The sequence below is a fragment of the Rhinoderma darwinii genome, chromosome 6, assembly GCF_050947455.1.
Source record: "Rhinoderma darwinii isolate aRhiDar2 chromosome 6, aRhiDar2.hap1, whole genome shotgun sequence".
Classification (NCBI taxonomy): domain Eukaryota; kingdom Metazoa; phylum Chordata; class Amphibia; order Anura; family Rhinodermatidae; genus Rhinoderma; species Rhinoderma darwinii.
Genome location: NC_134692.1, coordinates 88544669 through 88616757, shown reverse-complemented (window position 1 = coordinate 88616757; position 72089 = coordinate 88544669). Strand labels below are relative to the sequence as shown.

Below are 72089 nucleotides of genomic sequence, written 5' to 3'. Positions count from 1 at the left end.
ATACCTGGTATGGCTGTAGAACCTGATCAGCAAGGTCTACTCCCCCCATGTATTTGTTGTAATCAATTATTGACACAGGTTTTTGCTTTTGGGTAGTAGAACCTCGTTCTACAACATCCATTGTTGCATCAGTGTGGATCAAGCGGATGATAAAAATTTCCTTTTTGTCTTTGTATTTTAGGGCAAGCAGCTCTCCGCTGCGAACACCGCCTGACTGCCCCTTTTTGTACTTTTCATTCACCAATGATTGTGGAAACCCCTGGCGGTTTTTACGAATGGTCCCACAAGCCCCTGTGTTGTGTTCAATCAAACTTTTAAAAAGGGGTATGCTTGTGTAGTAGTTGTCCACATACAGGTTATGGCCCTTTTCTAGAAATGGGGTAATAAGCTCCCAAACTATTTTTCCACTTGTCCCTAGATAGGGGGGGGGGGGGCATCCTGGTGGGTTTAGTTGACTATCTTTTCCCTCATAAATGCGAAAAGCTGATGTGTACCCTGTTGCACTCTCACACATTTTATAGCGCTTTATTCCAAACCTTGCTCTTTTAAATGGAATGAATTGTTTGAAGTGCAGTCTCCCTTTGAATTTTACTAGGGACTCATCAATAGAAATGTTTTGCATGGGGGTGTAAAGTAATAAAAATGTGTCTGACAACGCTTTGATGATGGGCCTGATTTTGTAGAGTCGGTCATAAGCTGGGGCACTTCTAGGGAGGCACTGACTGTTATCATTGAGCATGAGCATTTAATAACGGGCTCTAGGAAGAATGGCAGAAAAGGCAGGGGTGGTTAGAACGGGACGGGTGGACCAGTATGATCGAATGCTCGGTTTTTTAACAAGCCCCATGGCAAATGTGAGGCCTATATGAATTTTGCCTAGCATAATAGGAACTGGGATTCTGAAATATGAATTGGGAAACATATAAATTAGTTTGAAAAACAATATGTTCCAGCAAATCATTTGTTAGAAATAAGTAAAAAAAATGAATTGGACCAAAACCTTCCACCTCCACATTTGTACCTGGGGTGGCATTAAAGTCAGGGATGAATGGCGTGCCAGAATTTGAAGCCTCCCATCTCATAAAAGCTACATCTAGTGGCAAACTCTGTTGTAGGTTGGCATGCGCCAAAATGAGGCATGTCACTTGTACTGGGCATCGTGCCCTGATTTGGAGATGTTTATCCAACAGCCCTCTCTACCTGTCCTGCACTGGTCCTTGTATTTTTAGAGGATGAACCAGAATGACCGCTAGACTCATGGTAACACAAACCCCAACATATAAACATACAAATAAATGACAACCACAACTTTATAATTGGAAATATAGGCTGCGATGTTTATTAAGGGTTACCCAAGAATAAATAATTCAATCCAACATAACCATAAAATTATTGAAAATTCATTAATCAATCATCATCAAATTATTGAACCAAGTCCCCCCAGCATTAGCTGAGAGACTAAACCCCACTAGAAAACATCGCGACAGGGAAGGCCTTTTAAAAAAGGGGAGGGCTGGGCGGGGCTTGTCTTTAATCTTCTTCAAACGGCCCGGAACACTGCCGGACACCAGAATTTAAACAGGAAATCTTCCCGCCGTTGCTGCTCGTTATCCAATCAGTAAAAAGCGCGGGCTTCACGAGCGCAAGGTGGAAAATTCCAGAACCTGCTCGTACATTCTTGTACAGCTGACCTGAACCTGACCCATGCAGGTAAATACCAACTGTAATAATAAAAGAGGGGTGGGGAGGAAGAAACCAAACCAGAAACCACCAACCTTTAAATCATAAAAATTATGTGGGGCTGTGATACCATGTGTCCCCCAAGCGATTGCTATGGGGGGCCCTGGCATGGTAACACAAACCCCAACATATAAACATACAAATAAATGACAACCACAACTTTATAATTGGAAATATAGGCCGCGATGTTTATTAAGGGTTACCCAAGAATAAATAATTCAATCCAACATAACCATAAAATTATTGAAAATTCATTAATCAATCATCATGAAATTATTGAACCAAGTCCCCCCAGCATTAGCTGGGAGACTAAAGCCCACAAGCCATGAATCATCGATACATGGCCCCCCCCAAACATCGCAGCCATTTTTCAATAACATTTTGCAGACCTAAATTAAAAATATCAATCCCCACTTCAGAAAGATGAATATCATCTGACCTATAAAGGCCTGATGTAAAACCCTCCAGATCAATATGTCTGTATGAAAAACCCCCTAAAGAGGATAAATACTTCTCCATTGCTCGAATGACTCTCTTTCTTATTTTCTCTAAATATGAACATACCTTACCTGTCCATAATAATCGAGGAACAATTACAGAAAAAATTAAAACAGAACTGGGAAACATACATTGTATTACAGCTAAAACCAAAAAAATATTAAAAACATTCGGATCAAAAGATAAATTCTCTTAACTGCTTGCTTGCTCTCTTCTGAGCCCAATAGATAAAAGAGTGGCCAACTATCCAGACCACTCATTTTTTACCTAAAGGAAATAATAATTAATTCATAATCAACAAGTCAGGTCTAATATATAGTCTAAATCTGTTTGATTCCCATCTACCTATACGCTTAATTATTGATTCATCCAAACCTAATCTGGCTGCTTCCATAGCAGCCCCAATTCTAAAAGAATGGGATGAAAATTTAAAATCACCCAAGTCTAACAAAACTAAACATTTCTTAAAAATTGAAGTAAATTGGAACCTAGTTAATGGAGACATATCCTGGTGTAACAAAAAGGGGGCCTGTAACTGCAGGTCTAATTTTAAACCATTCCTGAATATTTAGTACCGGACAAATTTCAGAGCCTTCAAACTTATTTAGACGAATCCAGAAACCACGACCAGACTGATCCGTTTTTGATTTTCTCAAGAAAATAGATGCAAAACGAACTTCTCAACTGAACGTCTTTACATCCTAACCCAGAACTAACTTTTTTATTAATCGATACTAATTCACCTATTCTTAATGCTGCAAAGAAGGCGACTACAAGCGCTGTGCGAAATAAACAAACTTCAAAACAAATCTGCTCCAAAGCAGACCACAATTTACTCAAAAGATCAACAGAAATAGGTCTACCATCTGAGCAAGAAAAATTCCTCCGATAACCCTTCAGTAATTGCCTAACTGGAAAATAATTGATTGTTTGTGAACCCAATAATTTCCTAAAAAATGAGATTCCTGCCAGGATTTTTGAAATGTAAGACGCAGAAAATTCATTCTGAATTAAATCACAGATAAATAAAAATAGACCAACATCATCATGTAAATAATCGACCTCTAAATTTGCACAAAAAGAAAGCCAATCATTCCATGCAGCTGAATACTCAGCCCATGTTCTAGGTGCTAATGAATTTCTAATATTAGAAGAAATCAATCCCAAATCAAGTCCCACAAATGAATTGGGCATGGGATCCCTTCTTCCTCTGCCTCCGGAGCCAGCTCTCGAAACTTCTGCCACTGACAACGAGACAGAGAATCTGCTAAATTATTACATCTTCCTTCAATATAACTCGCTTTCAACCATATATTAAAAGATAGACAACACAGTACCAAATGTCTTAACAGCTTAGTGGTAAGATCACATTTTGATGACAACGTATTTATAGCAAATACAACTCCTTTGTGGTCTGTAAACAAACGAATTCTTCTATCTTTAAATTCAAAACCCCAAATTACAATAGCAACTAGCACAGGAACAAGTTTGAGTAACACTATATTCTTGTTAACTTTATTCAATATCCAAGAATCCAGCCAAGTCTCTGCCGACCATCTACCACACCAGTATGCTCCATAGCCACTACTACCTGCTGCATCCGTGAATAAGCAAAGCGTAATCTGAATCTTCAAAATCTTGCTGCCAGCAACTGTGACCTTTGAATTTGCTCAAATATTCAAGCCAAATTACCAGATAGTCTTTCAAGTATCTCGATAATCTGATATGAGCCCTAGGCGACTTCAAACCCCGCGTAGCAAAATAAAGTCTCTTAGAAAAAACGCGTCCCATTGGAATAACTCTGGTAGCAAAATTTAATAAACCAAGTAAAGATTGTAGTTCCTGTAGCGTAGTTTTCTTTTTTGCTAACAGCTCAACCAACAAAACTCTGATTTTTAACAACTTATCTACTGGTAATCTAAATTCCATATTAACCGAATCTATAACAATACCTAAAAACTCTAAACAATAACAGGGCAAAACCGTTTTTTCATTAGCAAATAGAACTCCAAAATAACTAGTAACTTCAATAAATTTATCTAATAACTCTAAACATGAAAACGAATCAGCGTAACCAACAAACAAGAAATCATCCAAATAATGTAATATACCTCCATTAGGCATCTGTTCCTGAACTACCCAATGCAAAAAAGTAGAAAAAGCTTAAAAATAATGACAGGATACTGAGAATCCCATCGGGAGGCATTTGTCAAAATAAAATGCATCATCAAACTGGAAACCTAAAGAGTTAAAGCCACTAGGCTTAACTGGTAATAATCTAAAAGCTGATTTTATGTCAGCCATGGCTAATAGAGCTTTGTGGCCAAACTGTCTTAATAAAGCCACTGCCTGATGAAATGAAGCGTACGTAACTGACGCTCTTCCTTTATCTATCTCGTCATTTAAAGACGTCTTCTCCGGGTAAGAAAGGTGATGAATTCGTCTAAAAGACCCAGCCTCCTTTTTAGGAACTATACCTAAAGGTGATAACCTGAAATTACTAAATGGAGGAGTACTAAATGGGCCAGCGATCCTGCCTGACTCTAATTCTTTACACAACTTTTCCCTAACAATATCTTTATGCATATCTACTGATTTCAAATTTTCAACCCAGCAACAGCCATGACCAATAAACATTGGAATTTCAAAACCTTCATTGAAACCCTTAAAAATGAGCTCAGCTTTCTCCCTGTCTGGGTAACGCTCGATCCATGGGTGCATTCTTATTAGCATCACTGGCATCCATGCTTTTTGATAACTACTTGGTACTTGGCGGTTGCTGCGCTGACTGACTCGCTTTCTTGAAACATCTACACATGGGGTGAGCGCCCCCACAAAAGGAACACTCATGTTTATACCTACAACTACTAAACCTCTACAACTACTAAATTTCGTCATAGTTATACCATGCTATACCGCCAAAATTGCGATAAGCCTCAAGAATAATGTCAATATGTTGAAATAAACCACAACACTTATCAGGATATTTCTCACCTAAAACTGCAGAATAAAGAGGCTATGTCACCAGATTTTGCAACCCCTATCTGCTATTGCAGCAGATAGGCGCTGCAATGTAGATTACAGTAACGTTTTTATTTTTAAAAAACGAGCATTTTTGGCCAAGTTATGACCATTTTTGTATTTATGCAAATGAGGCTTGCAAAAGTACAACTGGGCGTGTTGAAAAGTAAAAGTACAACTGGGCGTGTATTATGTGCGTACATCGGGGCGTGTTTACTACTTTTACTAGCTGGGCTTTCTGACGAGAAATATCATCCACTTCTCTTCAGAACGCCCAGCTTCTGGCAGATCACGCTGTGACGTCACTTCCCCAGGTCCTGCATCGTGTCAGACGAGCCGGCACCAGAGGCTACAGATGATTCTGCAGCAGCATCGGCGTTTGCAGGTAAATCGATGTAGCTACTTACCTGCAAACGCTGATGCTGCTGCAGAATCAACTGTAGCCTCTGGTGCCGATGTGGCCGACATGATGCAGGACCTGTGAGTGACGTCACAGATCTGCACTGCCAGAAGCTGGGCGTTCTGAAGAGAAGTGGATGATACTTCTCATCAGAGCGCCCAGCTAGTAAAAGTAGTAAACACGCCCCGATGTACGCACATAATACACGCCCAGTTGTACTTTTACTTTTCAACACGCCCAGTTGTACTTTTGCAAGCCTCATTTGCATAAATACAAAAATGGCCATAACTTGGCCAAAAATGCTCGTTTTTTAAAAATAAAAACGTTACTGTAATCTACATTGCAGCGCCTATCTGCTGCAATAGCAGATAGGGGTTGCAAAATCTGGTGACAGAGCCTCTTAAATACAAAACGCCTGTAACCAATTATTAAAAGATCTTGGCATACTACGCTTCCTATCATCCTTGTACTTTTCATCTTTCTTATCACTACGAACAATATGTTCCTTAGCTGAGGGCAATAGTGTTAAGACTTCAATAAATTCATTACGCCAAATGCGCTCCTTAATATTCTTCAACAAATGAAAACCTAAAGGTGACACTTCACACGAAATTGCCTCCTTAACACAAGTCTCTACAACTCCTGCACCTCTATCTAATAAAGGAACACTAACAGACTCAGCAACCTGTGGCAAAATGACAGAAGTATTACCATTACTCTGTCACTTTATCATTTGAGCTGTTCTGTTCACTCCATACTGCAGCTGCTGTACTGGGAGCTGCAGCTTTAGTAATAAAATCTGATAAAACCTTCATAAAATTAAAAAGATAGACATTTTGGTTAGCATTCATCTCACCACTCGCTGGGTCCATTGCAGGCAGATTTTCTCCCGACCTTGAACCGGCAGGTGGAGCTAAGCACTTCTGGTCCTGACGAAATCCCTCTAGGCTGTGCAGCTCGTCCTGAGGAAGCTGTACTGCGCTGCTGCTGTGAGGCGCTTTCCCGCCCTTCTGACTCTGCAGGACCCTGGAAACTCTGCCTCGTCACTGTCCCACGTCGTTCTGACGACACCGACCGCTGACGCTGTCTCCCCTCTGCTGACAGGCAAAAATCCGCCCTTTGGCCGACTGAACGACCACTGCTTCTGCTCCTGCTGCCATGAGGCGGCGGTGAGTAAATTACCCGGCTCCTCCTTGTCCTCTTGGTCGGCCTCCTGTCAGTCTCTGTAAGGCCCGGCTCCTCCTCTGTAAGTACCGCCTCACTCCGCTCCGTCACATCCTGTGGTAGTTTTCCTCCTTGTTCCGGTGGCAGCTCTGCTACATTAAGGCATTTTCTTAGCCATTCCTCACCTCCCGCTGACTCCACTCTCTGTAGTAGCTGTTGCATAAGGTCCTCCATGGCTTGTCTTGAATCTTCTTCAAACGGCCCGGAACACTGCCGGACACCAGAATTTAAACAGGAAATCTTCCCGCCGTTGCTGCTCGTTATCCAATCAGTAAAAAGCGCGGGCTTCACGAGCGCAAGGTGGAAAATTCCAGAACCTGCTCGTACATTCCTGTACAGCTGACCTGAACCTGACCCATGCAGGTAAATACCAACTGTAATAATAAAAGAGGGGTGGGGAGGAAGAAACCAAACCAGAAACCACCAACCTTTAAATCATAAAAATTATGTGGGGCTGTGATACCATGTGTCCCCCAAGCGATTGCTATGGGGGGCCCTGGCAGAGCTGTCACTTTCGCTAACAGCAAAACCCTCAAAATAGCCATCGCCATCTGACAAGACACTATCTTCACTGTCAGAGCATAAAAGGGCATACGCTTCCTCTGCAGAATAAAATTGACGGGCCATTTTATTACGTTTATATTTTTATATGTAAAGGTATATAAACGTAAATGGTATGAAGTTCGTTAATTTAATTAGAACAAATTAATTGGCACAACAAATTAATTGACTGGCACAGAACTTCCTATCAAATTGATTACTAATATAACCCTAAGGCTGGGTTAAAACAAGCGCACTGGCGTAGCTATAGGGGTCGCAGCGGTCGCAATTGCGACCGGGCCCCGAAGCCAGGGTGGCCCACGGCCCCCAGCACCACATCAATAAAAGTTACTATAGTAACTCGGGCCGCGGGCCCCTGTTACTATAGTAACATACTTTACTTACCTTCCTAGTTCCGGATGGCAGCGGAGGTCCTGACGTCAGGCGCTGTGCGCAGCGCATGACTTCACAGCGCTATGCGCCGCGCACAGCATCGAGACGACAGAACTCCCGCCGCGGCCGAAGAGGAAGGTAAGGTTAGCCCTGACTGGCGGGGTCCGACTCCCGGGACCCGCCAATCAGCTGTTTTGAAGGGGCCGCAGCACTCGTACGAGAGCTGCTCCCCTTCATTCCTGTCACTTCATTCCGGTCACACTGTGAATCCGTGTCGGCGAGTAGTGAAATGAAGGTGAAGCAGCTCTCGTACGAGGGCTGCGGCCCCATCAAAACAGCTGATTTGCGAGTCCCGGGAGACACATCAGCTATTGATGGCCTATCCTGAGGATAGGTCATCAATGTTTAGGGCCTGTACAACCCCTAAGCCTATGATGTAGCAGGCTTAGGGGGCCCATGAGACAGGATCACAGATTGTGTGATCCTGTCTGCTGGGCCCTGTATCTAAGCCAATCACATGGTAGGCTTAGATACATGGCCCATGTGTGATCCTGTCTGCTGGGCCCTGTATCTAAGCCAATCACATGGTAGGCTTAGATACATGGCCCATGCGTGATCCTGTCTGCTGGGCCCTGTATCTAAGCCAATCACATGGTAGGCTTAGTTACATGGCCCATGTGTGATCCTATCTGATGGGCCCTGTATCTAAGCCTGCCACACTGTTGATTTAGATACAGGGCCCCAGCACACAGTAATCTTATACTGTATAAGATTACTGTCTGCTGGACCCTGTATCTAAGCCTACGTTGTGGTAGGCTTAGATACAGGGTCCCACAGACAGTATCACACATGGGCCCTGTATCTAAGCCTAACACACGTGTTACTAATCGTTTTTTTTGTGTGTTTTCTTACAGGTTCGGTCGTTGGACTAAGTCGGATTCCAGGACTACTTCGATGACGGCTTTTTTTTTATTATCAATAAAATGGTTAATGAAGGCTGTGTGGGTTTTTTTTTTATTTCAATAAAATATTTTTTCTATGTCTTTGTGGTTTTTTTTTAAACTATATTACTACCGCCTTAGTAATGGCCGCCGGCTGATTAACAGCATCCATTGCTAAGGCGGGGCTTAGTGTTAGCCGATGCAGAGGCGAACACTAACCCCCTTTATTACCCCGGTACCCACCGCCACCAGGGGTGCTGGGAAGAGCCGGGTACGATCCAGTACCTGACCATCTGTAGTGATGGTCGGCCACTGGGGTGGCCGCAGGCTGGTATTCTCAGGAGGGTAAAGACCAAAAAACAGTGTCCCTTCCTACCCTGGTGATGCTAGGCTGCTGCTGCTTTATTGTATCTGGCTGGTTATGAAAAATGGGGGGGACCCCACGTCATTTAAAAAAAAAAAAATAATAATAATTGGAAAGAACGATGTGGGGTCCCCCCCAATTTTCATAACCAGCCAGATGTAACACAGCAGCAGCAGGCAGCATTACAAGGGTGGGAAGGGCCACTGTTTTTGGCCTTCCCCAGCCTAATACCAGCCTACAGCCACCCCGGTGCCTGCCCGTCACTACAGATGGTCGGGTACTGGTTCGTACACTGCTCTTCCCAGTACCCCTGGTGGCGGTGGGTACCGGGGTAATAATGGGGGTTAGTGTTGGCCTCTGCACCTGCTAACATTAAGCCCCGCCTTAGTAATGGAGGTTGTCAATAAGGCAGCGGCCATTACTAAGGCGGTGATAATAAAAAGTTTAAAAAGATACAAGCACATAGAAAAAATATTTTATTGAAATAAAAAAAACACATCACTCAACCATTTTATTGAGAATAAAAAAAACGCCGTCATTGAAGTCCTCGAATCCGAAGTCCAACAACCGAACCTGTAAAAAAAAAAACACAAACACACAAAAATAATCAGTAACACATAAAGAAGCAAAATTATTATTCTTACCTATCTTGGGTCCAGCGCTGGAGACGCAACGTCAGCGAGCTGGGCCCTGTATCTAATCCTATCATGTGTTATACTGCCTGCTGGGCCATTGTATCTAATCCTATCATGTGTGATACTGTCTGGCTCAGCAGACAGTATCACACATGATAGGATTAGATACAGTGGCTGAGCAATGTATCTAATCCTATCCATAGTTTATAGGGTCGTAGTGCTATAGATATGCTATGCTGTCTCCTATACACACACTTTTTTTTTGGGCGGACACATATGTATTGGGGCTATTTCCCCTGACATTTTAAGCCCTGAGGGTATGTTCACACGGCAGCGCCCGTTACTGCTGAAATTACGGTGCTGTTTTCAGGAGAAAACAGCACCGTAAATTCAGCCGTAATGGCATGTGCAGGCGTCTTTCGATGCGTTCATTACGGACGTAATTGGAGCAGTTTTTCTATGCAGTCAATGGAAGACGGCTCCAATTATGTCTCAAGAAGTGACAGGCACTTCTTTGACGCGGGCGTCTTTTTTCGCGCCGCCTTTTGACAGCAGCGCATAAAAAAAAAATGACCGTCGGCACAGAACATCGTAAGACCCATTCAAATGAATGGGCAGATGTTTGCCAACGCTTTTGAGCCGCATTTTCGGACGTAATTCAATGCTAAAACGCCCGAATTACGTCCGTAAATAGGGTGTGTGAACCCAGCCTTCGTGATGCCCGGGCTGCTAGTGCTGCATTGTTGGGTCACTTAGGAGACCCAGCGATGCAGTTGAAAGCTGCGGACCATCGGCCATGAGAAGTTTGCGGGGGGGGGGGGCCCAGTAAGAATTCGTGCATCGGGGCCCATGAGCCTTTAGCTACGCCCCTGAACAAGCGTGGAGTTTTCGCGCACGCAAAAACACAGCGTTTTGCGTGCGCAAAAGCCACTTAACAGCTCCGTGTGGCTTCCACATATGATGCGCGGCTGCGTGCTTTTTGCGCAGCCGCCATCATTATGACACTCCATTTGGATGTTTGTAAACAGAAAAGCACGTGGTGCTTTTGTTTTCATTCATCCTTTTGACAGCTGCTGCGCGAATCACGCAGTTCGTACGAAAGTGCTACCGTGCGGCATGCGTTGTTTTTACGCACCCATTGACTTCAATGGGTGCGTGATTCGCGCAAAACGCCCAAAGAACGGACATGTCGTGAGTTTTTTTCAGCGGACTAACGCTGATTAAAAACCACGGACATGTCTGCACGACCCCATAGACTAATATAGGTCCGTGCAACGCGCAAGCAAATCACGCGCTTTGCACGGACTTTTTTCCCGTTCGTCTGAATAAAGCCTAACCGTCACTGTAAATTATTACTAACTATACCCTAATAATTATTATTACTAACTACCCTAATACTAAAACCTAGCACTATACCCTAACCCTACATCCTACCTAACAGGGCAGATTAATGGGATTTTGGGAATTTGTTACATGGTGTTTTTTTTTTTACTGTGTCTTAGGCCTCATGCACACGACCGTATTTTTTCCCACCCGTAAATACTGGCGTAAATACGGGTCCGGTGTCACACGTATTCGACCCGTTTTGCACCAGTATTTACGAACCCGTGCCCGTAAATATGGGTCCGGTGTCACCCGTATTCCACCCGTATTTACGGGCAAGTTTTTGGCGGCAAAATAGCACTGCACTAATCGGCAGCCCCTTCTCTATCAGTGCAGGATAGAGAGAAGGGACAGCCCTTTCTGTAATAAAAGTTAAAGAAATTCATACTTACCCGGCCGTTGTCTTGGTGACGCGTCCCTCTCTTCACATCCAGCCCGACATCCCTGGATGACGCGGCAGTCCATGTGACCGCTGCAGCCTGTGATTGACCTGTGATTGGCTGCAGCGGTCACATGGCCTGAAACGTCATCCAGGACGTCGGGCCGGATGTCGAGAGGGACGCGTCACCAAGGCAACGGGCGGGAGACCGGACTGGAGGAAGCAGGAAGTTCTCGGTAAGTATGAACGTCTTTTATTTTTATTTTTTACAGGTTGCTGTATATTGGGATCGGTAGTCACTGTCCAGGGTGCTGAAAGAGTTACTGCCGATCAGTTAACTCTTTCAGCTCCCTGGACAGTGACTATTTACTGACGTCGCTTAGCAACGCTGCCGTAATGACGGGTGCACACATGTAGCCACCCGTCATTACGAGAGCTCCATAGACTTCTATGGACTGTCCGTGCCGTTATTACGGCCTGAAATAGGACATGTTCTATCTTTTTCAACGGCACGGGCACCTTCCCGTGAGAAAACGGGAAGGCACCCGTCGCCAATAGAAGTCTATGAGCCCGTTATTACGGGTCGTAATTACGACCCGTAATAACGGGAGTTTTTACGGTCGTGTGCATGAGGCCTTATACTGTGATATTCACAGATCTGACACTGTCTGTCCTCTGTTTGCTCTCTGACAGAGCAGCAGGGGAGAGACAGTGTTTATATATACTTGGTCCCAGGGAAAGTTTGTTGCTGCAACAAACTTTCCCTGCGTTGGCCATGATTTGTTACCATGACCAGGACCTGAACCAATCAGGTCCCGATCATGTCTCCAAGACCAGAGGCACTGTCTCTCCTCTGTTTGCTCTCTGATGGAACAGCAGAGGGGAAACAGTGTAGGTTACGGGTAGAGATGAGCGAACCGGGACAACCAAACCCGGTTTCGGTCCTAACGTCCGGAAAAGTTCATTTCGCAGCGAATCCGAACTTCACCGGGTTTGGCCGAACCCGTTTTGACCGAACCCGGCTACATTTTGGCGCCTGCCACATGTTACATCTAAAATGGAGGATTTCACAAGATCACCTGACATCAGGCTACCCCATAATGCCTTGCAAACGGCTCTCCCAGCCAATCGGGAGGCAGCATAGGGGCGGGCTCAAGCCTGCAATAAAAGTCTATGCACGGAGCTCAGCGGCCATTTTACAGACAGGAGCTGTAGGGATAGCATCTCTGTGCAGTAAGGGAAAGCTTTAGGAATCTAAAAGCCAGGAATCCAGCAATCAAAGGTGCTCATCCACTACTCACTACTCAGCCAGTGTGTGAACACGCTTTTATAAGGGGCTCATCCCCGTTGCATCCAACTTGCAATACAGGCAGGCTTTGTAGTACTACAACGCCCAGCATTCCCTGAGTCAGTGCACAGTGGCTGATAGAAATTCTCATTCATTGCCATTTGGCAAGCCAGTGTCAGTGTGAATACGCTTTTAGAAGAGGCTCATCCCCGGCCGTTAACATAACAAACAAATAACAATACAACTTGCAATACAGGCAGCCTTTGTAGTAGTGGTAGTAGTACTACAAGGCCCAGCATTCCCTGAGTGCACTGCGGCGTGGTTGATAGAAATTCTCATTCATTGCCATTTGCCAAGCCAGTGTCAGTGTGTGAATACGCTTTTAGAAGGGGCTCATCCCTGGCCGTTAACATAACAAACAAATAACAATACAACTTGCAATACATGCTGATGCAGAAAAAAAGAGAGTCTCCAGAGGCGCTACTGCACTAAAGAACGCAAATATGCATGGAAAGTGGATGATAAACAGGATGATTTATTGAGTATAAGAGGCTACGCGTTTCAATGCCGCACCGGCATCTTCATCAGGCCATAACAGAAGCATGTCAACTGCACTGTTTAAATACAAGCTGAACAATGAAAAAAAAACAAAAAAAAAACCCGCCAATGTGACTGGGGTCAGAGTGCTCGGATGACGTCACGAATAGAGGATTGGAATGAATTGCAGCTATACACACACAAGGCAGTGAGTAGTTGATGCAATCAGCGGTCAGGACCTTGGACAGCAGTATAATGAAACATACGTAACCAAATCCAAGAAAACACATCATAAAAAAATACAAATAGGTATTAAATGTTAAAATACTCAATTGTGTAGGAGCAATATAAATAAAAAAACACTCAAAGAGAGAGATCCAAATATACAAAAGAATAAAAGAATACGGCCATAAACAATGCATTTAAAATGGAAACATCCAAAAGGATGCTAAAAAATGACAGCATCCAAAAGGATGCAGAAGAAACATCACACTGAAAATTAAAAATAAAATTAAAAACATCCAAACGTATGCTGAAAGTAATAGCATCCAAAACTGACATCAATATGGATGCTAAAATGACAGCGCACGCATGAAAATAAAGACGGGCATCAATTGACCTGTGTACTCAGAAAAAGGTAGCAAAGTTGAATTGCCATTATTAAAATATAATATACATTTGATTTAGTATAATACAGAAAGATATTAAATAAGCTGTATATATAAAAAAAAGGAAATAAAAGAGCAGCCAGTGTGTATAAACATGAACACATTTAAACACGTATAAGGTTAAACCATCAGATCACTAGGTAAGTGGTGAACAACACTGGGCACGTTTGTACCACCCGTCTGATCGGGTCCCAACCCATGGACAGCTGCACCTCTAGCAGCCACTGCTACAGCGGCAGCAACGCCACTATAACAGGGCAGGGAGGTATCTTCCTGCTCTGCTATCTACTAGCACCACTGTAGCTCCCTGAAGGAGCGGAATCCCCTGTAGCTAGGGATTTTGCTCCTGGACGGAGCACTCGATGTCGATCATATATGGACAGTGACAACTCCTGAAGTGCAATCCCTGTGACTAGGGATGCCAATCCAGGATGAGCCCTTGACATCACGGTCCATAAATGGAAAGACAACAGGGGCTTCTCCTGGAGTGGAATTCCCTGGTCACAGTGAGGGTAATGCTGTGGATAAGGATTCCACTTCAGGAGTTGCCCCCTGATGTCACTGTCCATATATGGACAGCGACATCAAGCAGAGTGCTCCAGGAGTGGAATCCCTGGCCACAGGGGGGATTCCGCTCCTTCAGGGGGCTGTGTGCCGCTACCTACCAGGGGGCATCTGAGTGGCAGGCTGATGGTCATTTTACGGTGAGTGGCGGGCTGATAGTCTTCAAGTGGTTTCCACCTCTGACCTCCAATTGAAATTAATAGGAGGCAGTAAATACCTGCGGCACTCGTTTGATGCTTTTTTTTGCCTGCGTGTTTTGCATTAGCTTCAACTGCTTAAAAAAATAAAAATTCAAACAACGCTGTTAATACAAAAACCGCTTCACAATTCCTGAAGGAATTTTGAGGCAGATTTTTTTTTTGTCTGACAAAAAACGCTGTATGAACATACCCTACGAGTGTAGTACTTGTTTTTAGTAGTTTTCGGTCTCTCTCTAAACAATTTTTGGTAGGGGTGCCCTGAGGAAATTTTATTTTTCCAGTGGTGCCTCGAGTCCGAAAAGTTTGGGAAACTGTACTAGGCTACAGGATCATGCCGGCCAATGCAAGGATCTCGTCATGGAGCAACTCTGTTAGTCGTGGGCTAGGGGAGTACAATTTTTTTTTGGGGGGGGCACTGTCTACAAGAAGGCTCTATGGCACAATCTACAGGGGGCACTATCTACAAGGGGGGCTGTGTGTGTCAGCCTGGGGAGGGGGCATTATACAGTGTGGGGGCCACTAAGCGGACATTACTGTGTAAGTATACTACAGGGGGCAATTTACTGTTTGGCACAATTAGAGGGCAAAATACTGTGTGCTTGAAGGGGTTATAATATATTATTATACTGTATGGGGGCACTATACTGTGGGGGCACTATATAGGGTATTATACTGCAGGGGGCATTGTACTTTTTTTATGGGGCATTTTTTTATGATTGGGTGGGGTGCCGAAATGTAATTTCGCATGGGGTGCCATCTATCCTAAGGCCTACCCTGTTAGACATGATTTGAAAGGCTATAATTGTGCTCGTCGGAATGGGGTCCCTCTGGACATTGGCCATGAAACGCTGCTGTCCGGCTCTGTTGAGAGAAATATGGGGTTTTGGAGCATTGTGTAGCTTCGACTGCATACTCATCGGCGGTGGGGTATCCTTGCAGGAAATAATTAAAGTTACCACATGCACAACCTTGACACTGGATTGGCATTTTGGTAAGGATGAGGGTTGTTTAAATATAGTTATGGTCTTTAAATGCCACGCTTATGCAAGGATAGTTATTTTTCTCTGATATGGTGTGATTTATTAAATGCTGTGGCCAACACCAGCATCAGCCCATCTCAGTTGTGTCTTTTCGGCTTAGTTAACTTGTGTTTATAGTAAGGGGGTAAAATGATATACGGTTCGTCTCATTCAATATGAACCCCTTATACAAGAAAAAGTTAAAGTGGTCTGTATGTTGTCTGGAACAGTTTACATATAGATTGTTACAGCCAAGTTTGTACACGTACCAAGAAGAAGCAACTAAGGGTATGTTCACACGGCAGCGTCCGTAACGGCTGAAATGACGGAGATGTTTTCAGGAGGAAACATCCCCGTAATTTCAGCCGTAACGGCATGTGCAGGCGCTTGAATTCCGCATCCATTACGGACGTAATTGGCGCTACTATTCATTGGAGTCAATGAATAACTGCTCCAATTACGCCCCAAGAAGTGACAGGTCACTTCTTTGACGCGGGAGTCTATTTACGCGCCGTATTTTGACAGCGGCGCGTAAATATACGCCTCGTGTGGACAAACGTCAGCCCATTGCTTTCAATGGGCAGATGTTTGTCAACGCTATTGAGGCGCATTTTTCGGACGTAATTCGGGGCAAAAACGCCCGAATTACGTCCGTAATTAGTGTGTGTGAACATACCCTTAGAGGCTTGGATTACAGCCCTGAAAATTAGCCCTTTATACATCCAAGTCTAATGTAGGACCATGGGTGTGCCTTGAAATTGGCAACAGTGTTTGCCAGGGAACAGAATGCCCAGAAGAACATTTTTTTTTTACAATCTGGAAAACAAAAGCTCCTGAAATCACAAGACAAGACAAATGCTAGAAATTATAATTTTATTTTTTATTAGAAATTGAATGCCTTTTTCTGCACATTTGGGGCTTGGAATGTGTAGGTGTCCTTAGTAGCTTCTGGTTCTAATACAGCCATGTCTTCCACCTCCTGATAGGGAGAATCATGAAATTAAGTTTAATTTAGTCATTAAGTGTGGGGAAAATAAAACCTCAAACAAACACACCCTCTTCTGTCCCCTTTAGGCCATATTCACAGTGGATTTTATATGCTGCAGGCTAAAATCTGCATGTGTTCCATTTGTATTTTGCCACGGAAACACCATACATTCTACTGTACTTCTGTTGCAGATTTGTGGTGTGGGTTGTTCACACAACCTTACTGTACGTATACCCTAGGCCAAGCCTCGAGCAGAAGTATATCTTGAAGCCCCTGGGCCCCAACGCAAAATGTGTAACAGGGCCCCCTATAAACCAGGTGTAATTTATAGTACTGATCTATGGGGCATAGTGACCTTTTGGGCTTCTAGGCTTCAGAGCGCAGATGTGACTGCAATCTCTGCACCCCTATAGTTACACCCCTGGCCTGAAACATTGACAGCACACATTGAATAATTTATTAACAAGCATGAATTGAAACTGCAAGTAATGACGTGCAAAGAATTTGGATTTTAGTAGAAGTAGGAATTTTTTTGTGAAATACCCCTTACCTCGTCTGAGAAGTATTTCTCAATAAGTGCCAAAGCAGCGTGATAAACCATGTGGTTGTCATGTTTCTGAAGAGCTTCAATTTTCTCCAATCCTCGTAATTCCTCTACAACTAGACATAGTTTTTCCAACTCACCCAATTTATCAGCAGCCTGCAATATACATAAAATAATTTGTTGGTATAAGCAAGCCACGAAAATGTGTAAACTGCTTTTGGCAGATGGAGCATGCATTAGCTTATACAGGTCTGGTTAATTCACAAAACAAGTTAGTCAGGCTCTAAAACGTTATCAAAAAAGGTATAGAAGGAGGTTGTATGAAAATTAGTGGAGCAAAAAAAAGAAAAAAATTTAAAATAAATAAATTGGATGGGGTAGCCTTGCAACAGCAACAATTCTCTATTCTTGGTCAATAAACTTTCAAAGTTTAGAAACTTACCAGAAATATGTTGGAGATGGCATCTAAAATTACCAAGATAGTTTTGCTGTCCTTAACGGTTAGCAGGTTGAGAAGCGGTTCCAACACTCCGCTATGCACCAACTGTACTACCTGCTCCACAGTTCCCCCACTAGTGTAGTTGGTTACAGCCCACACAGCCTCTTTCTGAGCCTTAAAGTCACCCTAGGGAAGGAGGAGACTTGAACACATAAGCATAAAGCATTTTAAATACTGTAATATGAGGCCCATTAACAAATAAGAATTTACTAGATGAATAGTAAAATGTACACTAGCACCCTTGTTTGCCTGTTTTGATCCATTTCACATAGCAAAGAATGCCAAACACAAGAGACATTCATATCCCGCCAAAAAAGCCACTTTTTTGGTTCTAATAAAAAGAAAATATCTGTATACTAGTTATTCCTAGGGCAGCGTATAGTGTGGGACCAAGTATTGTCTATTTGTTTTTTGCGCTCAAGCCACTATTATATATTTGATGTTACATTATGGGTTGATATATACGAGCTTTCACAATTGGTATCCCTTTATTGCTTATTTAACCCCTTGACAACACGTCATGTACTATTAGGTTGCTGTCGCCAAGGTCTTTAAGCAACACAATGTAATAGTTCGTGAGGTTGCTGGTGCGGGCCCAGAAGCGGAGCCCGCACCATTGCTAGCTGGTGTTGGCTGTATATTACAGTAGACACCCTGCTGCATGGCCAGAATCGGCGCTAGCATCCTATCCGGCCGATTAACCCCTTAAATCTATGGGGTTTACCAGATCGGAACCCAGCAATGTAATCGCAAGGTTCTGATAGCTGCTTCGGCACACCGGATGGCTAAACGGCTTCTGTTCCTAGAAACAAGATGATACAGGCTCAGAAGCTGAACCTGTGACATCAGCTGCCGGTGTCAGCTGTATGTTACAGCTGACAACCCACTGTAACTAGAGGGAACAGAGCTAGCTCAGATCCCTGCCCTTAACCCCTTAGATGCCGCAATTAAAACCAATCACAGCATCTTAGTGGCTTGAAGCCGATCAGCATTGCTGTGATGTGCTCGCGGGGATGCCGATTGTTGCTATGGCAACTGGAGGCCCAATAATGGCCTCCTGGTCTGCCCCATATGGAGGCGGGGCCTAATATGCTTGCTGTCCGTGAATGGACAGCTCTAATGCATTTTACTACGTGGGTAGTGCAATGTATTAGAGTAAAAATCACAAGTGCAGGCCTTCAAGTCCCCTAGTGGGACAAAACAAAAAAGTAAATAAAAATGTGGAATAAAAGTGTAAAAATAAAAAAGTTTCAAAGAAAAAAACAAACATTACCTTTTTTCTTATAACAAGTCTTATTAGAAGAAAAAAGGTAAACGTTAAAAAAAAATAAGTACAGTTCCCACGGCCGTAACGACCCACTCTGTAAAACTAGAATTCATTTTTCCCGCACAGTGAACACCGGTAAAACAAAACAAAAAAAAAAAAACAGAATCGCAGTTTTTCGGTCACCACGACATAGAATAAAGCGATCAAAAATACGCATGTACCCCAAAACAGTACCAATAAAAACTACAACATGTCCTGCAAAAAGCAAGCCCTTGTTAAAAAATAAATAAAAAATAAAAAAAATAAAAAGTGATGGCTCTCTGAATATGGTAACAAGTGTAATTTCTACTCACCGTAAATGCTTTCCTTTAGTCCTAGCAGCAGGAAGCATGGGGATATTCTATCCTCTAAGATAGACAATTAAATGAAGTATTGGATACCATCTGTCCTCTCATAAGAGCAGTGGCGTAACTACCGCCGTAGCAGCAGTAGCGGCTGCTACGGGGCCCCCACCATGGCCGGAGGCTCCGCTAGCAGCCGCTATGGCTGCTACAGCGGGACGCCACTGAACACTATGGCAGAGCAGGGAGGTATCTCCCCGCTCTGCCATTAACTGGTTCCCGACCGCTGGCTGTATTTTTACGGCCAGCGGTCAGGGTCCTTAAAACCCGAGCCATAGACTTTCTACGGCTCGGGTTTTAACTTGCTGCCCGCGCGATCTGGCAGCCGAATGTCGGGTCTCCGGCTGTCAGTGACTGCCGGGGACCCTGAGGAGAGGATAGAAGCAGCTTTCGCTGCTTCTGTCTTCTCTGATCACTTGTACACAGCGCTGAATGCGCGCTGTGTACAGGAATAGAGACAGCAGCAGCGGCGCTGTCTCTATTCCTCCCGGTGATCATGTGACTAGTCACATGATCGCCGGGTGCCGTTAGTGGCAGACTGCTGCTGGGTCTTACTAGACACAGCACAGCCCTATTAGTGACAATCGTCACTATGAGAGGGCTGATTTCCCCTGTAACTGGGGCTGCTGTGCAACTCCAGTTACAGTGGAAAAACATGGTGTAAAAGAAAGAAAAAAATATATATAAAGTTCCCCAAAGGTCTTCTTTGACCTTTGAGGGACAGACAATAATAAAAAAATAGTAAAGTAAAGTGCAAAAAAAAATGTAAATAATAAATACACATAAAATACCCACCCCAAAAAAAACCTTCCCCCCCCCCGCCAATCATTGTTGTAACGCTAGCGCTGACCCTATTACCCTAATATAGACATGTAATATATAAAAATTTACGGTAGACAATGACGATCACAAATAAAAGGTCTATTTTAGGGTAAAACTATGTTATTACCCAAAAAAAATAGCTGAAATGTAAAAAAGCTTATTTTTTTACTATTATTTTCAAACTTTATGAATAAAAATTCTAAAATAGCAAAAAAAGTGTGTATAAAAATGATAAAAAATGAAACCTGCATTGTTTACGGAAAAAACGTCGCAAAAATCACGTCGTTCGCCCAACAAATAAAAAAGTTATAGCCATTTAACTAACACGTGCTAAAAATGGCTAAACGGTGTCTGGTCCTGAAGGCGCAAAATAGAGCAAAAGACACGTATCCCCCCCCCATCTCCACAGGACATGTATCCCCCCCTCTCCACAGGACATGTATCCCCCCCTCTCCACAGGACACGTATCCCCCCCTCTCCACAGGACACGTATCCCCCCCTCTCCACAGGACACGTATCCCCCCCTCTCCACAGGACACGTATCCCCCCCTCTCCACAGGATGTACACAGGACAGTGGATACATGTGTGATCGCTGGCATTGATAGGGAGAACGGGGGACTGAAAGTCCCCTGAAGTTCTCCATCACAAACCTCGGACTTCCGGGGTCTGTGTCGGCAGCTCAGGAGAAATGAATGGAGCGCCGGTCGTGCTTGTGCGCATGCGTGACCAGCGCTCCTTTCATTTTTATTGAGCTGCGCAGACGCCGGAAGTCCGAGGTTTGTCATGGAGAACTTCAGGGGACTTTCAGTCCCCCGTTCTCCCTATCACTGCCAGCGATCACACATGTATCCCCAGTCCTGTGGAGATCCTGTGGAGAGGGGATACATGTATTTTGTAGGACACACTGTAGGTCACATTTTTTTGGGAGGGGGGACGCTGTATGGCGTTCCCTACAGGGGGGGGTGTGTATGGCGTTCCCTACAGGGGGGGAACGCTGTATGGCGTTCCCTACAGGGGGGGGAACGCTGTATGGCGTTCCCTACAGGGGGGGCTGTATGGCATTCTCTACAGGGGGGCTGTATGGCATTCTCTACAGGGGGGTGGCTGTATTGTGTTCCCTACAGGGGGGGTGGCTGTATGGCGTTCCCTACAGGGGGGGCTGTATGGCGTTCCCTACAGGGGGGGCTGTATGGCGTTCCCTACAGGGGGGGCTGTATGGCGTTCCCTACAGGGGGGGCTGTATGGCGTTCCCTACAGGGGGGGCTGTATGGCGTTCCCTACAGGGGGGCTGTATGGCGTTCCCTACAGGGGGGGCTGTATGGCGTTCTCTACAGGGGGTGGCTGTATGGCGTTCTCTACAGGGGGTGGCTGTATGGCGTTCCCTACAGGGGGGGGCTGTATGGCGTTCTCTACAGGGGGGGGCTGTATGGCGTTCTCTACAGGGGGGCTGTATGGCGTTATCTACAGGGGGGGCTGTAAAAAACACACTATCTACAAGGGAGGGGGGGTTGTGTGACACCCAGGGGAGGGGGGCCCCAGTCAAAAGTTTGCTATGGGGCCCAATCTTTCCTAGTTACGCCCCTGTATAAGAGATAGTATCAGTGGTCATATTGTGTAATTATTGCCGTAAAGACAAAAACTCCACACAGACTCAAGGTCTGCTGAAATCAAAACCCATTTATTGGGGGGGGGGGGGGCGGGGAGCAGTGCTGCTGCTAGGACTAAAGGAAAGAGAATTTACGTGAGTAGAAATTACACTTTCCTTGACATCCTCATCAGCCGCACCCTTAGGGATGTAGCAAGTAACCATTTTTTTAGTGTGGGTCTTTTTGAACCAGACAGTGGGCCCTGAGGCTGTCAGGCGTTTGTAAGCCAGCCGGAGTAGCAGATATTAATCACATCCCTTATCCATCTGGACAAGGAGGCCTTAGATACTTTTTGGAAGTTATTCTGACACTTTAGAAGGTCCAATCATCTTTTCCTATCAAACTCTTTGGTTCAATGAATATACGTTTTTAAGGCTCTACTGGCATCTAATGAACGCAGTCTCCATTCTACTTCTGATGAGGGCTCTGGACTGGTAACTCTTGGGGTAAAATAAGGTAACGTCCTCATCAGGACACAGTCCTGCAGAAAAAGTAGATAGGGTTCAGCCGACTCAAGAGCCTGTAGGTCACGGACCCTCTTGACTGTTATTGACATGAGGAGAGAACCATGCTCTTTGGCCAGAAAGGGCAGATGGCAAGTACAGAGACCTGTTCCCGTTTGATCTTTCATAAGATCTTTGAGATCGGGATGGGCAGGAATATGTACGCCAGGTGGCACTTCCATGGTATGGATAGAGCGTTTATGATCCATGGCCTGTGTGCCTGAACAGGGAACAATATAGATCTGCCTTCACTTTCTCTCGTGTGGCCATCAGGTCCATTTTTGGTTGACCCCAGTATTCTACTATCAGATTGTAGATTTGTTGGCTTAGAGACCATAATCATAATAATAATAATAATAATCTTTATTTATATAGCGCCAACATATTACGCAGCACTTTACAATTTAGAGGGGACATGAAACAACAATATCAAACATTACATAGTGACAAAGTTCATTTACAATTCAAAACTGGGGATTGAGGACCCTGCTCGCAAGAGTTTACAATCTATGAGGAAATAAGGGAGACACAAAGTGTTTGTTCTATACAATGGTCCGGCCATATTTATACACATGCGGTGGTAACATAAAGCTGCATGAGCCGGTCACCAGCCAGTATCCGTGTATGACGGAAATGAAGAGGAGTGTGAGGGAATCTTATTCTGATGACTAATCTAAAAGGAGGGCCATGGAAAGGAGTCAGATTAGGGAATGTTAAAGGCCTAAAACCTAAAGAATGGAGTCAATACACAGCTTTGACTAATAAAAAGTAAGCTTTATTTGTACAAAACATGAAATATTATTCACACATTAAAATCAAAGATGACTGCCACAGTGTGGAAAAATTTGGAAGCCAGACAGGTATGAATCACAGTGTATGAATGTAGGAGTATTATACTCCAGAGGATAACAGGAAAGGGACTGAGAGAGTCAATTTCAATTAATATATACAGTCCTAGGTCATAGTAGATAGTTGTTGTCATAAGGGATAGGGCAACAATGCCTAGCCTATCCACAAACTAGTGTGGAGGAAGGCACATAAGTAACATGTAAGGGTCTTACCCATGATATGTTATCCTGCTGTCTGGCGTCACACCCGACGCGCGTTTCGGCGGAGGAGCCTTCGTCCGGACGAAGGCTCCTCCGCCGAAACGCGCGTCGGGTGTGACGCCAGACAGCAGGATAACATATCATGGGTAAGACCCTTACATGTTACTTATGTGCCTTCCTCCACACTAGTTTGTGGATAGGCTAGGCATTGTTGCCCTATCCCTTATGACTACAACTATCTACTATGACCTAGGACTGTATATATTAATTGAAATTGACTCAGTCCCTTTTCTGTTATCCTCTGGAGTATAATACTCCTACATTCATACACTGTGATTCATACCTGTCTGGCTTCCAAATTTTTCCACACTGTGGCAGTCATCTTTGATTTTAATGTGTGAATAATATTTCATGTTTTATGTTTTGTACAAATAAAGCTTACTTTTTATTAGTCAAAGCTGTGTATTGACTCCATTCTTTAGGTTTTTGTTCTAGATATTCCAGGAGTCATAGCTACCTGTTATCTATAGTCATAGGCACTACTGTACGCCCCTCTTTTCCTCGTTTATACGATACCACTTATGGATATAACTTAAGGGGAATTCAGGTTGTCCTCCATATTGGTTGTGTACAATGTTAAAGGCCTGTCTAAATAGAGGTGTTTTCAGGGCACGTTTAAAACTGTGGATATTGGTAATTAATCGTATTGTCTGGGGTAGCGCATTCCAGAGGACGGGTGCAGCACGAGAGAAATCTTGGAGATGGGAGTGGGAGGTTCGGATGATGGAGGATTTTAATCTAAGGTCATGCTCCTGGTAGCGGAAGGTTGTGGCTTAGCCTGTCCACTATAGTGTTGAGGGTCCCTTTTATATGCACAGCTGTCAGGTGTTGAGCACATGCTTCCACCATTTAAAACATTGCCACTTCTATAAGAAGGGCTATGGATCGGGTGCCTCCCTGGTGGTTCAAGTGAACGACTGGTTGCATTGTGTCTGAGTGAACTCTGATCACTTTTCCTTGAACGGCTTTGTGAAAATATGCAAGGGCTCTCATGACTGTTCGTATCTCTGCAATTTGATTATAGGCACCTTTCGGTCGGAGACCAGGTGTCCTTCACCATTTGTCCTGCCACATCAGCTCCCCAACCGGAGCTGGACGTGTCAGTCTATAGGTCGACCCACAACTGGGGTGCAAAAAAATCTGCATTTTTTTTTTTTTTTAAATGAAACCACCATCTTAGGGAGGCTCTGTTGTCTCTTGAAGCTAATCACCATATTGTCCAGAGTTTCTATGTCTCGTTCCAAGCCTGCAGGACTTCCTGCGGCAGGGGTCGCATGTACCATTTCGCCCACTCAATAGCCACGCTGGCCGATGTCAGACTAATAGATAGTGGCCTAATCTGGCTGAGATGCTGTGCGGCCTCATATATACGACAGTCTTCCTTGTGGAAGGTATATCATCTGTTGGGGTTTCTCTTGAATACTCAAGAACTGTTTTTCCTGTGATGGCTGAATGTGGAATTTTTCCAAATTGATGAGCCATCCCAATGATTGAATCTCTGACAGCACGATTTGTAGATGGGTATTGAGGGCTTCCACTGAATTGGCTTTTATTAGCCAATTGTCGAGATAGGGTATTATGGAGATACCTTCTCCCCTGAAACGGGCTACTACTTCCACCTTGACCTTGGTAAACACGTAGGAAGCCGACAATATCCCAAATGGCAGAGATGTGAACTGCAGATGTATCAACTCTGTATCCAGATGGCAACTCCGGAAAAAAAGAAAGAAAAATGCCCTGCAGGATAGATGCCTGCATTTTCCAGCAAATTTCCTCACGGATCCTCTATCCCCAGAGCGTTGGCTAGACATCTGTGGATAGAGAATGTGCTGTCCGGATAGTCTACTAGAAGGGAATGGTGCTTCATCAATGAGTACCTTTAGAGAAGACATCGATAAATATACCTTTACAATTCAATTGCAATACCAGGATCAGCCAGGACGAGCGGTCATAGAGTAACATCCCTGGCTGATTTAAATAACGCCACCTAGTCTTCCTTCTCAGCGGCCGACCAATCAGCTTCCTAGAGTATGCGCATGCACGGTCGCTCCTGTGTAGGAGCGATAATCCAGCTACAATAAAAATGGTGCCGGTAGCGTGATAACCCCATACGCCCGCCGGCACATGCTCAGACGTTCCTAGACCCGGAAACAGACGGATAATGCGTCCGGCCGCGAACAGGTAAGCCTGAAGAGCTTTTATAAAGTTAAATGGAGGATTCCTCTCCCTGGTCTCAAACAGATCCCAAGAAAAAAAAAGAAACCCCCCCCCCCCCCCCAGTACTTTCAAAGAAGCACCTACGCATAGCCCCATGCATAAGTGTAAACAATAGAAACAGGCAGAAATAGGATATAAATTAAAATATACTTCCCAACCCTGCCACCACCACCTGTCCTTTCAGAGAGGACAGAAGAAAAAAACACGATATTACCACTGTGAGAATAGCTCTTATAGGGTAGCCAATTAAATGAAGTATTTAATACCACCTATCCTGTCTTCTAGGGTGTTGCTGCTGAGGACATCAAGGAAAAAGGAATTTAAGAAAAAAAAAAAAAAAGGCTTTAGTGTGCAAGCGCAGCAAAACATATACATATGGTATCGCCGTAATCGTATCAACCAGCAGAATAAAGTAAAAAGGTAATTTTTAGCCCACGATGAACACTAAAAAGAAGTGAATTAAAAAAACACACATTTACAGAATTACTTGTTTGTGGTCACATCGCTTTCTCCAAAAAAAAAAAAAAAGGCAATTGTACCCCAAATTGGTACCAGTGAAAATCAGACTGTCCCGCAATAAATAAGTCCTCACAGCTCCGGTGGAGAAAAAAATAAGGAAGTTCTGGCTCTCAGAATATAGCGACTGAAAGTGTGCAGACTGTTCCAAAAGCGGATAAGACTGGACGCCATTTATCAGTGAGACACTGGCCACACATCTGTGAATTATTTCTTTAACCCCTATCCGCACCAGGACGTAACTGTCCGTCGTTGCGGGAAGTTACTTCCCGCACGAGGACGTACAGTTACTGAGTTAATCCCGGTGCACACTGTCGGCGACAGTGTGCACCGGGAACCAGGAGGTCAGCTGTCGCCGACAGCTGACACTCCCCTCTTGCCGGCCAGCGGTCCTTTGCCGCTGATTTTGGCGCATTAACCCCTTAAATTCGGCGATCGGGTGCAACCGCCGAATTTTAGGGGTTTCTAACATATCGGCAGACCCCCGTCCGAAATCGCGGGGTCTGCCGATAGTTAGTATGGCAAACGGAAGCCAAACAATGGCTTCCGGGTCTGCCATGGACGGAAGCCCATCAGGACCAACCTTCGGCTGGTCCTGATAGGCTTCCTGTCAGAGTGACAGAAAGTCACTGTGCCGTTCCCGATGCACACTGTCGGCGACAGCTGACACTCTCCAGTGATGCCGATCAGCGGCTCATCGCCGCTGATTTCAGCAATTAACCCGTTACATGCGGGGCTCGATTGCGATCTCCGCATGTAGCGGGTTTGTAGCGCATCAGCAGCCCCCATGCAATCGTGGGGGCTTCTGATGCTTGTGATTGCACCCGGGGGCCAGACAACGGCCCCCAGGTATGCCATGTATGTCAGCCTATGAGGATCAGCCTCTTCTGATCCTCGTAGACCAACTGTCAGAGTGACTGTGACGTCACACTGACAGTTGGAATACGTTACACTACCTAGGTAGTGTAATGTATTCTAGCAGCGATCAGAGCTGCAGGTCAAAAAGAAAGTGTAAAAAGTAAAAAAAAAGTTAATAAAAATGTTTTATAAAAGTGTAAAAATAAAAAGGTTTTGTTTTCCTATAATAAGTCATTATAGGGAAAAAATGAAAACGTTAAAAAAAGTACACATTTGTTATCGCCGCGTTCGTAACGACCCAATCTATGAAACTATCATGTTAATTTTTCCGCACGGTGAACGCCGCAAACAAAATAAATGGAAAACTGTCAGCATCGCTATTTTTTGGTCACCACCCCTCCCAAGATATAGAATAAAAAGTGATCAAAAACTCGCATTTACCCCAAAATGGTACCAATAAAAACTACAACCCGTCCCGCAAAAAACAAGACCTCCCACAGCTTTTTTGATGAAAAAATAAAAAAGTTACGGCTCAGAATAGCGTGTCCCAGAAAATAAATTATTTTATAGAAACTTAATTTTATTGTGCAAACGCTGCAAAACGTAAAAAAACTATACACATATGGTATCGGCGTAATCGTACCGACCGGCAGAATAAATTAAAACGTAATTTATTGCGCACGGTGAAAGCTGTAATAAATAAAGAATTTAAAGCGCCAAAATCGGTGTTTTTTGGTCAACCTAGCTCTAAAAAAGATCCTGAGGGGCCAAAATGCTCACTATACCACTAGAAAAATTCCTTGAGGGGTGTAGATTCCAAAATGGGGTGACTTTTGGCGGGTTTCCGCTGTTTTGGTCGCTCCGGGGCGTTGCAAACCCGACATGGCACTGAAAACCAATCCAGCAAAATCTGCGCTCCAAAATCCAAAAGGCGCTCCCTCCATTCTGATCCCTGCTGTGGGTCCAAACATCAGTTTACGACCACATATGGGGTATTGCCGTAATCGGGAGAAATTGCTTTACAAATTTTGGGGTGCTTTTTCTCCTTTATTGCTTGTAAAATTGAAAAGATTCTATGTTTCCACAGAAAAATAGGTGATTTTTATCTTCATAGACTAATTCCACTAAATTCTGCAAAAAAACTGTGGGGTCAATATGCTAACTATACCCCTAGAAAAATGCCTTGAGGGGTGTAGTTTCCAAAATGGGGTCACTTTGGGGGGGTTTCGGCTGTTTAGGTACCACAAGACCCAGTGGCGTAACTACCACAGTAGCAGCCGTAGCAGCTGCTACGGGGCCCGCGGCATGGGGGGGCCCGTGTCGCCCTGACAGGCACATTACATTTTATGTACCAGGCCTGGCGGCACGGGCCCCCTCGCATCACAACACTAGGCATGAGGGGAGGGAGGGGGCGGGGGCCCGGTGATAGCCGCCACACTGCACTACCAATCGGGAGGGAGGGGGCGGGTGCCCGGGCCCGGTGATAGCCGCTACACTGCACTGCCAATCTGGCACAGATGAATAGGACAGGACGGCGATGCTGGTGGTAGGAGGAGCGCTCAGGCAGGGGAGAGGACAGGGGGCGGTGCGAAAGAAGGACTTCGGGCGGCTGGACAGTACAGTCAGGACTGCCGGAGAACTCATAGGATGAGCGGAGGACAGACACAGGACGAGTGGAGGACGTGCAGACTGCAGAGGACAGGTAGATGAAGTTAAAAAGTTCATGTCAGAAGGGAGAAGTTTTTATGTAGAAAAATCTGCCTCATAATTCCTTCCGGAATTTTGAGGTATATTTTGACCTGCCGGTAGAACACTTCCCGCGTTTTTCATTGCGTTTTTTTGTGGCGTTTTTCGGCCATCGGGCCGTGGGCAGGGAAACGCAGCAAAAAACGCATTTTCTGCCTGCCATTGTTGTCAATGGGAAGTCAGAGACAGAAACGCCCGAAGAAAGGGCATTGCGCTTCTTTTTCCCGCATGCGGTTTTTACTGCTCGCAGGAAAAATTTCATGGATTTCAATGGGAGGCACTTTCTGACGTTTTTCGCGAAAAAAACCTCAGTGTGAACTCCCCCTAACACAGGGGCGTAACTACTGCTATAGCAGCCGTAGCGGCTGCTACGGGGCCGCGGCATGAGGGGGCCCGTGTCACCTGCCGGCACGGGCCCCCACCTTGGCCGGAATCTCCGCTAGCTGCCGCTATGGCTGCTACAGCGCGATGCCACGGAACACTACGGCAGAGCAGGGAGTATCTCCCCGCTCTGCCATTAAACATAAGACATGTATCCCCTATCCACAGGATCTCCACAGGATAGGGGATACGTGTGTGATCGCTGGCATTGATAGGGAGAACGGGGGACCGAAAGTCCCCTGAAGTTCTCCATCACAAACCTCGGACTTCCGGGGTCTGTGTCGGCAGCTCCGTAGAAATGAATGGAGCGCCGGTCACACTTGAGCTGCGCAGACACCGGAAGTCAGAGGTGAGTGATGGAGAACTTCGGGGGACTTTCGGTCCCCCGCTCTCCCTATCAATGCCAGCGATCACACATGTATCCCCTATCCTGTGGATAGGGGATACATGTCTTTTCACACTGTAGGTCGCATTTTTTTGAGTGATTGGGGCTGTATGGCGTTCCCTACAGGGGGGGGGCTGTATAGCGTTCCCTACAGGGGGGGGCTGTAAGGCGTTCCCTACAGGGGGGCTGTATAGCGTTCCCTACAGTGGGGGCTGTATAGCGTTCCCTACAGGGGGGTCTGTATGGCGTTCCCTAAAGGGGGGTCTGTATGGCGTTCCCTACAGGGGGGGGCTGTATGACTTTCCCTACAGACCCCCCCTGTAGGGAACGCCATACAGAACCCCTGTAGATAACGCCATACAGACCCCACTGTAGATAACGCCATAAAGTCCCCCCTGTAGATAGCGCCATACAGTCCCCCCTGTAGATAGCGCTATACAGTCCCCCCTTTAGATAGCGCCATACAGTCCCCCCTGTAGATAGCGCCATACAGTCCCCCCTGTAGATAGCGCCATACAGTCCCCCCTGTAGATAGCGCCATACAGTCCCCCCTGTAGATAGCGCCATACAGTCCCCCCTGTAGATAGCGCCATACAGTCCCCCCTGTAGATAGCGCCATACAGTCCCCCCTGTAGATAGCGCCATACAGTCCCCCCTGTAGATAGCGCCATACAGTCCCCCCTGTAGATAGCGCCATACAGTCCCCCCTGTAGATAGCGCCATACAGTCCCCCCTGTAGATTGCGCCATACAGTCCCCCCTGTAGATAGCGCCATACAGTCCCCCCTGTAGATAGCGCCATACAGACCCCCCTGTAGATAGCGCCATACAGACCCCCCTGTAGATAGCGCCATACAGACCCCCCTGTAGATAGCGCCATACAGACCCCCCTGTAGATAGCGCCATACAGACCCCCCTGTAGATAACGCCATACAGTCCCCCCTGTTGATAGCGCCATACAGCCCCCTCTGTTGATAGCGCCATACAGTCCCCCCTGTAGATAACGCCATACAGCCCCCTCTGTAGATATCTACAGAGGGGGCTGTATAGCGTTATCTACAGCGCGGACTGTATGGCGCTATCTACAGAGGGGGCTGTATGGCACTATCTACAGAGGGGGCTGTTTGGCGCTATCTACAGAGGGGGCTGTATGGCGTTATCTAGAGGGGGGGGCTGTAAAAAAGGGGGGGGGTTGTGTGACACCCAGGGGGGGGGGGCCCCAGTCAAAAGTTTGCTATGGGGCCCAGTCTCTCCTAGTTACGCCCCTGACAAGACCTCCTCAAACCTGACATGGTGCCTAAAATATATTCCTAAAAAAAGGAGGCCCCAAAATCCACTAGGTGCTCCTTTGCTTCTGAGGCCGGTGTTTCAGTCCATTAGCACACTAGGGCCACATGTTGGATATTTCTAAAATCTGCAGAATTTGGGCAATAAATATTGAGTTGCGTTTCCCTGGTAAAACCTTCTGTGTTAGATTTTTTTTTATTACAAATGAATTTCGGCAAAAAAAATGAAATTTGTAAATTTCACCTCTACTTTGCCTTAATTCCTGTGAAACGCCTAAAGGGTTAAAATATTTTCTGAATGTAGTTTTGAATACATTGAGGGGTACAGTTTTCAAAATGGGGTGATTTATGGGGACTTTCTAATATATAAGGCCCTCAAAGCCACTTCAGAACTGAACTGGTCCCTGAAAAAATAGCCTTTTGAAATTTTATTGAAAATATGAGAAATTGCTGCTAAAGTTCTAAGCCTCGTAACGTCCTAGAAAAATAAAAGTACGTGAAAAAAAATGATGCAAACATAAAGTAGACATATGGGGGATGTTAACTAGTAACTATTTTGTGTGGTATTACTATCTGTTTCACAAGCAAATACATTTAAATTTAGAAAAATGCTAATTTTTGCAAATTTTTGCTAAAATTTGAAGTTTTTCACAAATAAATATTGAATTTATCGACCAAATTTTTCACTAACATAAAGTACAATATGTCACGAGAAAACAATCTCAGAATCGCTTGGATAGGTAAAAGCATTCCGGAGTTATTACCACATAAAGTGACATGTCAGATTTGAAAAAATAGGCTGTGTCCACAAGGCCAAAACAGGCTGTGTCCTAAAGGGGTTAACGCATTATTATACACTCTATGCTCTGATGTTCTTCGCGCAGCTTACATACGCCCCCACATTATTGCTGGTATTTCAAACAGAACTACTGCCAAGCTAAATCTGCATCAAAAGCCAAATGGTGCTCCCTCATCTGAAACCCTACAGCGTGCCCAAATAGCAGTTTACATCCACATATATAACATTGCCATACCCGGAAGAACCCGCTTAACACTGGAGGTATTTGTCTTCAGTGGCACAGACTGGGAACAACATATTGTGCCCTAAAATGGCATCAATGGAAAATTGCAATTTTTACTTTGCACCATCACCTGCGCATTCATTTCTAATGAAAAACCAAGTGGGATGAAAATGCTGACTTAATATGCCCTATGGGGTGTATTTTCAAAAATAGGGGTCACTACTTAGGGGTTTGTTTTACTTTTTGACCTCAGAGCCAATTGTGGGCCAATGATGTGCATTTGAGGTCTATTTTCACATGTTGCGCTTCACTTCTGAGCCCTGTCATATAGCCAGGCAAATGATAAATGCCTTGAGGGGTGTAGTTTCTAAAGTGGGGTCACTTCTTGGGGGCTTCCACTGTACCACAGCGATTTGCAAATGACAGTGGCCAAAAATCTAAATCAGCAAGATCTGCATGACAAATAGCGCTCCTGCCTTTGAGCCCTGCAGTGTGTCCAATCAGCAGTTTATTACCACATATGGGGTATTGCCATAATTGGGAGAAATTGCTTTTCAAGTGTTGGGGTGCATTTTCTCCTTCATTCCTTGTGAAAATTTCCACGTTTTCAGAAAAAAAAAAACATTTTCAATTTCTCAGTATAGTTGCACTAAATTCTGAAAAAAAAAAAAAAAAAAAGTGGGGTTAAAATGCTTACTATACCCCTCAATAAATTCCTTCAGGGGTGTAGTTTACAAAATGGTGCCACTTTAAGCGTTTCCACTAATTTGGTCTAGCAGGGGCTTTGCAAATGTGACATGGTGCCGCAAACCATTCCAGCAAAATTTGAGCTCCAAAAGCCAAATAACACTCCTTCCCTTCTAAGCCCTGCCGTGGGTGCGAACAGCAATATATGTCCACATATGGGGTATTGTCATGCTCAGAAGAAATTGCTTTACAAATATTGGTTTGCATTTTCTCCTTCAGCCCTTGTGAAAATGAAAAAAAAAATGGTGGTTTATTAAGCCAGCACAAGCTGCAACGTTTCCGTACTGCTATATAAACTTTATCAAGCGCACATAGATAGAGAAATATCTATCTATCTATCTATCTATACATGAGATTTTCATGCCCTACTTCCAATTAGTTCTGCAAAAATAACCTGTGGGATCGAAATGCTCACTATACCCCTAGATTATTTCCTTTGGGGGATGTAGTTTCCAAAATGGTTTCTGAGGGTTTTTCCCATGTTTTGGCACTACAAAATCTTTTCCAACCTGACATGGTGCCTAAAATATTTTCGAATAGAAAGGAGGCCTGAAAATCCAGTAGGTGCTCCTTTGCTTCAGGGACCAGTGTTTCAGTCCTTTAGCACAATAGAGCCACATGTGGGATATTTCTAAAAACTTCAGAATCTGGGCAATAAATATAGAGTATCTGGTAAAACCTGTGTTACAGGAAAAAAAAAAAAAACTTATTACAAATTAATTGCGACAAAAAACAAACAAAAATATAAAACAACGTAATTTGTACATTTCACCTCCACTTTGCTTTAATTCCTGTGAAACAACTAAAGGGTTACGACACTTTAATACTTTGAGGGGTGCAATTTTTAAAATGGGGTGATTTATGGGGACTTTCTAATATAAGGCCCTCAAAGCCGCTTCAGAACTGCACTGGTCCCTGAAAAAAATGGCCTTTTAACATTTTCTTGAAAATGTGAGAAATTGCTGCTAATGTTCTAAGCCTTGTACCATCCTAGGAAGAAAAGGACGTTCAAAAAAATGATGCAAACAATGTAGACATATGAGAAATGTAAATTAGTAACAAACTATTTTATGTAGTATTACTATCGGTCTTACAAGCAGATCCATTTAAATTATGAGAAAAACACCAATTTTGAAAAATTAGCCTATCACAAATATTGAATTTATCGGTCAAATTTTTAGTACAATAGGTCACGACAAAATCTCAGAACCGCTTGGATAAGAAAGAATTTCCAAGTTATTACCACATAAAAGGGACACATCAGATTTGAAAAAAATAGGCTTTTGTAGGTCAGTCCGTAAGATAGTTAGGGGCTCTACACTGGTGGTTAAACTTAAACTTATGGATCACCATTTCGTTATCTATATACAGATTTTTACACTTTATTCTAATAAAAAGTGTTATATTTCTTGACATTTGTTGGATGTGCATTTATTTTGTATTGGCCTTTCATATTGCATGTCTTTTTGGCCATGGGCTTGCACTCCTGTAAGTGGTGGGCAAAACTCCTTAGTATGGGTCGCTTAACCCCTTCAGGACTCCGCCTGTTTTGGCCTTCAGGACCCAGCAGATTTTTTCAAATCTGACATGTGTCACTTTATGTGGCAATAACTCCGGAATGCTTTTACCTATCCAAGCGATTCTGAGAATCTTTTTTCTCGTGACACGTTGTACTTTGTTAGTGAAATTTTTTTTTTCGATAATTTTGGTATTTATTTCTGAAAACAACCAAAATTTAGAAAAAAATTGCAAAAATTAGCATTTTTCTAAGTTTAAACGCATTGGCTTGTAAAACAGATAGTAATACCACACAAAAAATAGTTACTAGTTAACATTTCCCATATGACTACTTTATGTTTGCATAGTTTTTTGAACGTCCTTTTATTTTTCTAGGACGTTACAAGGCTTAGAACTTTGGCAGCAATTTCTCATATTTTAAAGAAAATTTCAAAAGGCTATTTTTTCAGGGACCAGTTCAGTTCTGAGGTGGCTTGGAGGGCCTTATATATTAGAAAATCCCCAGAAGTCACCACATTTTGAAAACTGCATCCCTCAAGGTATTCGAATCAGCATTCACAAAGTGTTTTAACCCTTTAGGTGTTTCACAGGAATTAAAGCAGAGTAGAGGTGAAATTAACACATTTTCGTTTTTTTGCCGAAATTCATTTCTAATACATTTTTTTTTTTGTAACACAGAAGGTTTTACCAGAGAAATGCAACTCAATATTTATTGCCCAGATTCTGCAGTTTGTTGAAATATCCCACATGTGGCCCTAGTGTGATAATGGACTGAAGCAGCGGCCTCAGAAGCAAATGAGCATCCAGTGGATTTTGGGCCTCCTTTTTTTTTAGAATATATTTTAGGCACCGGTTGTCAGGTTTGAAGAGGTCTTGTGGTGCCAAAACAGTGGAAACACCCCAAAAGTTACCCCATTTTGGAAACTACATCCCTCAAGGAATTTATCTAGGTGTATAGTTAGCATTTTAACCGCACAGGTATTTCGCTAAATTTATTAGAATTAGTCTGTAAACATGAAAATCTGCTTTTTGCTGAAAAGATATTTTTAATATTTACAAGAAACAATAAAGAAAATGCACCCCAACATATGTAAAGCAATGTCTCCCGATTACGGCAATATCCCATATGTGGTAATAAACTGCTGATTGGACCCACAGCAAGGCTCAGAAGGGAAGGAGCGCCATTTGGATGTTGGAGCACGGATTTTGCTGGATTGGTTTTCGGTTCCATGTCGCGTTTGCAACACCCTGGAGGGACCAAAACAGGGGAAACCCTCCAAAAGTGACCCCATTTTGGAAACGACACCTATCAAGGAATTTATCTAGGGGTATAGTTAGCATTTTGACCACACAGGTGTTTTGCAGAATTTAGTGGAATTAGGCATTGAAAATTAAAAATCAACTTTTTTTCTGAAAAAGCATAGAAATTGTAAATTTTTACAAGGAATAAACGAAAAAAAGAACGACAACATTTGTAAAGCATTTTCTCCTGATTACAGCAATACCCCATATGTGGTAATAAACTGCTGATTGGAGCCATGGCAGCGCTCAGAAGGGAAGTAGCGCCATTTGGATTTTGGAGCACGGATTTTGCTGGATTGTTTTTCGGTGCCATGCCGCCTTTGCAACGCCCTGGAGGGACCAAAACAGTGGAAGCTCCCCAAGTTACCCCATTTTGGAAACACCCCTCAAGGAATTTTTCTAGGGGTATAGTGAGCATTTAGACTCCACGGGTCTTTTGCAGAATTTATTAGAATTAGGCGGAGAATATTAATATCACAATTTTTTAACAGTAAAATGTTGAATTTTCTAATTTTCACAAGGGATAAAGGAGAAATAACCAACCAATTTTTGTAAAGCTATTTCTCCCGGGTACGGAAATACCCCACATGTGGTCCTACATTTTTTTTTTCATTAGAAATGAATTAACCCTTTCAGGACTGATTCATTTTTTGCTTTCTTATTTTCGTTTTTCACTACCCGCCTTCCAAGAGCCATAACTTTTTTCTTTTTCCGTCAGTAGAGTGGTGTGAGGGTTTATTTCTTGCAGGAGGAATTGTAGTTTCTATTGATACCATTTAAAGTGCCATAAAAAGTACTGGGAAACGGAAAAAAAATAGGAAAATATAGGAAAAAAAATCTGATTCCATTTTTTGGGGTTTTCGTTTTTACAGCTTTCGCCGTGCGGTAAAAACGAAAACTACAGCGATTTTGGCAGTTTAAATTATTTACGTTTTTTTACGGTGTTCACCGTGCGAGTTAAATAATGGTATATTGTCATAGTTCGGCCTTTTACGGACGTAGCGATATCAATTCGGTTTATTTTTTTACATTACTTTTGAAGAAAAATGTGAAAAGGATTTTTTATTTAACTTTAAACTTTCTCTCACTACGAATAACTAATTCTTCTACACATTTTATTAGTCCCCTTAGGAGACTTGTACCAGCGATCATTGGATCGCGGGTACAATATGCTGCGATACTAATGTATTGCAGTATATTTTTACTTTTACAGACTCCTGTAACAGCGTGATCGCTGTTCCTGTCCGTTAGTCCTGGGTGTCCGCTGTAATACACAGCCGACACCCGCAGCGTATGGAGCGGGCTCAGCATGTGAGCCCGCTCCATACATCACCCCCGCACTACGACGTGCCATTAACTCATAGTGCTGAAAGGGGTTAATGCACAGCGGATGGTGTGAATATTGCAATTTTCCACTGATATGCCATTTTAGTGCATAATATGTCGTGCCCAGTTTGTGCCCCTAAAGACAAATACCTCATAAAGCGTTAAGCGGGTTCTCCATATTTGTGGGCACAAACTGCTGTTTGGGCACGCTGCAGGGGTCAGAAGGGAGGGACGCCATTTTGCTTTTGGAGCGCAGATTTTGCTTGGTAGTTTTTCTGTTTTGGGTTTCTCTGGTATTTCAGTTTATAATGTGGGGGCATATGTAATCTGTGCGGAGAACATCAGGGCATAATAAGAGGGTATAAAAATGCAGTAAATAATTAATAATTCATAGATGTGTGGCCGGTGTCGCACTGAAAATGGTGTCGGATGTTACCCGCTTTTAGAAAACACTGCACATTTTGCAATGCCATATTCCTGGGAGCCAGAACTTTTATTTTTTCACCACCGGAGCTGCGTGAGGGCTTATTTGTTGCGGGACAATCTGTACTTTTCATTGCTACCATTTTGGGATGCATGTGATTTTTTTGATCACTTTTTATTAAATTTTTTTGCAAGCCGGGTGACAAAAAACAAGCAATTCTGACAATGTTTTTATTTTATTTTTTTGCGGCGTTCACCGTGCACTATAAAATGACCATTATATTTTATTCTGCAGGTCGGTACGATTTCGGCGATACCATATGTATATAGGGTTTTTTTTATGTTTTGCAGCGTTTGCGCAATAAAATCACTTTTTTTTAATAAAATAATTTATTTTCGGTCACCATATTCTGAGAGCCGTAACTTTATTTTTCAGTCAAAAAAGCTGTGTAAGCTTGTTTTTTGCAGGACGGGTTGTAGTTTTTATCGGTATTTACTTTTTGATCACTTTTTATTCTCTATTTGGGTGGGGTGGTAACCAAAAAAATTAGCGATTCTGATGTAGTTTTTTATTGATTTTTTTTTTAGGGGTGTTCATCGTGCGGGAAAAACAACATTATAGTTTTATAGTTGGGGTCGTTACGAACGCGTGATAGCAGATATGTGTACTTTTTTTAACGTGTTCATTTTTTTCTTATAATGAAAGACTTATTATAGGAAAAAAGTGCAGTGTTTGTTTATATAACTTATAACTTATTTTTACACTTTTATTATCTTTTTTTTACTTGTCCCCCTAGGGGACACTTAGACTTGCGGCTTTGATCGCTGCTGGATTACATTACACTACACACGTAGTGTAATGTACTCTGTCATTGTGACGTGACAGTCACACTGACAGGAAGCCTCGGAGAACCGGCCGGAGGCTGCTCCTCCGAGGCTACCGTACATGGCAACCCGGAGGTCATTGTCTGACCTCAGATTGCCACGACAAGCATCGGTAGCCCCCATGATCACTTCGTGGGGGCTGCCGATGTGCTTCAAACCACTTAAATGATGCGACTACAATCCGTCGCCGCATTTATAGGGTTAATTGCCGAAATCAGCGGCGATGGTCCGCTGACCGGCAACACTGGAGTGTCAGCTGTTGGGGACAGCTGACCTCCCGGTTCCCGGACACTGTCCGTTAGGACAGTGTGCGCCGGGAACTACTCCGCAATAGTACGTCTGGATGCGGGAAGCAAGCCCTGTGCAAGACGTGCTATTGCGGAGCAGCGCGAAGAGGTTAAGTTTATTCATTGTAATGTGATCAGTCTTCTAATATGGGAATGTTCCTTTTAATTTTTATTAGGTTATGCCATGTTCAAGAGTATAGAATGTTATTTATTAGAGCATTGTCATTTAACCCCTTCCCGACATTTGACGTATCCATACGCCAAAGTCGGGTAGGGGGAAGTATGGAGCGCGATCCCGCTAGTTTAACTCGTTAAATACCGCGGTCAATATTGACCGCAGCATTTAAATCGTCAGAAAGAGGGGGCGACCCCCCTCTAACAGCTCATCGCGCCCCCTGCAACGCAATCGCGGGGGGGGGGGGCGATGGTTGCTATGGCTGCCTGGTTGCTTAATGAATGCCCCCAGGTCCGCCATCATTGTACACCTATTAAGCCTTGCCTCCGGCAGGGTTTAATAGGTGCCTGTCAGAATCACGATATACTGCAAATACATTAGTATTGCAGTATATTGTGCAAGCGATCTAACGATCGCTGGTTGAAGTCCCCTAGGCTAACTAATAAAAAAAGTCAAAATAAAAAAAGTTTCAAAAAAACGACCCTTTTCCCATTTTCCCCCTAGAGCATAGTAAAAAATAAATACATAAACATAATAATTGGTATCACCGCACCCGTAAAAGTCTGAACTATTATAATATATAGTTATTTAACCCGCACGGTGAACTCCGTAAAAAAAAAAAAAAAAAAAATAAGAAAAAATAAAAAAGAATTGTGAACGCCAGAATGCCTATTTTTTGGTCACCTCATCTCCCACAAAAAATGAAATAAGTGATCAAACCATCGCATTTACACCAAAATGGTATTATTAAAAACTACAGCTTATGCCGCAAAAAATAAGCACTGATACCGCTTAATCGACGGAAAAATAAAGAAGTTGTGGCTCTCGGAATTTGGCGACGCAAAATAAATTATTTTTTACACTTCGGTTTTTACATGTAAAAGTAGTAAAATATAGAAAAAAACTATATATATTTGGTATCGCCGTAATCATATTGACCCACAGAATAAAGTTAACATGTTGTTTTAATTGCACAGTGAATGCTGTAAAAACGGCACGCAAAAAAACATGGAGGAATCGCTGTTTTTTTTCATTTTCTACCCCACAAATAATTTTCCCATTTCCTAGTACATTATACGGCAAAATAAATGGTGCTACGAAAAACTACAACTCGTCCCGCAAAAATCAAGCCATCATAGTACTATATCGACGGAAAAATAAAGACGTTATGGCTTCTGGAATGTGGGGAGGAAAAAATGAAAATCTGAAAATTGTTTACGACGGAAAGGGGTTAATATCTGGGCAGTCTGGTTGTTGGTAGTCACACCTTACACAGAATGTTTCCCCTTCAAATTGCAGCTCTAGGTGTTTTACCAGGCCATGGGACAAAGCAGGTAAGCAACATGATGTGCACTCTAGGTGGTGCATTGTAAAGTGGGGGGTGGGGGGGGGAATGGAAGCTGGGAGAGATAGACAAAGATAAAAAAAAGTGTTTTTCCCCACCACATAGGTCTTGTGTTGCAGTTAGAACAGCTGTGAAGAGAGAAATTTATGGTGAAAGAAAAAACAAACTGGTTATCCAGAGCAGAATTTAAAAATAAAATGCACAGTATATTTTATCTGTCTCTCTAGTGAGAGCCATCAAGCATTGGACTGTATATACTGTAACCACCAAACAAACTTTCTGGAGTAGTAAGTAAGAAGTGGAGTTCAATCGCTACAAGTCTCAAGTCAGATCATTTTTCTGCTACACCATTCTGCTTCAGGGTAGTTCGAACTAGGGAGATTCTCACCCCACCCCAGATACAATTACGCTCCTTTGTGACAAAAGAAACGTAAAAAGGCAGGCACTCTACAAAGTTAGTGAAAAATTTACAGGGTTTCAAAGAAATTAGCGCAGCAGTCACGCAACGCTTTACCTTATTGAGAAGATCTACAAGTGGTGGCAGGAGGCCACAAGTAATAAGTTGTTGAATCTGTGGAGCTGGACCTGCTGAAATATTACTAAGTGCCCACGCTGCTTCTCTCTGAACACTTAGCTTCGGATGCCGCAGTAGCTGAGGCAGGATAGACAAGATTCCAGCATCTATGGCTACCTGGGTCTGTTTGTCTGTTCCAGTTACTATGTTCCCAACAGAACGAAGTGCTGGAGTCTGAGAAAAATGAAATTAAAAAAAAAAAATTAAAAAAAAATTAAAAAAAGTTAGAGGCTCTGTCACCAGTTTACAAGTGCTCTATCTCCTACCTAATCAGATAGGCGCTGTAATGCAGATAAGTGTTTATTTTGAAAAACGATTTTTGAGCAAGTTATGAACAATTTTTGATTTACGCTAATAAGTTCTTAATGACCAACTGGGCGTTTACAACACCCATTTGGTAAAAAGTTAGAGAAGCGAATGACCCTGACCAATCAGCGTCATTCTCTTCATTCATGCCCAGCTTGTTTCACTGCACAGCTTGATCTCGCTGTGACGGGACTTCCTCCCACAGGTTCCTCTTCAGAGCGATGGAAGAACAGACGTAGCCTCCAGCCGCTGTAGATTCGGATAAACGTTCTGGCATGGCTGGAGGTGAAGTTTGTGGACCCTCCCACAGTCCTTCACCGGAGCGATGGAAGAAAGTCCCATCACAGCGTGATCTCGCGAGATCACACTGTGCAATTTAAGAAGCTGGGCTGGAATGGAGAAGTGTATGATGCGGATTGTCACAGTCATACACTTCTCTTTACAACGCCCACTTGGTAAAAAGTTAAACGCCCAGTTGGTCATTAAAACCTAATTCGCATAAATCTAAAATTGTTCAGAACTTGCTCAAAAACGATTGATTCCCAAAATAAAAACCACTGTTATCTACATTACAGCGCCGATCAGTATGTGTAGGAGATAAGGCACTTATAATCTGGTGACAGAGCTTATTTAAGATACTTCAAAACTGAATCCTTTTCTGCATTGGCCACAACAATGTTGTCCGCATTGGAGGAGATTTATCAAACCGGATGCCAAAGGAAATGTGGAATAGTTTTCTATACCAACAAATCAGATTCCATCACATTTTTGAAAGGTCCCTATGGAAAATGGAAGCAGCTACCCGATTTGCTGCTCCACTTTTCCTTTGCACCAGTTTTGATAAATTTTTCCCACTGATTACATGGAAAAAAAATTAAAAAAAATACATACCGATGGGTGTAACCTGTAATCATGGCAGTATTACCAACAGCATTGTCCTGAAACTACAGGTCCTATGCCATAGTGCACCCTAGTTAATTTATTTGTTTATAATTTATCACTGGTCAAAAAGGAGTTTGTGGCTTTAGTATTGTTCTAAGATTTACTTACCAAAACGCTAAGCTCTTGACTATACATTAGCTGTATCAGTCTATCCACAGCCCCCGTCTTTACCACCACATCAATCCTATCATTGGCACCATCTGTGAGATACGACATAGCCCAACATGTATCTGATAAGATGTCTTTGTCTTCATGGTGCAAAAGCTGAGTCAGTGTTGGCAGGATTTGAAGAACAGCTTGCATAGGTGGGTATGGGTTTTTGTTTCGACATAGGTTAGACAAGGTCCACGTAATGTTTCTGAGAAAGCCAATCTAGGTTTAAAATAAGTTGATAATGTACAGTAGTAAAACAGACCTGCATTTTTTGTATACTAGGAACATACATATTTAGAGATTTTTACCTAGACTTAAAGCAACCCTCTAGTCCTGAGACAATTAAAACATAATAGTGTATATGGAGTAATTACTTGGTGCCCTTCTGCTGGTTCAGGTACCAAATTGTCCACGACACTTCGATCACAAGTCGGAGACACTCCCACTGTTCCTGCATTGGCCAGAGCTACTCATGTGAGCAATTCAGTCTAATCCATGAAGAGGGGGGAGTGTCCCAAAACAGCCACAGCGCTTCTCAGATAGTCTGAGGGGACCCTAAAACGGTGGATCCACAAGGTACTTCATATACAACATGATATTTATAATTTTGTCCTGAGACCGGGTCGCTTTAACACATTAAATACACAGTGGCAAGAAACATAAGCCATTGGAAAAGTGTTAAATTATCATGCTGCAGCAACACTATTGACCTGCCAGGTCTACTCTGACTTCACTTCAATCACTAACAGCCCAGCAATTATATCTAACAACATATAGCTGCTAAACCTATGTACTTCCTTTTTCTGGACAATAGGTTTCAAGCAGTGTTCCCTATAAGGTACACGGCCGCGCACCTTCCATGATCCGCCCGCTCACTAGACTTTAAAGCCCGCGCACTGTCACCAGGCGGATGCAGTGGAGTCGTTAGCCCCGGAGGGGGCTCCGGTGCTAGCGACCGCCACATTCACTTGTATGTGCGTCCTCAGGACACACATACAAATGAATACTATAGGCTGCAGGTCACATTAGGCCTGCAGCCGATAAGGCGCTGGGCGTCACGCAGGCCGGGGTGATGACGTTACATCATCACACTGGTCCTGCTGGAGGGGCAGTGTAGCGCTCAGTCTGTCGCGGGAACGGGGCAAGGTAAGCACAATATAATTTTTTTTTTTAAGGAACTATGTAGCACTATATAAGAAGGGGACTGTGTAGCACTATATACAAGGGGAGGAGGGGGGCTGCGTGCGTCGCCATCTACAGGGGGGCTGCGTGCGTCGCCATCTACAGGGGGTTGGCGTGGCGCTATCTATAGGGACAGTGGTGTAATGAAGGATTGTTTTATTGATGCCTATAATTGGTGTTTATAACTGTATATTTTACTGGTCGACTTGTAATATTATAGTATTTAAAAAAAGTAATTGAAAACAAAATTTAAAATTAGGTTTTTTTCGCTATATTATTTTACTGGGGGTATTACTTTAGGTCATCCGATCGCCCACCATTGATGTAGACTTGATAACTGCCCCACTCAGGAGCTGCCAAGACTTCGAGGGAACATTGGTTTCAAGTCCCTATTACTTCCTGTAAACACAACTTTAGGCAGGCGATAACCAGTGTCAGTAGCAACTATTATTTTGGTTCCGGCAGTAAGTAAAACCAATATGATCATTTTGAAGTGACCGAAACTAAAGAAATGTAAAATGAGTGGACCGGATGTCTCTCACAAAAGGGGTTACTCAGAGTTAAAATTCTCAACACTACTAAAAAACGTTTTATGCTAGATAAAAGGACATTAATACCTTGCAAGCGCAGTAGATCCAAAAGAAAATACTCCTTCACATAATTGCGGACGTGCAGTATGTGAAGAGATTCTGTGGACTCCTACTGCACATGCTGTATGGTAAGATAGCCCTGCCCCATGTAGGACGCATCATTGATGACACCCAGTACATAAGGGGTATGCAATTACTGGTTGGAAACCCATCTGACAGTGACTTCAATGTCACGAATAAGGATGTGGCGGCAGAACCATGCGCAGAAGATCGAAGAGGCAAAATACAACATTCTCGGAAGAAGTAATTTTAGCTAGCCCTATAAAACAATCTAGGCATTACATGTAATTCACAGGGGGTGGGGGGAATACCGGAGTCTGTGGTGTAACCAAAGCTAAAAGCGGTGAAATCACATTGCAGTTGATTAGTGCATCTCTGTACATTGGACCATCACCTATAGACAAAAGACACGGTTTTAAAAAAAATACATTTTTTATAAAGCATGTCAACTGTAGAATTAAGATCCATTTACTCAAGCAGATATTCATATTAGTGATCTTGGATAGGATTGCGGTGAGTGTACTTATACAATGTTATTAACTCATTGATTAATCGAATAGTGATTAGTTTAGTTGCCCGTTTAACAAATGTCACATCTGCTGTCAAAAGATTCAAGTTTACATAGCACAATGTCAGAATGCCCATCTTTTTATGGCTTGCGTAAACAATTTTTGGGTTAACAAGCATTTCATTGCTAGTTTATGCTTCACACCTATTTACATTAATTGATCATGCACAACTGCTTGTGAGGGCGGATTTACACGAGCGAGTGCGTTTTTGCGCGCACAAAAAATGCGGCTTTTTGCACGCGCAAAAGGCACTTAACAGCTCCGTGTGTCATTACCATATGATGCGCGGCTGCGTGATTTTCGCGCATCAACCATCATTATGACACAGTTTGTAAACAGAAAAGCACGTGATGCTTTTGTTTTCAATCATACTTTTTACTGCTGTTGCGTGAATTAAGCGCGTCCCACGGAAGGGCTTCCGTGAAGTGCGCGTGATTTTTACGCACCAATTGACTTCGTGATGCACAAGAAACGCAGAAATAGAAGACATGTCGTGACTTTTATGCAGCGGACACCCGCTGCGTAAAATTCACGGACTGTCTGCACGGCCCCATAGACTAATATAGGTCCGTGCGAGGCGAGTGAAAATCACGCGCGTTGCACGGACGTATATCATGTTCGTGTAAATCCGCCCTTAGTGTTGGAATTTGAATAATTTGCTGATAGAAATGGGCCTTTGGTGTATGATATTCCACAACTGAAAATCTGCAGCGGAATCTTAAATCTAAAAGAAAAAAAAAAAAAAGGGAGCGGTCACAAAAACCCGCAGTACTATTTTGCTGTGCATACTGCAGTGTAAATGCAATGTAGCTGCAGAAGTCATTGTGGATTTTCTGCAGCAGTTTTACCTGCTAATTTAGTGTGAAAGTGTAAAGCATTGATTCTAAAAAAAAACATAACTGCAGATACAAATTAACTGCTGAATCACTAAAAGCCTGCATCAAAATACAGTTTGTGATTTATTCAATAAGATTATATGCTCCCCATACAAGTTTATAGGGGGTAAAGCCCCCCCCCCCAAAAAAACCCTGCAGCATTAAAAAGTTACAACGCAGCTGAATTTCCACACAAATTATGTACAGATTTTTAGCCGTAGTGCGGGGTTGAAATTTTCAACTTTGCTACTTTTGTAAACGCTGCAAATATTTCCCACATCAGTTGTGGAATATTCGCAGCGGATCCGGCCCTTAGGAACATATACTTAGGCTAGGTTCCCACATAGTGTAAACACTGCCTGTATAAACGTTTAAAATTATTATTTATTGATAATTTATTATTAAAATATCGTAGGGCACAGAGTGCCAAAAGATCCAAGTACAGACGTTGGCAACCAGATCAGGAACGCACAGTAAAGAGTGTGTGAGATAGACAATCAGCATGCGCTCATTGACAAGTGCCTGAAAAGTCAGATGTAAATTTCCCACAGCCCCTCTTTAAATGTGCTGGCAAATATTAGTAAAGTCTGATTGCCACAGATTCACAGGCACACTTCCCAACGCGTTTCTGCACCACATTAGGGGAGCGTCCTCAGGGGTACGAGTTGCCTGATAATTCTCGTATTTATTCACGAAGTGCCGGTCAGCTGATATTCAGCTGTTCAAATTGTATAACGGCGCATACGAGACACTGATAGCGGTCTAGCGCGCGCCGAGGAAACTAGGAAGCTTTAAAGCCCAGGCCCCGCCTTCCAGGCATTGCGTAACGCCGGGCCGAACCAATGGGAGAGTAAGACGTCAACTAGCGACGCCCACCCACAGGTCGGCTCCCTGGTAACTACGCAGCCAATGGAACAGATGCAGAACGCATCGTTAGCAACAGGGGGGAGCTACAGGCGGCCAAGCATACATCGCCGATAGCAAAAAGAAAAAACGCCATGCAATGACAGGGCGATCAAGGGAGCTATTAAACGGCCAAGGCTACAATGAGATAATGCAGCAAAGGTAGCAATCGCATCAGAGGAGTAATAGTGAAATGGAGGATACTGTCACAGTACAATAGACGATACACAAAGACAGATACTAAGTATAGAAAAGGACTAAATATAAATAAATGTCAGGAGTTACAGGATAGGACAGACAAACTAAATAAACCTGTAATATTTACAGGAAAGGAAGATAGGATATAGACTCATTAAGGCCTAGTGGTTTGATGGTTTGCATCCTGAAAATCCACTGGGCCTCCTTCTGCAGAATACGTCTATCCCAATCTCCTCCCCTGATAGGCGGCTTAATATATTCCATCCCTTGGAATTTAATGGCAGAAGAGTCTCCCAGATGACAGTCCCACACATGCCTAGATACAGAAGTATCAGCTTTATTCTTGATATCACACATGTGGTCCCGGATTCTGCGTCTAAACTCCCTTTTAGTTTTGCCAACGTACTGCATTCCACAATGACAAGTGATGAGGTATACCACCCCCTTAGTGAGGCAGTTGATGAAATACCTGTTATAAAACAGAGCTCCTGTAACTGTGCGCTTAAAGGTTTTGCTTTTCAACACAGAAGTACAAGCTTTACACCTCCCGCATTGGTACGAACTAGTAACGTTGGTGGAGAGCCAGATATTGGCACCAGTCACATCCAGATGACTGTGTACCAGTCGATCCTTCAGATTACGGCCTCTCATGAAGGTGATCTGAGGCCGGTCCCCAACCAGACCACCCACGTCGGGGTCCACTTTAAGGATATCCCAGTAAGAGGTAAGTATTTGTCTCACCTCAAAGTGGCAATCAGACTTTACTAATATTTGCCAGCACATTTAAAGAGGGGCTGTGGGAAATTTACATCTGACTTTTCAGGCACTTGTCAATGAGCGCATGCTGATTGTCTATCTCACACACTCTTTACTGTGCGTTCCTGATCTGGTTGCCAACGCCTGTACTTGGATCTTTTGGAACTCCGTGCCCTACTATATTTTAATAATAAATCAATAAATAATTATTTTAAACGTTTATACAGGCAGAACATTTGTATTCTAACAATTTAAATGTATACCTATACATCATCTATTTTGGACTATAGTGTAAACACTGCTGAATTTCTGCAACAATCGAATTCTGTGCAGAAATTCCACAGTATTTAAAGTAGCAGCAAAGTGAATTTGATTAGAAAATCTCATGGCGACGCTGCGAGAAAAAAAAAAAAAAGTAAAAAAATCATGCGTAAAGTGTTCTGTCGTGCGACTTTCAATGCCGCAGCATGTCAATTTAGGTTTCTTTTTGCAAATAAACTTCAATGGGGAGCATAAATTCTGCAACAGTTTTGCTTTGTTGTGGTTTTTACAGTGTTTATGAAGTGGAAATCTGCAGGTGCACATATACTTTGCTATAATTAATGTTGAATACTTCGGGTAGGAACACACAACTTAAACAGTGCAGATTTTCCGCAATTGATTAATTGCGGAAAATCCGCTGCGTATTACAGTAGCAGCCGTGTGGTGAGATTTCAACAAATCTCGTCCCCATACTGCGGTAAATATCCGCACATAGATTGACCTGCGGTGCGGTCACTTCAACCGCAGCATGCCAATTTATTCTGCAGATACGCAACTCTTCTGTTGCGGGTTTACCCATTGAATTCAATGGGGTGCTTAAACCCGCAACAAATCAGTTTGTGTTACGTTATTTGCGTCGGAATCACAGCGATGCGCCGAAAAATCGCAAGTACGAGAAATAAAAATTAAAATAAAGTTACTTACCCAGAGCTCCCTGCTTCTTCTCCAGTCCGGCCTCCCTGGAAGATGTTGTGGGCCATGTGACTGCTGCAGCCAATCATAGGCTGCAGCATCACATGGCCTGCAACGCAATCCCAGTAGGCCGGACTACGTGCCGAGAAGAGGGAGGGAGTAAGTATGAATTTTTTTGGGGGGTTTTTTCCGGCGCCACTTCGCAGCGGAAATGTCGCCGGAAAACCGCACCACAATATGGTGCCATATTCCGGACAGCATTCCCTGCGGTATTCAGGGCTGATAAGCATTGCAGCGTATCAGCACTGAATACGTTGTGTGTGGTCCTACCCTAAATCTACAGGTAAATCTGCAGCAATTTGAGCAGGAAAAACATTATTTGGTGCGGATTTGTGTGACAGCTTTACCAGTGTTTTTCAGGAGTTTCTGCTGCAGAAAATCTGCAGTGTAACCTGGGTGTGGAAACATACGCTAAGGGTAAGTTCACATGTAGCGTAAAATCCACATTGTAATACAGTAGCAGCAAAGTTGATGAGATTTGAACAAATCTCATCCACACACTGCATAAACGAGCCGAAAAACGCTCAGAAATTGACCTGCGGTAAGTTTTGTTTTTTTAAATCCGCAGCATGTCAATTGTCTTTGCGTAATCACTGCTTTTTTGTCGTCGGCTTTCGCACCGCAAATGTTGCAACTCAGAAAATAAAATAAAAACGTTGACAGAATTCTGTCATTCTTCATCCAGCCAGCTTCCTGGGATGACATTTCATACCATGTGACTGCTGCAGACAATCACAGGCTGCAGCAGTCACATGGGATAAAGAATCACCCTGGGAGGTCATCCCAGGACAGTAGAGGGACGCGTTGCCTTGGCTATATGCAAGTACGAATTATATATACATAGTTTTCCACAGCGGACACATCAGCCGAAAAACGGCACCACAATTTGGTGCGGTTTTTCATCTAGAATTCCCTGCGGACGTCAGGGCGGATACACTGTACTTCTACGCGGCATATCTGCCCCATGTGAACATAGCTTGGAGGTTACCCACAGATTTATTGCAGATTTTTCACAGCATACAGAACAGAATGAGCATGATAGAGATTTGAAAGTCCTTCGCATGCTCAAGTTTCTGGCCTTCATTTTTAAAAAAAAATTAAAAAAAAAAAAAAAAAAAGTGTATCTGACTGGTGCAACTTTCTAACCACTTTATTACAAATCATTTTTACTTTGAGCTGCAGCTGCTCTGTATACAGAGCAGCTGTATGTTGCGCTTAAAACCTATCCATCAGGTCAGCAGGTGCTGCATGTCATCTCAAAGTTAAAATAACTTAAAATGTAATTAGAAAATTGCACCAAAACTGGACACTTATTAAAATCAAAATAAAAAAAAAATTATATAATGAAGGTGTATATAGCCATTTATTGTCCAATTTCTGGGACTAAACCTGGAGGTTTGCTTAACTTCCATTATTTCAAGTAAAATTTTTAGTCAGGATGTTATAATTGAACTAGCTTAGTTTTAATAACCTTTGTGTATTACTTTGAGAAAAAGTTGAGCACAGTATGCACCACTATACTACTAAGATAAGCATCTATAATTACTGTGCAAAATTTTGCACACCAGTAGATGTTGTTATTTCACTAACCAACTGCACAATATTACATTAAATCTTACTCCATGTGTACCGCAACAGGCAAGTCTTTATGTCAAGTAGTTATGTAGTAAAATAACCCATTATAAAAAAAATACAATAGTGTATCATTCCATAAAAATTTTTTTTCTGAATCTGTTCTTGAGTCTTACCAGCAATGTTTCCCAGAGCCCACACAGCCTGTTCACTAATTTGCATGTGTGGTGACGTTATCAAAGCTATGAAAGCAGGAATGGCTCCTCCATCTACTACAGATTTTGTCTGTTCAGAGGTACCTGAAGCAACATTTGTAAGTGCCCACGCGGCTTCAAACTGCAAAGTACTGTTATCATGATAGCTCAAGAAATCCACCAGCTTTGGTATTAGCCCAGCCTCAATTATGTCATTTAGTGGAGGATTCCTTTCTCGAGACAACATTTTCCTGCAATGGGAAGGAAAAATAGTCAGGTTTTCTAGGCAATTACATGACCTACTAATACTACAACCACATCTTCCCTTTTCTTCTACCGGTAGCATATTAAGAACGATATTACACTACGAACTCTCCATTACCTTGTAAATTGTGTGCATTTGAGTTCAAAATCTGGGTTTGCAGAATTAATTCCTTCTACTATTTCATTCAAGGAAAGAGCGGACACCTGAAAAACAAATCTACAATTTAGCAGATTCCCAGAAACACCATGGAAATACAGTAATACACTAATATACTTACTTTAAAAGAAGGTAACTACTAAATGATGAGTTACCCTATGAGATCATGGTTTATAAAAACAGTGGCCGTCCAGTTGAATTTTAACAAATTTGTGGCAGATGGTGCTTTTCATCTGTAATGGCCTATAAGAGTTTGGGGGGGGGGGGGGTCTTCAGGATTCTTTGGCCAACTCTCTGCCATTTCAGTATTTTTTTGTTTTATCTCTAGCTGATGTGATACTCCTGCCTGCTAGCGGTGTAATTTGCCTGCGAGCACAGGTTTCATGAATGTCTATTTACATGGCAACTGCTGTACTCTTGCTGTAATTTGTTTTTATATGTACTTCACGTAGTTTACACACATTCAATAGAATATAAGAAAACCCCAGTAATTACTCTTACCAGTAACTGGATATTCTGTTAACCTCCGCTAACAGGAGGGTTTCCCAACTCCCTAGGGACAGGAAACATGACAGCAGAAAATAAAAAAAGTCTCCTCTCCTTTACCTTATTTATTTATTTTTTTGCATAGTTTCAATGTCCCATGTTACTAACTGGATATCAATTTAATTAGCCAGCAGAGGCATAGCAAGCCATCAGAATTTGGTAAAAAAAAAACACCACACTGGATTTTTCGGTTTTTCACCACATGGGGCACAATTACCGTTAAGAGTAATTGTAATCTTTTCCAAACTCATTCACAACAGTGCTAACAGGAGAAATGACTTATCAGAGTGGGACTGCTGTGGGCTAAAAAAAAAAGCCCTGTTTAGACCGCATATTTAGCCCCCATGCACACAACCATAAAATGGTCCCATTCATTTCTATGGCCGACGGACATCTTCCCATACACTTACTGGTCGGTGTACGTGCCGTAGAAACTCGTAAAAAAAATAGGTCGTCCTATTTTTTTTATTTTGCAGACCATGCTCCCATAATAAATACGTATGGCCGCCCGTGGCGGTCCGCAGCCAGCCGTACCTTTAGTTACGGGCACGGTTGTGTGCATGGTGCCTTAGCTTGTAATGCTTCAAGGTTAGAGGATTAGCTCATGTGACTGCACAACAAATCTGCTCGTTGGATGCCGAACTACCCTCAGCCCAGGAGGTAGTTACTGCCCTGGTGTTATGGGCTTAAGCCTTCTGGAGAGATATTTTCTTCAGCCAGATACCAGGATGTGGCAAAGTTTTATCCAGCAAGCAATAGTGGTTTTACATGACCTGTAACCTTTCTTATTGCCTTAGTATTGGAGGAGATGGTCCAATTTCCTAAAATGCTCAGTCCACAGAAGGTAGGGAAGAATACAGCTACAAAAATAAAGACTATGGAATTTGCACTCCTCTGTAGAGAAGCACAAAAGGTAGGGAGAGAGATTTCTTGCCGACATGGAATTTTAAAGATGACTTTGGGAAGAAAGAAGGGTTGGTGTTTGAAAACAATCCTATCTTCAATGATGGTAAGATATGGAGCCCTGAAGGAGAAAGCCTATATCTCGCACCACTCTTCTGGTCATTATGACAGCCAACAATAAAATATAGTTTTGAATGTTAGGTAACCAAGAGGGATCTCAGATTGGTTCAAATGGAGGAGCCATAAAAGAGGGATATAACAATATTAAGGTCCTAAGGCGGCACAGAAGAGCAGATTGAAGTGTAAAGTCTGGTCGAGGCCTTAAAGAAACATTTGATCAAGGTATGTCCAGCAGAGATAAAAAGATATTCCATGCTGTCAAGCTTACCCCTGGATGGAAGGCTGGATCGTGAATGAGAAGGTGGCCACTGGAGGAAAACCGAGGTAATTCCCCTCAGAGCCAGAAAGTACCAAATCAGAATCATTTTAGTCTTTTGCTTCTGAATCTTCATAGACCTTGGGATAGAATAAGCGGGTAAAGGCATCTAGGTGACTGTTTGCCCAAGTCTGTGACAGGGCATCCACCCCTAGGGGGATGATCGAGAATTGACATTGAGCAGAAATTGGATACCTAGTGTTTTTCTCGTGGCAAACCAGTCGAGAACTTGAAGTCCCGACTTTGAAACCCAGAATTTTTCTATAGCTGACCAAGTCCATTGCCATTTAGAATAGTGTCTTTGCTGAGAAAAATCAGCCAGTAGATTTTCCTTGCCTTTCAGATGGACTGCAGATGGGGAGAAAAATAAATAAATAATCTTTCACCCCACCTTTCACAAGCAGATATGAGCTGCCACAGAAGAGAGCTTGGAGCTTCTTGTGCCTCCTTGTTTGTTTAAGTAAGCCATGGTAGTTACATTGGCCAATGAAATCTTGACATGTCTTTATTTCACTGTAGTAAAAGCAGCTAGAGCCTTGAGGGATTCCCAGAATGCTGAGAGCTCCCTTAGACTGGAAGAAACATGGGACAGACTCATCTCAGGTCCCCGGACTATGGCCTGAGAGGTGTGGGTTCACCAACCTTGACTGCTGGCATCTGTTGTAATCACAATCTGGTTCTCCTGCAGCCATAAGACTCCTCTTTTGTAAAAACTTTCTAACTGGCCACCAGTTTAGGGAGACATTTACTTTGGGGAATCTTTATTCTTCGTTCTAGAGAGGTCTGTTTTTCGTCCAAGGAGGAGAGAAGATTAGAGAGTTTTCTTGAATGTGCTTGAGCTCACATAACTGCCGGCACGATAGAAGTGAACAGGCCCACAATTGAGATGCTTCTGATGGAAGCTAATCTCTTATAAACAAAATTATGATACTCTGTTGGGTACAGACTTTTAGATTTTCATCTAACAATATCTTTCTTCCTCTAGAGAATTACAACTCCAAGAAAAATCTTTTGCTGACTGGGAACTAGATCTGATTTTGCATGGTTTACAATCCATCCGAGACAAGAGAACACCTATAGGATTTCTCCTAGATGTGGAAGTAGTTGAGCCGGAGATATAAAAAAAAAAAAAAACACGGACAAGTTTAACCAAGGGATGGAAAAAAAAAGGAAAGGGAAACATTTCTACACATTGACACAGGAGCGTTTTTTTTTCTTCATCGTAGGAAATTATCTAAGTCTTTTTTAGTCATGTACTGTAGCTACTTCAGCCAGCTCCTGCGGTAGGCTATTCAATAGATTTATAGTTCTCACATTAAAGGCTTGTTGCTTCTGCGGATTGAACCCTTTTTTCTCCAGATGGAGGGAGTGCCCCCTTGATTTTTGAGGTGGGTTTTACATGGAACAGGATTTCCCTGTGGTTTTTGTATGTGCCATTCAAATATTTATATAAGTTAATCATCTCTGCCCTTAGTCGTCTCTTTCAAGGCTAAACAAGTTTAATTAATTTAATCATTCCTCAAAACTTAGATTCTCCATGCCCCTTAATAGATTCATTGTTCTTTGTATTTTTTCTAACTCTAGGGCATCCTTTCTATTAACTGGAACCCAGAACTGAACTGCATATCCTAGATGAAGCCGCACGAATGCTTTGTAAATTGGTAATATTATATCCCTGTCCCGCGAGTCCATGCCTCTTAATACACAATATCTTGCTGGCCTTTGAAGCAGCCGATTGACATTGCATGCTGTTATTTAGCCTATGATCTACAATTACACCCAGATCCTTCAACAAGTGACTCTCACAGTATAGCTCCCCTAGGATATAGGATGCATGCAGATTGTTGGTACCCAGATGCATAACTTTAGATTTATCTACATTAAACGTCATTTGCCAAGTGGATGCCGAAGCACTAAGTGTTCAAATCAGCTTGCAATTTTCTAACATCTTCTATAGAATGAACACTACTACATAGCTTGGGGTCATCTGCAAAAATAGAAACTGCGCTAATAATCCCATACTCTATATCATTAACAAACAAGTTGAATAATAGTGGTCCCAGCACCGAACCCTGGGGTACACCACTAACAACCGTAGACCATTTTGGAGTAGGAATCATGGACCACAACTCTGGATACGGTCCTTGAGACAATTCTCAATCAAATTACAAACTATATATTCTAAACCTATAGTCCTTAATTTACGCATTCGACGTCTGAGGGACCGTGTCAAATGCCTCTGCAAAGTCCAAAAACACTATATCCACAGTGGCCCCTCTGTCTAGCCTTCATAAAAACAAAATCAGGTTGATTTGACATCTTCTGTCCTTAGTAGAAGTGACAGCCAGCATGGTTTTACTATTTTTTGTCACAATCCTGTATATAGTCCCCCAATAGCCCTTCAAACCTTTTTCCCCATGATTGAGGTTCAGCTAACTGGTCTATAATTACCCAGGGAAGACCTAGAGCCCTTTTTGAAAATGGCACCACATTTGCCCCATGCCAATACCTTGGTTCTATAGCAGTCACTAGAGAATCTCAAAATATTATGACGAGGGGGACAGAAATAACTTAACTAAGCTCTTTAAGAACTCTAGGGTCTAACCCATCTAAAAAACAAACAGGCTGGGAGGGTAAAAACACTTAAATTTAGGAAGGCTAATTTCCTTAGGATGACGTCTGCAATTCAGGACATACACCTGGAACAACTAATGTCAAATAATGGTACAAATGATAAATGGGAGATCTTAAAATCTACTTTTGTATAATTTATATAAACAATACCAAAAAATAGGAGCATGTAGCCAGAAATGTATAATATAACCATTTTATTACACAAATATTACAAACACTTTAAAAAACATAAAGACATGATTCTAGTACAAACAATGTGGTATTATAGAGCGAAACATGGAAATTGCTGGATAAATGTAAAGATAGAAAAGCTGTACTGAACTGCAAAATCTATTGTAGACCGAAAGTGGGTTCTATACCGATTACCTCTAGTGCCAACGTCAGTGCATGCAAAGATCAGTCATTAGACAGCCTTACCCATTACAGCAAACAATGTTTAAACCAGTGTTGACTCTGCCACAAAGACTCCAAGACCCCTTTGTGGCAGAGCCAACATTGGTTTAAACAATCTTTCCTGTAATGGGTGCGGCTGCCTTCTGACTGATATTTGCATGCACTAACACTTTCTCTTAACTCCCCTTTCATCAGTCAATGTTTACAGGGCACTATAGTCAAAGAGGCTCTGTCACCGTGCCCTATCTCCTACATAAGGAGATGGGCACTATAATGTAGGTGACAGCAGTGGTTTTTTTATTTAGAAAAACGATTTTTTAACACGTTAGGAGCGATTTTAGCTTTATGCTAATTAGTTTCTTAATGCCCAAGTGGGTGTGTTTTTACTTTAGACCAAGTGGGCATTGTACAGAGGCGTGTATGACGCTGACCAATCAGCGTCATACACTTCTCTCCATTCATTCACACTGCACTAGCGATATAGCTATATCGCTATGTGCAGCCACATACAAAGTTTAACGTTACAGCAGTGACCTGACAATGAATATACATTACCTCTAGCAACGACGGGATGTGTATTCAGAATCCTGTCACTTCTGTATCTTTTCTGAGAGATTTCCCAGCAAGGCAAACAATCTCGCGAGATTACGCTGTAAACTGTCAATTAAAAACGAGATTTTGTTTGCCTTGCTGGAAATCGCACAGAAAAGATTCAGAAGTGTCAGGATTCTGAATACACATCACGTCCTGGCTGTAGGTAATGTATATTCATTATCAGGACACTGCAGTAACGTTAGTCTTTGTGTATGTGGCTGCACATAGCGATATAATTATATCGCTAGTGCAGTGTAAATGAATGGAGAGAAGTGTATGACGCCGATTGGTCAGCGTCATACACGCCTCTGTACAACGCCCTCTTGGTCTAAAGTAAAAACACACCCACTTGGGCATTAAGAAACTAATTAGCATAAAGCTAAAAATAGTTTTTTCGAAATAAAAAACCCCAAAACACTGCTGTCACCTACATTACAGCACCCATCTCCTTATGTAGGAGATAGGCCACTTATAATGTGGTGACAGTGCCCCTTTAAAATCAGTATAGAACCCACTTTGGGTCTACAATAGATTTTGCGGTTCTTCAGTACAGCCTTTCTATCTTTACATGTTATCCAGCGAATTTCCATGTCTCGCTCTATAATACCACATTGTTTGTACTATAGTCTTGTCTTTATTTTTTTTTAAAGTGTTTGTAATATTTGTGTAATAAAATGGTTACATTCTTATACATTTCTGGCTACATGCTCCATTTTTTGGTATAGTTTATATAAATTATACAAAAGTAGATTTTAAGATCTCCCATTTATCATTTGTACCATTATTTGACATTAGTTGTTCCAAGTCTATGTCCTGAATTGCAGACGTCATCCTAAGGAAATTGGCCTTCCTAAATTTAAGTGTTTTTGCCCTCCCAGCCTGTGTTTGTTTTTTACAGTAAAGGTAAAATGTTACTATTTTGTGGTTGATGTTACTGAGGTTTTCACAAACAGACATTCCCAACAAGCTCTGTATTAGAAATGACCAGAACCAACAGAGCTTCACCTCTAGTCGGGTCTTCCATAAACTAGGCCATAAAATTTTCCTGCAACAGGTTGAGGAAATTTCTCCCCTTCGCAGTTGAAGCCGAACCATGACACCAATTAATATCCTGGTAATTATAGTCTCCCATTAGCACTACAGTAACACCCTGTGCAGCCCACTCCAACTATTTATATAGCTGACACTTTCGACTCCTCAGTTATATTGGGGGGGGGGGGGGGGTCTATAGATTACAACAAAGTAATTTCAGTATTTACCTTCCTTTGTAATTCCACCCACAAGGTTTCAACCTCCTCAATCTTCACCCACTATTGTCTCCATCACACTCACCTTCAGATCACTTCTCACATACAGACATACACCACCGCGTTTCCTATTTGCCCTGTCTTTCCGAAACAGTGTAAAACCCTCTAGATTTACAGCCCAGTCATGTGAAGCGTCTAGCCATGTTTCAGCAACACCACCTATATCTATATGTTCTTCCATATTTGTGAAAGTGGGCGGATAGGGACATTATAGTAGGTATACTGGGTAACCATGAAGCAATACTGACTCAGGCTGATGGTCCTCATCTTGAATTTCTTGTAAGCTATGTGTTGGTTTAGAGATTTCAGGTTTATGATGGCTCTGAAGGCAGTTTTTTTTTTTTACCAGAAATACTGGTCACTAAAAGCCTAGACTAGCTACTAGAAGGATCTGCGTTGAGAGAAAAAGGATTTCGAACAGTTGACTGGAGAGAGGCTTGTTGGTCAAAAATCTGCTGGGTGGTAGCGATAGGAACTCCAACCTGAACAGACTGGACGGCATCTAAAATCCAGGTAGATTATATTTCTTTCCAGACTTTAAACAAAGTGACTGAATCTGCCTGCCAGCTAAGGATTAGCATCATCGTGTTGGACAACTGTCAGTTCCAGGGTTGACAAGTAAACCCTTCCCTCTGGAGGACTGCCATCTCTCAGCTCCTCTTTTTGAATTCTATACAACCTATTTTTCTGGTTCTAAAAACGATAGAAGATAGCCAATAAAAGCAAGGTTCTGAAGGGAATTTTTTCTTCTTGTCCGATGCCTTTTTCAAGAGGTCATCTAGACCGAGGAATCCGATTCTTGCCCAGAGATCACATTGCCATTATCAAGAGTCTGATACATCTGGTATAAAAGGATGATGTAGAGGGCTTTGGTGAAAGGAGGCATTCTTTGAGCAATCAGTAAATTCACTTTGATCATGGATCTCATGCTATCCAGTAGAGAAGATTCTTGTGTAGCCACCTTTTCTGTACATTTTAAACAACGGTTCTTTGTATAATGGAGACACAGACTTCTAGCAGGGAGACCAAATTTGCCATTTGTAAGATATCTTGATATATCTTTACCCTGCAAGGCAAATAAAAGTTTAAATCCCTCAATGACAACCCACAGTTTAAATATTTTTTTAACCTTTTTTTTATTAGCTGGAGGGCTTTGATTGGATCCGCAGACTCCTGGAGAATCGGATTAGTCAGCAGGTGTAGACCTGGTTTCATTAACCACGAGTCAGAAAACCACAAAAAATCTGACAGACTCAAATTTAAATGGAACACCAGAAGGAGAAAAAAAAAATGTCAGTACTGAACTCAGATTGGAGTTTCTCCTGTGAGCTGTCCCCTGCAATGGCTCAGGCAATGCTGTGGCCAGAAACGAGAAGGAGGAAAGTTGGAGATGTCCCCTGCCCAGAGAAAATCCCTAAGTCTGCACAAACAAAGGACATGCAGCCAGATCCAGGGCAGATCCCTGAAAGAGCAGGAACCAGAGTAAAAAGTCTGCCGCCTTGTATCAAAGGAGATTATGGAGGGTAGTGCTGCTGCAGCCCATAGGCTCGCTCTCTGCACCAGCCCTCCCAGTCTCAGCTGGGGAAGAGGGCAAGCTGGGTGAACAATGAACCCTGCAAGTAGAGGCACCAGCAGGAGAAATTCTGTCCCACTAAACACATGTAAGAAACTTGATAGGGTGAAGGGATGGAGACCCTTATTTTCTGCTTCCACATGGTTTCCTGTCCCTAGGGAGGAGGGGGAAACCCTCCTGTTCGTACGATCGTGGAAAAAAAGTCACTTATTTTTAGTTTGCGGTAATGACTTCTGGCAGAACGGACATTTTTAATGTAAACTGGACTCAATACAGACTTACATGGACACTAAATTTTCAAACAACTTATGCTTATCTATTATACCGGATATCAACTTTGCATGGATAAAACTACATTTCTTACAGTAAGTACATATTGTGTAAAGTTACTGCTATTAGACGTCTTCCCTCCTGTAATCTGTTGCGCCCCCTTACCCAGGGGTGTAGCTAGGGGGGGGCAGGTGGCGCATGTCCCCTGGGCGCAACTTAGAGGGGGGCACCAGCGCCACCTCCTCCTGCACTATAAGTGTATGTTCACACGCCCTATTTACGGACGGAATTCGGGCGTTTTACGCCTTCAATTATGTCCGAAAATACGGCTCCAAAGATCTGCCTATTGAAATCAATGGGGTTACGATGTTCTGTGCACCTGCGTCAAAGTGCATGTCACTTCTGGAGACGTAATTGGAGCAGTTTTTCATTGACTCCATTGAAAAATAGCTCCAATTACGTCCGTAATGGACGCCGCGAAAAACGCAAGTACGAGCAAATACGTCTGAAATTCCGGAGCTGTTTTCGCCTGAAACCAGCTCCGTAATTTCAGGCATATTGGACGCTGCCATGTGAACATACCCTAATTGTACCAGTGTCTATAGGACACAGGTACAATTAGAAGCAATGAATAGCCGGGTACGTTCCGTTCCCGGCTATTCAGCTCTTTTGTACCAGAGAAGCGCTATCGCGCTTCCGTCGATGAAAGTCGCTGACTGACAGGGAAATTCATCCTGCCCAGCCAAATCAGCGCCTTTCATAGACTCTTCGTTCAACCCCCAGGAGACCTGCGCAGAAGAGAGCAGGTCTCCATGGCTGCCGGACGGCGTGGGAACGGGACTAAAGAGAGTTTAAATTGTTTATTTTATTGTAATAAAAAGTGTGTGGCATTATCTACAGGGAGGGCTTTATCTACAGGGGGGGGGCTATCTATGGATCACCATATACAGGGTTGGACTATCTGTGGAGCACTATAGGGGGAGCCATTTGTGGGACACTATATACAGGGGTGGGTTATATGGGGCACTATCTATCTACAGGGGGCATGGTGTGTGCGTGGGGGACATGGTGTATGGTGCTATTATAATTAGAGGTGCAGTGTATGGCGCTATTATATTTAGGGGCGTAGTGTGGTATAATGAGAACTTTATCTTTATTTATAGGTGTAGAAATGTTGGAAAAGTGAGAAGCTGAAGACATCTGAGCCGCAAACTGCAGAAATGGGATGTGACCAGGAGAAGTCATGATAGAGGTCTGGATCGGATGGAGAAAAAGAACTAGAATCTGAGACGTCACCGGTGAGTCACTTAATGTAAATTTTCATTCTGCCTCTAATCAGCACTGCAGTCACTGTATGATCTGCGAGATGATGGGTGGTATGATTAGGATAGGATTTATTTTTTGTGAAACAGCATCTCCCTGCATGTCCTCACCATTGTTCAGGACACGCTGGGAGCTGTAGTTTTACGCCGTACACACCTATACGGCAGGGGTTGCACTAAATTGAGCTGTATTTGTGCTGGTGCTGTATATATGTAATGAGCTTAGTTCTGGGGCTGTATATATGTACTGAGCTTGGTTCTGGTGTTGTGTATAGAACGATATTGCTGGCAAATGTACAAATGTTTTTATGCTCGAGTTACATAAAAAGAAATGTGGAAAAGAAATGACATGTCATTGATTGGTAGAGAAAACAAACACGGCGAGGGGGAAGGAGATGTCGGGAAAGAGGTTGGGGGGGGGGGCCCATCAAACTGAATCTTTGCCCCGGGTGCTGGAGAACCTAGCTACGCCTCTGCCCTACCCAATTGTCCATCAAAACTAGTCTTTAGTAACAGAGCAGAGGAGACGGACTGCAGGTGGGGGGGTCTCTACCAAAGCACACTAGTGTCTTCACAGCATGCCCATAGAAGTCTATGGAGATTGGAGAAGGAGGGAGCAAGAAGAGACAAACGTGCTGCAGCTTCAGTTAAGAGTCAGGGTATGTTCACACGGCAGCGTCCGTTGCGGCTGAAATTACGGTGCAGTTTTCAGGAGAAAACTGCACCGTAATTTCAGCCGTAATGGCATGTGCAGGAGTCTTTCGCTGCGTCCATTACGGACGTAATTGGAGCGGTTTTTCCATGGAGTCCATGGAAAACGGCTCCATTTACGTCTGAAGAAGTAACATGCACTTCTTTGACGCGGGCGTCTTTTTTACGCGTGTCCTTTTGACAGCGGCATGTAAAAAAAATGACCGTCGGCACAGAACATCGTAAGACCCATTCTAATGAATGGGCAGATGTTTGCCGACGCTTTTGAGATGCATTTTCGGACGTAATTCGGGGCTAAAACGCCCGAATTACGTCCGTATATAGTGTGTGTGAACCCAGCCTTATAGGTCACCTAGTGCTGGATTCTCAGCTACACTACTCCTACTTTAGATAGATGGAGAAGAGGAAAATCCTGCTCACCTGTGTGCAAATGCAATGGATAACAGCAGCACTAGATCAAAAGACAAATATAAATAGTTGGCTACGTGCCTGAGTGACAGTCCAATGGCTCCTCGAATTTAGATTTATTTAAAAAAAAAAAAAAAATCAGAAAGCACTCAAAAAAAAAATAAGTGATCCTTTTATACCCATGTGTATGTGGGAATAAAATAACTTTTTTTTTGTGATTTCTGATTGTCCATTTTTTTTAGATCTACGTGCAGAAGACATGACAGGGGTTAGGTTCCACCCACTAGCTTAGAGGCAACTATAATAGAGAGCCTGCAGAGGCGGGAAAAAAATAAAATCTATATCTCTGTATACAAGGCAGTGTTATTCCTCATGTACACACAACAGCTTATTCTGAAAAGTTAAAGCGTAACGGTCATTTTGCCAGCAAGAACAGCTCAAGTCTTGTAAAAGAGGGAAATGTAGTTTTCCAGTTATTGCTTGCTCAGTGGAAAGCAATCAAAACTAGGCAAGAGAGAGTCTTATCTTTGGTGAAGTAAATACTAGCATTTTACATCAAAACACAGCACCAGACATTAGACATATTCATTGGTTAGTTTTAGCAGACTCAGAGGTAAGATATATTTGACCCTCAAGATGTATTCATACATTGTCAAATTCCACTTTGAGAGTAATTTACCACTAGATTCCTAGACTACAGAACAAATGCAAGAAACAGGCTAATATAAAAACTAGACCCCCAGAGGGGTGTGCATCAGAGTCTAAATGGAGGCACTAAAAAAATAATAATAATAATGTACAAGTTCCTTAAAGTGGAGGATCGCCTCTGTTAATTATGCACTTAGCCAAAAACTGCGTGATCCTGGCCTTTTTTTTTTTTTGCGAAAAATTAGTGGATCTAAAAACGAAGGAAATGTATAAAAGAAAAGACTAATGCACATGTGTCCATGCCTGTGTTGGGTTAAAAAAAAAAAAAAAAACTGCATTCAAAAAAAAAAATAAAAAAGTGATCCTGGCTTTACTTTTTACCAGAAAAATCTTAGCTTCGGTTACGCTAGATCTATGAGGAATTTATTTGGGTGGCAGATTTTATAAATAGAGTAGGTCTTCAGTCCCTAGGCAGATGGGCTTTCAGAAAAAAACAAAACTATGTCTGATTGGCACAAAACAGAAAATTAGCACATTAAAGCGACCCGCTGGTCCCATGACATGTGAGCAGCTCTGTCCAATCCAAGAATAGTGGGAGCATTTTAGACGAAGTCTTAAGTGCTTCGGCCATTTTGGGACAACAGAGGGGACCCCAATGTATTTTGGCAGAGCCACAGCAGAGGGGCATAGATGGGGGCACCAGGAAAAATTACTCCATATACCTCATCACATTTATAAGTTTGTCCTGGTACCAGAGGGTTGCTTTAAATATTACGCAAAAATAAAAAAGGGTTTACCAGTTTACTTTTCTGTTCAGGGGAGAGAGCCTCTTCTGGAATTGAAGTCACATTCCTTCTCTTAAGGATTTGTTCATCTTTTTTTGCCTTTCTGAGCTCCACACCAACTTCTACTCTCCGACGTCTCAACTCCTACAATAAAAGGCAGGGTTGTCAAAGTTGCCAAACCGCCCCCCCCCACCCCCCAAAAAAACAAAACAAAAAAAAAAAAAAAAAAAACACAGTACAGGCATTTCAGAAGTAGTTAGTTTTCTGATTTTTGGTTAAAAAGGTCTGCAAAAGGTCTCGCCTCTCAAGAGTTTTACATATACTAGGACAGTGGTTTCCAACCTGTGGATCTCCTTCCAGCTGTTGTATAGCTACAACTCCCAGTAGGTCTTGACAACTACAGGCAATTAGGGCATGCTGGGAGTTCATTTATTAACGGCTTATTTCAGACCACTGCACTAGGATAGAGATAGATATATATGATATGGTCAATTGCTCTACCAGAGCAAGGCTGGAATTAGCTGTAAAGTCTGCAAGACAAATTCTCACAGTACAGGAGTCAGAAGTCACTTAGGCAATAGTATAAAATATACAGATGTTAAGTTTGTTTTTTCACTATATTGATAGAGATTAAAAGTTTGTAATAAATGTGAAGTCAAGAACAAGGTCTGAATAGCTTTTCAAGGGCTCAATTTATTCAATCTATTGATTACCTTGAACAGGGTACACAGACACACACACACACACTGTTTTCCATTGACCCACGACAACCACTGAGAACTTGCCAGAAGCCAGAGTAGATAGAAGCGTAAAGCATTAACATATCTGGTATCACGTCCGTAGAAGTGCAAAACTATTACAATATAATGTTATTTACCCACACGGTGAATGCTGTAAGAAAAAAATATATATAATGAAACTGGAGAATCTTTATTTCTTTTTATGGTCACATGTCCCACAAAGCGCTTTAAGTCTCATGCACCCCTAAATGGCACTAGTGGAAACTACAGCTTTCCCCGCAAAACACAAGTCCTCATGCCACTCAATCAACCACAATGGGACGATCATAATAAAAGCGAAGCTTTGTCTTCCCTGATGTTCCTTATCTGCAGAAGCAGACAGTGGAGGAAAGGTGTACCATCTCTCCCGAGACCAACACTAGCTCAATGCAACTATTGCTACAGGATTGTCTTGAGGATTGAGAGAAGAACCTCTTGATCCTCCGGTTCAGTTTGGTAGCGCAGAGGTCTATTGAGGGGAGTCCCCACTTTACCATTAGGATTAGTGTCCATTCTGGCTTGCTTATTTCCACTCTGCTCAAGTAGTCTACTACCTGGTTGTCCATGGCCGACGGGTACTGCCAAGAGTAATAGGAGGTGTTTCTCTGCTACTAAAATACTCCTGCTCATATTGCCCATAAGCAAGCTTGACCTGCCCCCCCCCTTGTTTGTTTACATAAGCTACCGCTGTAGTGTTGTCTGAATAAATCTTTACATGGTGACCAGATATGTAGAAAGAAGAGGCAATCCAAAGTAAGCTTGATGCGGTTGTAATTTGAGTATATCCAACTGTAGAGGACGAGACATGAATTGAGCCCATTTTACCACTGGGATGCAGGATGTTAAAAATCCCAGAACCAACATTGCATGCCTGAAGGAAGCACCATTTTGATGGCATGAGGTTTGATTTATCCTCAAACCCAGGCTTGATAAGATCGAACAAACCATTTGAATGATTTTTTTAATGAATCTATGGAATTCCTCACCATTAGGCCTTATGCACACGAACGTGTATTACGTGCGTGGAAACCACGTGTGTCGCACATACTTATGTAAGTCAATGGGGCCGTTCTGACAGGTCATGATTTTCACGCAGCGCATGTCCGCTGCGTAAAACTCACGACATGTCCTATACTTGCCAGTGTTTCGCGCAGCACGCGCCCATTGAAGTCAGATGGGTACGTGCAAATGGCGCACGGCACACGGAAGCACTTTTGGGTGACGCGCGTGATTCACGCTACAGCTGTTAAAGTGAAGGGAAACAAAAGCCCCTCATTCGTTACTGTTTCGTAACCTAAAAGCAGAGTGTCATAATGCCAGCTGTGCAAAAATCACGCAGCCACGCACCATATACAGATGCCACACAACTTTTGCGAGCGCAAAACGTACACGCTCAGGTGAATCCAGCCTTTAAAAAAAAAAAAAAAGCAAATGTCCAGGTATGGAATGAGCAAAATATCTTTTATTCTGATAAATGATTTTATCTGTGCTATTAGTTTGGTGAAGATCCTTGGACCCTGAGAAATTCCAAAAGGAAGCGCATTGAACTGAAGGAGTCAGAACCCGGATATTACCACAGCTACCCTCAGGAGCCTCTGATGGGGTCGAAATACTGGGACATGGTGGGTGTCTTCTAAGTCAATCGAGGCCATTACACAAGCTGTAAAAAGGAGATTTACTGTGGAAGATAGAGACTACATACCGAGATTTTTGTGGGAGAAATACCTGTTTAGCTCTTTTAGATTTATAATTACTTTAAAAAAGGTACCATTGTTTGTTTTTAACACTTTCCCAACATTTGACATATGGATATGTCATAGCTGGGCAAGGGCAATATGACGCAGGCTCACGGGCTGAGCCCACTCCATACAATGTGGGTATTGGCTATATGTTACGATCCCGCTGGTTTAACCCATTAAATGCCATGGTCAATAGCAACCGTGGTATTTAAAATAGTCAGAAAGAGAGGGCGATCCCCGCTAATAGACCGCGTCCCCCTCAATGCAATAGCGGAGTGGGGATGGTTGCTACGGCAGCCTAATGGAGGCCCCCAGGTCTGCCATCTTTGTGCTCTTAAGCCCTGATAATAACCTTAATAGAAGCCTGTTAGAAAGACCATATACTGCAACACATTAGTATTGCAGTATATAGTGCAAGTGATCAAACGTTTGCGGTTTCAAAGAAAAAACCCCCCAAAAAAACGCAACTATAGAAATTTGGTATCACCGTAATGGTATTAAGAATAAAGTTAACATGTTTTAATTGTTACGGTGAAGGTCATAAAAACGAACCACAAAAAACAATGGAATCTTTCTTATTTTCTACCCCACAATTAATGCCATCCCCCGTTTCCTAGTACATTAAATGGAGCCACGAAAAACTACAGCTTGTCGTGCAAAAAAATCAAGCCCTCCTAGGACTATAAATCGACGGAAAAAAAATTCAAAAAAAGTTATGGCTTTGGAAAGGTGGGAAGGAAAAACATGAAATTGAAAATCTGAAAAATGGCTGCGGCGGAAAGGGGTTAGAGAAATAGGAGGGGTGGGGGGGGAATACAATCCCCTGCTTTGCTCTTCCACAGGGACATGAACCTCCTTTTCCATTAGAGAAAGAATGCCCGATTCTATAGTCCCTTGCTTTAGTGTATGTTCACACGGGCTATTTTCAGCCATTTTTCGGGCCGTTAAAAAAAAAAAACGTTAGCAGAACGCCTACAAACATCTGCTCATTGGTTTCAAATGGGAAATACAGCGTTCTGTTTCCATGGGGCGTTATTTTATGCATCATTTTCAAATAACGGCGCGTAAAAAGACTCCCCATAAAAAGTGCATGTCACTTCTTGAGCGGTTTTTGGAGCAGTTTTTCAATGACTCAATAGAAAAACCATCTCCAAAAACGGCCGTAAAAAATGCCACAAAAAACGCTAGTTACTTAAAAAACGGCTGAAAGTCAGGGGCCGTTTACCCTTGAAAACGGCTCCTTATTTTCAGCCGTATTTTATTTAAGTGTGTGAACATACCCTTAGAGGGTCTCCCTGGACCTTTGTGGGAACAAACGTTCTTGGGGGAATGCTGGTGAATTCTATGCAATACCCTGAAGCTATTAAGTTTAGGATCCATTTATTTGAAGTGATTCACTGCCACTGCTGGAAAAAAATAAAGATAAACCACCACCACCACACGACGACCTCCTACTTTTCCTCTGGAGTCATTGTCTTCTGTTCACTCCCCAAAACGATTCCAGAAACAAAAATAACTTTTTTGGGATTTTTGATCATCCTGGTTCTGGCTTTTGTTTCCTTGCGGGGATCAAAGGAAATTAAATTGTTTTTTTTTTTAGGAGGTCATCCAAGGGAGGTCCAAAAGGATCTGAGCAGGAAAGTGAGCAGAGCTTAGGGCAGGAAAAGTGTCTGCCAGGAAGTCTTATTTCACATATAGCGAAAAGTAATCCAAAAATAGAATTAACATTTGCAACCTCTGTCGCTGTTAGGTAATTAGCACCATTACCCAACAGTGACAGAGGTCGCAAGTGCCGCATATCCTTACCCACAGACAAAATCTGGGTCTGAAGGTCGAATGTATAGACAAATGTTAAACCTATTTTTGGATTACTACTTTTCGCTATATGTGAAAAAATATTGCTTATTGCATAATACCTTGGAGTGCAGATGTTCCCATTTTTTATAAGTTGGCGTGGAAGCCTACTCACGCACCCTTGAAACAGAGTTCTGCGGAATCAAGAAAGTACCATTTCTGCCAGGAAACCTGCCACCCTGGCCAGGACTGGTATAGAAGAATGAATGTGCTCCCTTGAGGTTTTATCTCTGATATGTAGTTCCAATTGGGCAATCCATATCCTGAGGGAATGGGCAATCCATATCCTGAGGGAATGGGCAACACTGGTGACAGCAATGCCGGGTTTAAAGTCTGCTGCGGAGGCCTCCCACATTCTTTTAAAGGTAATAGTCAGCCTGTCCATAAGATCAGATAAGGAGCCAAAAGAAGGAAACTAAACAAGTTGTGTTTCCTTTAACAAAAAGGGTTTCTTTTCTTACAGTATATATGTAATACTGAGTATAGACTTGTAGAAACTTACAAATATGAAAATTAAATAGGCAGTGAAAAGAGTTCCATAGTGAGACATCTCTAAAATGAAATGTTCATAAATCAAAGGATAGCCACTGGAGCATCTATGCTGGGGGTTTTACCCTAGTCCTTGGAAACTTCCTCCGCAAACAGATATTTCCATTAAAATTAGGATATTTCCCAAAAACTAATTTTTCTTGCAGGGTTTATCCATTCTTTTAAAAACGTGGTCAGTTTAATCAAGTATAGGAAATGGTCATTGCTTTCTAGGGCTTAATTTGCCATCGTTTGCTGTATACATCTGGAGGAGTCTGACTTACTTGTGCATCTAGAGGAGTTCTTTGAAACATTCCTCTTTTGTAAGGGTCAGTTCACACGTTAAGTACTGCAGATTTTCCACAACAGAATTAGCTGCGGAAGATCCGCAGCAAATACAGTAGCAGCAAAATGGATGCGAAAACAAATCTGGTCCACATGCCGCGTAAATAGAGCGGAAAAAACGCTCTGAAATTGAACTGTGGTGCGGAGTTTTATTACACAGCATATAAATTTTACCTCCCAATTGAACTCAATGGGGGAGGTAAAACCTGCAACAAATACTTGTTGCGTTTTTTGCGGCAGGTTCACAGCAAATCCGCAGCAAAAAAAGCACAACTCTGGAAAAAATAAGAGGCCGCAGCTGTCTCCTGGGATGAAACGTTGGGCTAAGTGCTGGCCAGCTAGGTGCTGCAGCTTTTCGCAGCAGACACTCAGGGTGGAAAACTGCACCACAATTTGGTGGGTTGTTCGCCTGGGATTCCCTGTTGCACACCGGTCGGATACGCAGCATGCTTTTACGCAGCGTATCCTCCCTGCGTGAACTCAGCCTAAGGTTTTTTTTTAGGGAAATCTGCTTCAGCCCGTCCATTTTTTTTTTTATGCTAGAGGCTAGACTAGAAGATTCTTCTGCTGCGAGCACGACTGCCATAAAGTCTTAGTGTAGCCAGGTTAAGGCATGGGAGCACAGCCTGCAAAATGCAAAAAAGATAGGATATGTCATCTTTTGCGGTAAACTTCTACAGCCCGGACAACTTTCTATAAATAAACGGGAAGGTGTCCATGGACAATAGAAGTGAATGGGTCTGTAATTGCGCACAATTTTTACTGTCGTGTGCATGAGGCCTTAGGACTAGAAAAGCAGTGGCTTTCTTTAATTACTTGTTAAATGTATTTGCAGGGCATTAAAGTATTTTGTCCTACCATTTGGAGAGGAAGAATGCCTACTGAGTGATGTACCGGACTGGAGGATCTGGTTGACTCTGAATTGTCCATGCAACTCGCTGCATTTGCTACTGGATCCGATATCTTGGTATTGTAATACCAGGACCATATTAAATTCTAGCTGAAAAAGGCTGAGGACCGGCTGGGGCCCTTAAGCCCCTCCTCCCACTAGGGAAGCGAAGAAACACATGGAGTGTAAGTGACATGCAATTTCTTCCTCCTGCCCCTTACGCCTCACCAAACGTTCCGGCCAAGCAACCTATCCTGCAGATGCAACAGCCATGGCGCTAGAGGAAGAATGACCACAACCAGTGGTGGTCAGAGCATGGCCCGACCTGCCATCTCTAATGAGAAGCAACGCCTAGGAGAGAAGGGAGGCCAGCCCCAGACTATCTGCAACCAGAGAAGCCCAATAAAAAATGTAAGATTCCAGGGGGGGTCTGCAGCCTTAAGTGTGTCCTTAACCTGGGAAAAATCGCTAAAGTAGTTCCAGCAACTCTCATCTGGAGGACAGGAAACCCAAACTAGGTGCGGAGAGGTGTGTCTACTTTTATCTACTCAGGTTGCCTATCCATCAAATGGGAAGTCCTCTCCAGGGGTGCGGTCATGGGTTTGACACACACACACACACACACACACACCATCTAAACTGCAGCACTAATATACTTACTGCAATGTCTTTGCCCTTGTTCTTAAATTTTTTCATACGATCTGCAGGTGGCATCTTTTTTAGTCAATTATGCTGTAAAAAGAGTACATATACCACAATTAAACCACACAATGCCCATAATGCACAAAAACGTATAATGTGGTGACAGAGCCTCCCTAAGTGCCGTCTCTCCTACATAATGTGACCAGCACTAATGTAGATTACAGCTGTGTTTATTTAAAAAAGCAATCATTTTTGACGGAGTTATGACCTATTTTAGCTTTATGGTAATGACTTAGACAACTGGGTGTGTTTTACTCTTTGACCAAGTGGGTGTTGTGGAGGGAAGTGTATGATGCTGACCAATCAGCGTAATACACTTCTCTTCATTCATTTACTCCTCACATCGTGATCTTACTAGATCACTATGTGCAGTCACATACACACGTTACTGAAGTGTCCTGAGAATTAATAGACATCACCTCCAGCCAGGACGCGATATCTATTTACAATCCCGACACTTTGGTAACGTTTGTGTGGGATTTACAGCACATCAAGTAGAATCTCACGAGATTACGCTGTAAATGACAGCCCAGCGTGATCTCAATGTGCTGTGCTGTAAGTCACACACAAATGTTACCGAAGTGTTGGGATTGTGACTAGACATCACGTCCTGGCTGGAGGTGATGTTTATTAACTCTAAGGACACTTTAGTAACGCTAATGTGTGTGTATGTATGTGGCTGCACATAGTGATCTAGTAAGATCACTATGTGCAGAGTAAATGAATGGATAGAAGTGTATGATGCTGATTGGTCAGCATCATACTTTCCTCCACAATGCCCACTTGGTACAAAAGTAAAACACGCCCAGTTGTCTATTAACCTCTTCCCGCGCTGCGCCGCAATAGTACGTCCTGCAGAGGGGTTAGTTCCTGCATCCAGACGTACTATTGCGGAGTAGTACCCGGCGCACACTGTCCTAACGGACAGTGTCCGGGAACCGGGAGGTCAGCTGTCCCTGACAGCTAACACTCCAGCCTTGCCAGTCAGCGGACCATCTCCGCTGATTTCGGCAATTAACCCCATAAATGCGGCAACGGATTGCCGTCGCCGCATTTAAGTGGTTTGAAGCACATCGCCAGCCCCCACGAAGTGATCGTGGGGGCTACCGATGCTTGTCGTGGCAATCGGAGGTCAGATAATGACCTCCGGGTTGCCATGTACGGAAGCCTCGGAGGAGCAGCCTCCGGCCGGTCCTCCGAGGCTTCCTGTCAGTGTGACTGTCACGTCGCAATGACAGTTGGAGTGCATTACACTACGTGTGTAGTGTAATGTGTTCCAGCAGCGATCAAAGCTGCAAGTCTAAGTGTCCCCTAGTGGGACAAGTGAAAAAAAGTAAAAAAAAAAAAAAAAAAAAATAAAAAAAAAGTGTCAAAATAAAAGTTATATAAACTAACTTCATTTTTTTTCCTATAATAAGTCTTTCATTATTGGAAAAAAATGAACACGTTAAAAAAAGTACACATATCTGGTATCACCGCGTTCGTAACGACCCCAGCTATAAAACTATAACGTTATTTTTCCCGCACGATGAACACCCCAAAAAAAAAAAAAAAAAAAAAACTACACCAGAATCGCTATTTTTTGGTCACCACCCCTCCCAAAATAGAGAATAAAAAGTAGTCAAAAAGTCGCATGTACCCGAAAATAATACCGATAAAAAGTACAACTCATCCCGCAAAAAACAAGCCTTTACACCGCTTTTTTGACTGAAAAATAAAAAGTTACGGCTCTCAGAATATTGTGACACAGAAAATAAATTTTATAAAAAAGTCATTTTATTGCGCAAACGCTGCAAAACATAAAAATGGTATCGCCGTAATCGTACCAACCCGCAGAATAAAATATAAATGGTCATTTATAGTGCACGGTGAACGCCGCAAAAAATAAACTAAAAAACATTGTCAGAATTGCTTGTTTTTTGTCACCCGGCTTGCAAAAAATTTAATAAAAAGAGATCAAAAAAAAATTCACAAGTACCCCAAAATGGTACCAATGAAAAGTAAAGATTGTCCCGCAACAAATAAGCCCTCACGCAGCTCCGGTGGTGAAAAAATAAAGAAGTTCTGGCTCTCAGAATATGGCGATGCAATATGTGCAGAGCATTCTAAAAGCGGGTAACATCCGACACCATTTTCAGTGAGACACCGGCCACACATCTATGAATAATTATTTACCGCATTTTTATACCCTCTTATTATGCCCTGATGTTCTCCGCACAGATTACATATGCCCCCACATTATAAACTGAAATACCAGAGAAACCCAAAACAGAAAAACTACCAAGCAAAATCTGCGCTCCAAAGGCAAAATGGCGCTCCCTCCCTTCTGAGCCTTGCAGCGTCCCCAAACAGCAGTTTGCGCCCACATATATGGCATCACCATACCCGGGAGAACCCGCTTAACATTTTATGAGGTATTGGT

At 42.9% G+C, this 72089-nt stretch overlaps 1 protein-coding gene across 1 annotated transcript; it reads right to left on the bottom strand.

Annotated features, from left to right (window-relative positions):
• Positions 1-16677: 16677 nt before the first annotated feature.
• Positions 16678-69701, bottom strand: LOC142656370 (importin subunit alpha-5-like). The gene is made up of 11 exons (XM_075831287.1): positions 69626-69701; positions 62852-62975; positions 57597-57616; positions 50263-50348; positions 49863-50131; positions 44111-44193; positions 41923-42186; positions 40507-40740; positions 17769-17951; positions 17333-17482; positions 16678-16773 (listed from the first exon to the last, which is right to left on the bottom strand). The coding sequence occupies exons 1-11, from the start codon at positions 69677-69679 to the stop codon at positions 16678-16680; spliced, it is 1563 nt and encodes a 520-aa protein (XP_075687402.1). The 5' UTR covers positions 69680-69701.
• Between the last annotated feature and the right edge of the window lie 2388 nt (positions 69702-72089).

Coding starts and splice junctions, on each gene's coding strand:
- LOC142656370 (XM_075831287.1), bottom strand. CDS start 69,679: ATGCCACCTGCAGATCGTATGAAAAAATTTAAGAACAAGGGCAAAGAC. Junction 50,132..50,262: donor AAATGCACACAATTTACAAG/GTAATGGAGAGT, acceptor TTCCCATTGCAG/GAAAATGTTGTCTCGAGAAA. Junction 42,187..44,110: donor TGGTTACACCACAGACTCCG/GTATTCCCCCCA, acceptor TTTTAAACCTAG/ATTGGCTTTCTCAGAAACAT.